The sequence below is a fragment of the Nyctibius grandis genome, chromosome 5 (assembly GCF_013368605.1).
Source record: "Nyctibius grandis isolate bNycGra1 chromosome 5, bNycGra1.pri, whole genome shotgun sequence".
NCBI classification, from domain to species: domain Eukaryota; kingdom Metazoa; phylum Chordata; class Aves; order Nyctibiiformes; family Nyctibiidae; genus Nyctibius; species Nyctibius grandis.
This window is the reverse complement of record NC_090662.1, coordinates 91,819,015-91,890,723: the sequence shown is the minus strand read 5'-3', so window position 1 is coordinate 91,890,723 and position 71,709 is coordinate 91,819,015. Positions and strand designations below refer to the sequence as shown.

At 45.5% G+C, this 71,709-nt stretch overlaps 2 protein-coding genes across 2 annotated transcripts; both read right to left on the bottom strand.

Annotated features, from left to right (window-relative positions):
* Nucleotides 1-13,554: 13,554 nt before the first annotated feature.
* Nucleotides 13,555-16,070, bottom strand: LOC137664100 (relA-associated inhibitor-like). Its single transcript, XM_068401854.1, has 4 exons — nucleotides 15,485-16,070; nucleotides 14,976-15,142; nucleotides 14,023-14,222; nucleotides 13,555-13,835 (listed from the first exon to the last, which is right to left on the bottom strand). Exons 3-4 carry the CDS (start codon nucleotides 14,206-14,208, stop codon nucleotides 13,797-13,799), a joined length of 225 nt encoding a protein of 74 aa, XP_068257955.1. The 5' UTR covers nucleotides 14,209-14,222; nucleotides 14,976-15,142; nucleotides 15,485-16,070; the 3' UTR covers nucleotides 13,555-13,796.
* A 4,218-nt stretch (nucleotides 16,071-20,288) lies between these two features.
* Nucleotides 20,289-48,835, bottom strand: LOC137664081 (sperm-associated antigen 17-like). Its single transcript, XM_068401809.1, has 5 exons — nucleotides 48,695-48,835; nucleotides 48,251-48,310; nucleotides 29,214-29,345; nucleotides 20,870-20,994; nucleotides 20,289-20,369 (listed from the first exon to the last, which is right to left on the bottom strand). Exons 1-5 carry the CDS (start codon nucleotides 48,833-48,835, stop codon nucleotides 20,339-20,341), a joined length of 489 nt encoding a protein of 162 aa, XP_068257910.1. The 3' UTR covers nucleotides 20,289-20,338.
* Between the last annotated feature and the right edge of the window lie 22,874 nt (nucleotides 48,836-71,709).

The following is a 71,709-nucleotide window of genomic DNA, read 5'->3' as shown; positions in this document are numbered from 1 at the left end:
TCTAAACCTCCCAAAACTAAAAAAACCCAACGTCCTAAAGAAAACCAAAAACGAATAAAATAGAGACAAAAAAACCCCAAACGAAAGAAAAAAAAACAAAAACAACCCCCCGAAGAAAAGAAACAAAACGAGTTTTAAAAATCAAAAAAAACGCCAAAAATAACAAAAGAAACCAGAAAAAACAAAGAAACAGAAAAAAAAAAAACAGAAAAAAAATAACTCCCCCCCAAAAAAACAAAAACCCACAAAAAAACCCAAAAAAACTCCTAAAACAACAACAAAAAAACCAAAAAAACCCCAAAAACCAAACTCACCACGAAAACACCGAAAAACACCAAAAAAAAAAACCAAAACGAAATAAACAACGAAAACACCCCCAAAACAAAACAGACCCCAAAGCCCCAAAAAACAAACCCCCCAAGAAACCACCAAAAGAACCAAAAAAACCCCAACCCCCCAAAACCCACAAAAAAATAACCCCAAAGCAAACCCAGACCCACCAAACCAGGCACCGAGGGCGCCAAGGTGTGGGCCCAGGAGGGGCAGAAATCCCCCCCCAGCCCCGCGGAGGGTTGTTCCCAGCCCCGGCACTGCGGCCTGCGGGGGGCGGCTGCACCTCGGGCAGCCCCTGCGAGCCGTGCCGGGGGGTCGGAGCGACAGGAGCCGGGGGGAAACAGGCTGCGGGGAATCAGCCGCTGCTCACGAGCCGCACTGCAGAGAGCAGGGGGTGCAGCCCCAGTGATACCCCATTAACAGCGGGGTGACTGGGGTGACCAGTAACGGGGGTAACTGGGCTGTTGGGGTGCAACCGGGGTGACCAGTAACGGGGGTAACTGGGCTGTTGGGGTGCAACTGGGGTGAGCAGTAACGGGGGTAACTGGGGACAGGGACAGGGCTGGGGCCAGGACGGGACATCAGGGTGGCGGAGGGTGCCCCCCGGGCGTGGCAGCGCGGGCGGCCAGGAGGAGCTGGAGGGGCGCGGAGGGGTCGCTGTCCCCGTCGCTGTCCCCGTCGCTGTCGTTGTCCCCGTCCGGCCGCAGCACCCGGTTGTGGAGGCAGCTGAAGCGCCGCGCGCGCCGGCTGCGGGGACAGAGGGGACATGGCGGGGGACACCGCGCTGGCCGGGGGGGGACACTGAGGGGGACCAGTATAACCCAGTACGTACCAGTACAGGCGGCGCTGGGCGGGGCTGAGGCGGCGCCAGATCCGGGCCAGCTCCCGCGTGGCCTCCGGGAAAGTCAGGCGCGGGTGGATGCTGTCACGTCACTGTCACCTCCCCGGGACACCCCCTCCCCCAGGGCTCGTGTCCCCCCACTGCTGTCCCCATCCCACTGGGGGGACAACATTGTCCCCATGTCCCCCTCAAGTCCCTGTGTCCCCATGTGCCCCCCCATGTCCCTCTGTCCCCCCCATGTCCCCATGTTCCACTCATCCCCCTGTCCCCTCCAGTGTCCCCGTGTCCCCCTACATGTCCCCATGTGCCCCCATCCCCATGCTCCCCTGTCCCCCCATGTACCCATGTCCCCCATCTCCATGTCCTCCTGTCCCCCCTGTGTCCCCATGTTCCACTCATCCCCCTGTCCCCTCCAGTGTCCCCATGTCCTCCACATGTCCCCATGTCCCTCCATCCCCCCTTCTGTCCCCCCATGTCCCCGTGTTCCCTGTCCCCATGTCCCCCTCCCTGTCCCCCAGTGTCCCTGTTTCCTCCCCACATCCCCCACGTCCCCCATGTCCCCCCATGGCCCCATATCTCCCCCTGTCCCTCTCATGTCCCCCCCATGTCCCCTGTCCCCACCTGCGGAGGGGTCCCCGCTGGACGCGGCAGAACATGAAGAACCCATTGACACATTTCTTCTTGGGCCAGGGGGGCCCTCACTGTCCCCTCCGGCCCCTGGCCCCCCCGGGGGACACCGTGCTGCTACCGGCCACTGCCACCTGTGGGGACACTGCCGGGGTCTGGGGGGACACGGGGTGACACCGAGGGGGGAGTGACACCTGGGGGAGGGGTGTGACACTGATGGGGTGACACTAGAGTTGGGGTGACACTGAGGGGGGGATGACAGCAGAGGGGTGACACCAAGGGGGGTGTGACACTTGGGGGGGGTGACGCTTGGGGTGTGGGGTGACACCGGGGGGGGTGCTGATCCCCACCCGCGGGCTGAGATACATGTGTGCGAAGAGCTCTGGGCGGGGGGAAGGGACACAGGGAGCCCCTCAGCCCCACCCAGTGCCTCCCAGTCCGGCCCAGTAGGGCACAGCCAGGGGCTCTTGGCCTCCCCCAGCTCCTCCTCCTCCTCCTCGTAGTGAACCAGCCGCTGCCTGGGGGGGGAAGCAGGTGGTCAGCACCTTGGGGTGCAGCCGCCCCCCCCCGCAACTTTTCTCCCCAATGTCACCTACCACTCTGCGTCCCCATCGCTCGGACCGGCCGCGGCAGTGCCACCGTCATCAGGGGGTGTCCGGGGTTGGGGGGGGTGTCCCCCTTACCTGCCCCCCCTGCACTATGCTCAGGACCCTCTGGGCCGAGATACACCCCTGGGAAGAGCTCTGGGGGGGGGACACACCACGGTGACACTGGGACGCACACACACACACAGCCATTCTCACACCGCCATTCTCACACCCCCCCCACCCCCACCTCTGATCACCTCCTCGGGGGGCCCCAGGGGGGGGCAGGGACGCCAGCAGGGAGGGGCTGAGCCCCAAGAACCCGCCCCGGGGGGGGAGCTGGGGGACACAGACGGCCGGACCCTGTGAGCAGGGGAGCTGAGAAGGGCAAGGCAGCTGCTGTTCAGCTCCTTCTGCGTGGCCATCGAGAGCTGATTCCTTTACACTGAAGGGGCTTTGCTGTCTTCTGGCTGAACCTGTGCTGTGGGCCTGAAGGAGCCCGCTCTGCGTAAGCTGGAGGAGTGGTTTTGAGAAATAAGCTAAGCGGATCCTTGCATTTCATATGGCTGCACCTTAGCAATAAATAGAAAACTTCACTTTTTTTTTTAATAGCTACTTAATCTGCAAAAGCTCAGTGCGGCTCAAATCCTGTCACTGTGTAACAGGAAAGTCTTTGCCCGTGTTGCTCGCTGCGACAGTATCGAACACGCGATTTCAAACACTTATGAGGGCTGGTTGCGATTCATTTTTCGTGTGTGCTTCTGCCAAAGTGTCAGTAGGGAACTAGTACAAGTGGGCTGTGAAGGTGCAAGTCTGGCCTGTCAAATGAAAGGCTACATACAGGTGCAGGCTGCTCTGAAGAGAGGTGTATTTTTACTCTTCGTGACCTGTAAGTTAAACCCCCACAACCAACAGCATATTGCAGGGCCGTGCATTTTTAAATTGATCAGAAGAACAACACTTTGTGAAGACCTACAAAAACCTCCTGAATGTGAACATGCCTGAAGACACTGAAGAATAAATATTACAGTTCACTGTAGATCTTAAGGGGTTTTTCTCTTTGTGACGTGGGTTGTGTTTTGCACTCTAAATACTGGAGAGCAGCTAAGACTGGGCCTAAGAAACGGAAGTTTGTGGAGCATGAAGATGATGAGTGCGTCCTGCCAACTTATGCAGAGTGCTCTCTCTCCCTCTGTAGCAATGCTGGCAAAGGATATAACGAACCATGACTGGATGAAATAATGAAAAGAGAGTCTGGTTATTTCCGAAATTGTGAAAAATATCTATAAAATCACAGAATCATTTTGGTTGGAAAGGACCTTTAAGATCATCGAGTCCAACCATATGCACCAGGCAAAGCCAAAACAAAACCCTAAACAGTGCAAACACTGGGAACAATTAAAGATGTTAAGACAGAGAAGAAACAGAGACAATTTTGTTCAAGTTTCTTATTTCAGTGGCATCCGGTAAGAAACACATAAAGTCCTGTCTACAATTGTAACACCAAACCACAATCAGATGAGAGAAGCAGGTGGAAAGACCTTTTTTATTGCCAGTGCTGGTAGGGACTTTTCAGAGTGGGGGAAAGGCTGTCATTGTAAGAGGGTGTTCTCCATCATGGTCACAAACCAGGCCGAGAAGACAACCGGTGAGCCAGGAATCACCATTTCTGGGAGCTTCCAAATCCTCAAAGGGCAAACTCAATGGAAGAAGTTTCATGTTCTTTTTCCTCTTTTCTGCACGAGCTCTTCCTGTTTGCTGGGAGCAGGGCAAGAGTTGAAGTGACAAAAGCTGGGATTTCTGTGAACCTTGAGTGAATCTTACACATTTAATGTCAGGGTGGAAAGGCAGGGCTCTGCGGTGTGCCGAAAGGAAAGGGACGTTCTGGGGGCACGCTGGGGTGTCTGAACACTGTGGACACCCCCTCCTAAACTGGGAGCCCTGTTCCCCCCAAACTGGGGGATAGATTGGATATCAGGAACAGTGTCTTCACTGAAAGGGTTGTCAAGCAGTGGAACAGGCTGCCCAGGGCAGTGGTGGAGTCACCATCCCTGGAGGGGATATAAAAGATGAGTACATGTGGTGCTGAGTGATATAGTTTATTGGTGGACTTGGTAGTGTTGTGTTGATGGACCTGATGATATTAAAGGTCCTTCCAACCGAAACAATTGTATGATTTGATGAAATCTCTGGGGGCAGCGTGGGAAAAGGAAAAGGCCTCGAGGCTGTGCAAGCCCCACTGACCCACCACCAAACACGGCCGGCACCATCAACTTGGCAGAGTATTGCCTTGAATGTCCCGTGCACAGCGCGAGGAGGTGGGGTTGGCATTGCCATGGATGGTATGGCCACGCCCACGCACGCAAGGGTCACAATGGGGCCCTTTGTGACCTCACTTGGTGACCCCCCCGGCACCGCACGTGGTCAGCACGGCTGCGGCCCCCAGCCCACAGTGTCCGGCAGGACAGCGACGAGACAGGGTGCGAGCGAGGAGCTGGCGAGGAGCACCTGAGCGCAGCCCACGTCTTTCCCCGCTGCCCCCGGCTGCCCCCCAGAGCCGAGGCGTTTCGCTGAAGCTTTCCCCTTCCCTACTCCTACCCCTTAACTCCATCCAGCAGGATGGCGGAGAGACAGGGCTGGAGCGAGGAGCTGGAGAGGAGCCCCCGAGGGCAGCCCTCTCCTCCATCCCGAGGGATGGAGCGGACACCCCCCAGCCGCTCCAGGGTGGTCTGGAAGGAGGTCAGGGCTCCCCAGGAGAGCAGCTCTCCATCGCAGCCCCACGAGGTGACCACGGTGCAGCCACTGCAGGTTGGTGAGTGAGGGGCCCCGTCGGTCTGGGCAGGGCTGGGGCCAGCGAGCGCACTCTGCTCGACGCCGGGGTCACGATTCCCCGGCTCGCTGGCAGCGGGGGTCCCGCGGGTGGTGGGCGTGATGCTGCCCGAATGCCGGGGCTGCTCAGGGCTGGCAGCTGGCCCCAGCACAGCCTCTCCCAAGGACTAAGGGAGCAGAGGGGACCCGACTCCTGCTCCAGGGCACAGGCGGCAAGAGGCAGCTGGGCTGGCAGGAGGCAGCGATGCTGGGGGACGGGGACCTTTCCTGCCCGTCTGCGAGCGAGTTCCTCAGCCCGGTGCACAGGGGCCTTTCCCTGTTGCGCCGTGCTCCAGCATCACAGCCCGTCTGCCGGGCACCCTCCAGCCCTGACACGCACGGGAAGGCTGTTCCAGGGCAGCGGGCACGGGGCTGGACGGAGGGCAGGGCTCCTTCCTCTGCTCTCCTGCCACCGGACCCTCTCTACAGCCCTCCCTGCTCGCCCCCTTTGGTAGATGCCAGCTGGCTGCCTGTGTACAGAGAGGCGCGGGACGCCGTGGACTTCATCATGGCCTTTGTCAGCAGCCCACGAAAGGTAACCGTGGCCATGTCGAGCGCGGCTGTGCCGGCCTCTGCTGCCTGCTGCCGGGCTGCTGGAGGTGTGCTGGCCGGGCAGAGCCGCTTCTCCCACATGGCACTGCACCCCCAGTGCTCCAGTCCCGCTGGCCGTGCGTCCCCCCCTCTCACACTCCCTGTTTGTCTCTCTGTCCCCGGGCTGCCAGGAGGAGGAACAGAAGATGAAGTTTCTTAGGAGCATCTGCAAACTGTGCAAAACCGCAACGCACGAAGACTTGTTACATGGCCTGGATGTCTTCTGTGACGGATACGAGCTGGCAGACAATATCAAGGTGAGGGAACACCCAACAGCTCTGGGGAAGGGAGCAAGGCCTCCTGGCACCAGCACCCTGTGAGGACAGCGCTTGTGCAAGGTGAGGGTCTGGTGGCACTGGGTGCTGGCAGCTGCCAGGTCCCATCCCGGTTGTGCTCTGCAGGTGCTGCTGGAAGACGAGCCCAGGGACAAACTGTGCACAGCATTGCGGCAGCAAGCCATTCTTGCCATCACCGCCTTGAGGTACCTGCCCATCCCTCCTGGAGAGCCCTGCCCCACAGGTCCACGTCCACCTGCACGAGGCCTCGGGGCACTGTTCCCAGCACCAGTGGCTGACTGGCCCCTCTCTCTCTTTGCAGCTGGGTGGAGAAGGCGCTGGAGGGCAAAGTGAAAAGCCTCCTAGAAGCCTGCTTCTCGAGTGTCTTCTTGCTTGCTCCAGAAGAGCAAATGCAGTACGTGGACAGAAACTTCTACAGCAAGGTAAGTGCTGGCTGAGCTACAGGAGGCCCCCATCCCTCTAGGCTGCTCCCTGGCCACCCCGTGCTCTCGTATCACCAGAGATCCAAGGCAGGGCAGGGGCTCGGCTTTGCTTTCCCACCCTCATCCCTCTCCCCACTTCCCGTGGGCCTGGCCATGGCCAGGGCTGCAGGCTGCTCTGCACGCAGCTGATTGTCCGCCCCTGGGTCTCTCCCAGGCACCACGAGGCAGCGCAGGAGTCCTCCCTTGGCTCTGGGAGTTCAGATCAGTCTCCTGGGGTGGGGAGGGACAGCAGGAAACACTGACACAATTCTTTGTCCTCCTTGCAGACCATGGCATACATGGACATCATGCTCTGGACGATGGTGCTCAACTCTCATCCCTCCAGAGTCAGCAAGGAGCTGCAGATTATGTTCCAGGTCTGCCATATGCACTGAGTGGGGCTGTTGCTCATGGTGGAGGGAAGGGATTGTCCACTCCTGAGTGGATGTCCCCACCCCAGGGCCATGCAGAGACAGGATAGAGCAGGGAGGGTGCCCACCTGCCTTGGGGAAGCAGGGGCTGCCCACCGGGCTCTTCTGGAGCACAGTGGCTTTAGGGGGTGACATCTGCCTTCCTGCCTGACCACAGGGTTGGTCCAGGGGATTTCTCCCGAGCCTGAGAGGGACCTTAGCGACAGGAACCCCACTACAGGCTTTGTTGAAGATGAGAGGAAGCCATGATGGCCTGTGGGAGCCCAGCCCAGGAGCTGAGCAGTGCTGCTTCTGCTGGAGCAGGTGTCTGCTCCCGGGGCACACCAGCAGCTTCTCTCTTCCCAGCTACTGATCAACTTCACCGACTCTGAGAGAGGAGCTGTGCGGGTGAGAGCCCTGGGCAGGATTAGGACGCTGAGCTCTTTGCTGGCCAAGAATCCCAGACTGGCGGTAAGGAGCCAGGCACCCTCCAGCCAGGCCATCTCCCCTTCCCTGCATACCAGAGCAGCCTGCAGCTGCTCTTGGCTTCAGGGCTTTGGCCCCAGCTGCCTGCCCTCAACCCTTCTGCTCTTCTGCCTCCCTCACCCAGGCCCTGAGCCGCTTTGGAAGAGACACGTACGGTCATGTCTGCTATGGAGACATCCAGATCCCAGTCCTGGGGCAGCTGCTGGGACGTCTCCTCCTTTCCACAGTTTCCAACGAAACGATATGCTATCCAGCTTTGGATGCTCAATCTCACCTTCAACGTTTCATCATCGGGCAAAAAAGTAAGAGAAGTTTTGGTGGGCTTCATCCCTCTGCAAACAGCCATCTCCTGATCGTTCTGCTTCTCTTCCTGGCCTCCTTTGGCCCTCACAGCTGCTTGCCATAGCAGCCCAGCTGTCATTTTGCTGCAGAAGCTCAGTGCTCTCCTGAAGTCCAGGAGCTTTTCTCTGCTGCTCTCCTTCCTCCCTCCTTTCAGCACCTTGAACCCCGCTGATATGTGGATCCCACAGCCAACACTACCATTGATTACCATGTCCCAAAGCCACGTCTTCCCTGCTAGCGAGGAGCAGACCCATCTGTGCGTCACCCCGCCTGGCCCCTCCGGTTCTTGCAGCAAGGAGCTATTCCTGATGCCCTCCAGAAATCTCCTTGACCGCTTATGTCCTGCCTTCTTGCAAGCAGATCTCGGGGCGCTTTGGTAAGCTTGCTGGCAGAGCTGCCGTGTCTTACTGACTCTTCTGTGCTTCCTCCGCTGTTCAGGCAGGTCGACGTCAAAGGATGAAGCAGAACAGCTGCACTGGGAACCAGAGACCCTCTCCTTGCTGCATTTGCCCACCACCACAGACATGGTAATGAGCTCCCCCCTCCTGGGACTCTTCTCCCTGGCATCAGCAGGGCACTTGTGTGAGCAAAGACTTCCATAATCGGTGATGCTGGCGTGATCTGGCTGTCCCTGGTGAGAGGGTTCCTGCTGTCCCCGAGCCCGGGACGATGCGAGGGCTGCGCTCCAGTGTCCCAGCAGCAGCTCCAGCCCTCCTGGCCACCAGCAAGCCCTGGTTTGCTGTACACCAGCACTCGGTGCCCACGCGCCCAGATTTCCTCCCTCACCCTGGGGCCCCTCTCTTCTCATCCTCCCCCATGCAGTGACGGCAGCCCCCGCTGCCAGCTCTCCTGGGGCACTGTCGCCAGCACTGCCGGGCGTCTCTCGCCAGGGCTGCTCGCACTGCCCAGCTAAGCAGCACCGTGAGGGCACTCGGTGTGACATGTTTTCTCTCCCTTCCTTCCTCCCATAGAGGTTTCTAAATTACCTCAAACGTTCTGAGAGGACGGACATGGTCCTTATGACCATCGAGGCGCTGAGAGACTCCAGCGTCTTTGAGAAGGATGCAGTAAGAGTGATGCTGGATGTGCTCATGAGAGACCCGGCCTTCTGGCTGAGGGATGTAAGTGGCCTGTGGCTGGACTGCCCTGTTCCTCCCTCCACCCCTCCCTCCCAATGCAGGTGCCTCGGGCACCTGAAGCCACCTGAAGGCAGCAGAGAGGGATGGGAAGGGCAGCTGAGGAAATGGCTGCACTCCAGGGGCAGCACCATCCTCACCCGTGTCCCCTCCAGGTGCCAAAGATCATGGGCTGCATCCACAAAACCCTGGAAGGCATCACCATGGCACCAGCCCAGCAGAGCATGGGGTCGCTGCTTCTCCTTCTGACTGACCATTACCCCATGCAAGTGGTCACCAGCCTGTTGAAGATGGCCCCACCACGAGACAGGTACTGGCCCCAAAAGCCATGAGGCCTTGTTCTCTGTGGGGAGAGGGGTTGCCAGACCCAAGGAATACTGCAGGACACCCCCGAGGAGCAGGGCCCTCCTTCCCACCATGCTTTCCAGCCAAAGCTGGCCAAGCCAGCCCACAGCCCCCCCACCACACTCCTCCCAGCCCCATGGGGAACACCACCACAGCCCTCTCCTGCTGCCCAGGGCATCCCGACCGAGGGGCAGGCTCTGCGTCCTGCAGGGCTGTCCCAGGCCATGCTGCTGTGGCCGAGGCAGCCCTGCTGACAGAGCGCTCCGATTGCAGCACTGCCCTGGCCATGTGGGAGGTGATGTTCTCCACGCCCCAGACGTTGGAGACCATTTTGCAGGAGCTCCTTGAGATACTCAAGTCACGCAGCCCGATCACCTCGGCCACGGAGGACACCTGCAGCGCTCACTTGGCTGTGAGTTACCAGAAGAGGCCTTGGTCATTCTCCATGAGCCCTGCAGGCTCTGCCAGTAACTCACTGCTGTGTTTGCTTCAGCCGACGGCCTCCAGGGAGCTTCAGGCAGAGGATTTTGGTGGCGAGTCCCACGAGAGAGATCAGAGGCATCCGACCCTGGTGACAGTCTCCCATTCCCTCGAAGTCCTCATCATGCTGACAGAGGGACCTGCCGTGGTGAGCAGGGTGTTGTCAAGGGGAGCCATGGGGCAGGGGGTAAGGCGGTGCCTTGGCCTTGGCTGGCAGTCAGGCAGTGGGGTGACTGCCCCAAACGCCCTCCCTGCCACGGTGGGGCCTGGGGGCTGCCTGGGGAGCTTTCCAGCACAGAGCGTGTCACAAAAATTAAACTCACTTTCATACAGGCTAGAAAAATGCTGGTGCACCTGCCACTCATCACAGAGGTGCTCCGCAGTGGTGACGCCGATATCAAGATGAAGGTCCTGGTGGTCATCCGAAACATCAAGAGACACCTGGAGAGGAAGGAGGCCAGCGCCATCGCTGTGCAGCTGGTGGAGGAGCTCCTGCCCCTCTTTGACAACGTAAGGCTGATGTGGGAGCCTGAGCCCCGCAGATGGGCACTGGGAGAGGACACGCTGCCCTTCAGCCCAGCCCTGCGAGCAGCACTCGGCACAGGGTCTGCTCCCCAGGGCTCTCATGGGATGGCTTCTGGGCTTTGGTGCCCAGCACGGCTTCTCCCTGCTGCAGAACCTGAGCCCGGAGCATCTCCCCTCACATCAGCCACGATAACGCCCCTGCTCATCATGAGCAGGGAGTTGCTGTTTCTCAAGTCCACCTTTCCCCCTTCCTACCAGGAGTGCAGCCAGCTGCGAGAGCTCTCCATGGGCCTCTTCAGAGACGTGGTGGAGTCAGTGGAGGGGAGTGACAAGAAGAAGATGCAGAAGAAAGTGCAAAGGGGCCTGCTCCCGCTCTTCTTTCACATGAGCGACCAGACCCGCAGCGTGGCCAAGGTACAGATTTCAAAGCTGGCCAGTGACACGGGGAAGGGTGTCCTGACACCACACAGGTGGCTTGGGCATCAGGGGCGAGGGCTGGTGGCAGCTGGCAGCCCTCCTCCAGCACAGCCCAGAGGAGGGGTCCCTGAAGACCAGTGCGAGCAGGGGCAGAGAAGCTGCCATGGACATTTCCAACATGTGCCCTACCCTGGTCCAAGCAGGGCTCAGCAGCAGCCCGTGGCCACCGAGGCCTGACCACGCGCGTCCCTACAGGCTTCTCAGGTGTTGGAGGCCAGGGTTCTGAGCCTCAATCCCTGTCCCCCAGGGCTGTGCCCAAGAGACCTCCAGATGTCCAAAGAATAGTCCAGAGAAGGGCAACGAATCTGGTGAAGGGTCTGGAGAACAAGTGTGATGAGGAGCACTGAGGGACCTGGGGGTGTTTAGTGTGGAGAAAAGGAGGCTGAGGGGAGACCTTCTCGCTCTCTACAACTACCTGAAAGGAGGGTGTAGCGAGGTGGGGTCAGTCTCTTCTCCCAAGTAACAAGCGATAGGACAAGAGGAAAAGGCCTCAAGTTGTGCCAGGGGAGGTTTAGATTGGAGATCAGGAAGAATGTCTTCACGGAAAGTGTTGTCAAGCACTGGAACAGCTACCCAGGGCAGTGGCGGAGTCCCCATCCCTGGGTGGATTTAAAAGCCATGTAGATGTGGTGCTGAGGGACATGGTTTAGTGGTGGACTTGGCAGTGTTGGGTTGACGGTTGGACTCGAGGATCTTAAAGATCCTTTCCAACCACACGGATTCTGTGATTCTATGATTCCATGTTAGGGCCAGGGCATGTCCCAGCTCCCTAAGGGCAGGATCACCCCAGGAACAAAGCCAAAGGAGGGGGACGCCAGGTCTCCTTCCCCAGGCCGTGGTGCCACCTCCCAGCTTCTGCTGTCCTGCAGGTCTCCAGGGAAGCCCTCCTTGCTGCAGCAGAGCTCCTCCAGTGGAAACTGCTCAAGGAACTGGTGCAGAGAGAGCAGCCATGGAGGATTGGAGAGTGCTTGGTGAGGACAAGCCCCAGGGCCTGGAGACCCCGGCCCATGTTGGCCTTGCGGCGGGGTGGAGGGGTCTCAGCACCCCTGGGACCCCTCTGCCTGTGGCTCTCTCTCAACCTCAGCCCCAGGGGGCTCCTGGCTGGGAGATGGGAATGGCCTGGGGGGGAAGGGGCATGGGGGGTGCTGGGAGGAGGGGCTGCTTGGCCAACTGGGGAGGGACTGTGCCATGCCCATACCCTTGTGCTCTCTCCAGCTGGTGCAGGGCAGGAGGAGGGCTGAAGAATACCTGGATCAGAGCCTGCCGTACCTGGAGGACGCTCAGGCCACCTTGCGAGAGGCAGCCATCAGATTCATCGGTGAGGCACCGCCCCCGCGGTCCCTCCTTTGGCAGCCTGGGCCCAGTCCCCGCCGCTGCCCTGGCAGCGAGGAGCAGCCCTGGGGCTGCCAGAGCCCCTTGGTGGCCCCTGCGGCTACTGGCCTTCCCTGGGGTCAGCCCTGATGGGGGGGAGGAGGGCGTGCAGCTGGGGGGCTGTGCTGCGGGGAGCACGCTGGGGAGCAGGGGGGCTGACGACGCTCTGTGCCTAGGGCTTGCCGCGCGACACGTGAGGCTCCGAAACCAGCAGAAGCTGTCTGAGATCATCAGCGGTGAGTCGGGGCAGTGCTGTGCTGGCCGGGGCTGGTGGGGCAGGGGACAGAGCCTGGGCAGGGTGCTGCCGTGCCTTGCCCTGCTCCAGGGCAACGCCTCAGGGGCAGGGGAACGTGGCAAGGGCATTTGGGGCATTGCTGTGCAGCAGCTCTCTCCTGGCCAGGGAAAGAGGCGGTGGGGCTGGCGTGGGCTGAGGGGATGCCTGGGGGTCTCTGCACACACGGGGGTTCACCTCGGCTCTCTTTATTTCTGTCACAGCCCTTGAGAGAATACAGCGACCTCGCCATCTGTTCCCTGGCCGCTCAGACCATTGACACCCTGAGCTCTCAACGGGTGCAGCCAAAAGCATGCCGGATCATGTCAGCGCTGTGCTGGTGTTTCCCCTGTGTCAGGCAGACGAGCAGCTCTCGTCAGAAATAAATGGCTCTATTTGAATAAAGCTGGAAGCAGCAGCCCCAACCCGTGGTGTCCTTCAGCTGTGCAGCACCCTGAGTGTGCTGAGCAGACAGAGTCACTCCTGGCATCTCCCACTGCCTGCAGGACAGTCCCCACCTCAGCACACCCCGGCCCCAGGCTCGTTTTTCCTTTCCCCTTGGGTGAGGCTTTCCCCAGAAGCAGCCGAGTTTGTTCGTCCCCAGGAATGTCTTTTCTTTATGGGCTCATTGAAGGGTGGGCGTGATGCTGCCCCAATGCCGGGGCTGCTCAGGGCTGGCAGCTGGCCCCAGCACAGCCCCTCCCAAGGAGGGAGAGAGCAGAGGGGACCCTCCTGTGTCACCCATCCAGCCCCAAACAAGGTTGCTCCTCCATGTCACCCCCCCGCACTCTGATGCAGGGTGTCCCCACCCTTGTCCTGAGAGGACCGTACACCCCCCTGCAACCCCAGCGATCCCAAGCAGCGGGTCCCCACCTGTGTCCTCCCTCCAGTCCCAAACAAGGTGTCCCCACCTGTGTCACACCACCACCCCCCCCAGGTCCCCACCCTTGTCCCAGTCCCACAGCACCCACCCATGTAACCCCACTGATCCCGAGCAGCACGTCCCCACCTGTGTCCCCTCTCCGGTCCCAAACAAGGTGTTCCCACCCGTGTCACCCTCAATCCCCACAGCCCCCCCGCCCCGTGACGCAGAGGACAGAGACCACAGGGCACAGCCGAAGGCTCTTTACTCCCCAGAGAAGCCAACACCGTGGGGTGACACCCGCTGTCACCAGCCGGGGGAAGGTGACATGATACCACAGGGGCAGGGGGGACACCCCCGTGCCTCGCTTGGACGGGGTGGGATGGCATGGGGGGGGCCAGTGAGGAGGTGCCCAGTGGCAAGGGGCACCCATGCATCCAGCAGGGGGAGGGCCGGCTCAGGCTCCCCCCCATGTTCTCAGGGTCCCCCCTCAGACCTTCTTCCGCTGCGGTCGCACCCTGGGGAAGAGCTGGGGGACACGGAGGGTGTCACGGGGAGGGTGACCCCCCCAGTCCCACAGGACCACAAGCCATGGAGGGGCCAGGGGGGCCATGAGATCCACACCCGGGGCCATGAGAGGGGCTGTGGGGTGGCCATGGGTGCTGTGGGACACCCCCACCCTGGGACCGTGGGTGCTGTGGGACCCCCACACTCACCCCAAAGTAGTTGCGGGGTACGTAGCCCTCGCGGCCGTACAGGGACCCCCACCACCAGTCGAGCTCCTCGGGGGGCTGCCGCCGCAGGATGGTGACGGGCTCGCCCTCGCAGAAGGACAGCTCGTCCCCCAGCGCCGCGCTGTAATCCCACAGCGCGTACACGACCCCGCTGTTCAGCACCCCCATGCCCCGCTCCACCTCTGCAGGGACCAGCACATCAGCACCCCCCAGTACCGCTTCCCAGTACCCATATCCTCCCAGCACCCCCGCCCAGTAGCCATATCCTCCCACTATCCCCTCCCAGAACCCATATCCTCCCACTACCCCTCCCAGTGCCCATATCCTCCCAGCACCCCCACCCAGTACCCATATCCTCCCAGCACCCCCACCCAGTACCCATATCCTCCCAGCACCCATATCCTCCCACTACCCCCTCACAGTGCCCATATCCTACCAGTATCTCCTCCCAGTGCCCATATCCTCCCAGTGCCCATATCCTCCCAGTGCCCCCACCCCCCAGTACCCCCGCCCAGTACCCATATCCTCCCAGTATCCCCTCCCAGAGCCCATATCCTCCCACTACCCCCTCACAGTGCCCATATCCTACCAGTACCCCCACCCAGTGCCCATATAGCCCCAGTGCCCATATCCTCCCAGTACCCCCACCCAGTGCCCATATAGCCCCAGTACCCATATCCTCCCAGTATCCCCTCCCAGTAGCCATATCCTCCCAGTATCACGTCCCAGTATCTATAACCTGCCCAGTACCCCCTCCCAGTACCCATATTCACCTCCCAGTACCTATATCCCCCCTCTCAGTACCCATAACCTGCCCAGTACCCCCTCCCAGTACCCATATACCCACAAAATCTCCTCCCAGCACCAGTACCGCGCCACTACCCCTACCCCCACCTCATACCCCTACTCTCCCAGTGCTCCCAGTACCCCCATACCGCTCAGGTAGTTGTAGCAGTCGCCGTAGCCCCCCCAGTAGGGGTCACACTTCTCGACAGCCAGGCTCCCGGCGGTGGCCGTGGTGGCGAAGATGGCGGCGCCGTGGCGCACCGGGGCCACGCACACGCCCGTGTCGTTGCAAGAGGCGGCGCAGTGCAGCGGGGTCCTGGGCCCCAAGGGACGGGGGAGGGGACATTGGAGTGGGGGGGTCAGGGTCCCCTTGCACCCCTCCAGTGTCCTGGAGATGAGGGACCCCCCTGTCCTCGAAGCCGTGTCTCAGTTACAGGGGGGTTAGTGGGGTCCCCGTCCCCATCACCCCGGGCTCTGGGGGGTTACTGGGGGGTCCCAGGTGTCCCCACCCCTCCATGTCTGTGGGGTCCCCCTGTCCCAGTCCTTGGGCTATACTGGGCCAGACTGGTCATGGTGCTGGTCCCAGGCCTTGGGCTATACTGCGCCAGACTGGTCCCAGGCCCCAACCCCGGTGCCCGCCGCCCCCCGCCGCCATTACCGTGTCTCCGGGGCTCCTTGGGCTCCACCGCCCCGGAGACGATATCCTCGTCGGAGGGGAACGTCACCCGCTTCGCACCGGGCCGCAACCGCCCGTCATCGCTTCCCCCGGTGCCTCCGGGCTCGGAGGGTTCAACGGGTGACGAGGGCTCGGTACCGGGCTCGGTGGGGGCGGCCGCCGACCCGCAGCCCTGCCCCGAGGCCTCCATGGCGGAGCTCTCCCACCTCGCCGCCGCCCCGGGGGCATCGCCCGGTGCTGGGGGGCCGTTAGACGGTGGGGCTGCATGGAGAGGGGGGGGAGCAGCCGGCACCGAGCACCGGAGCGAAACCGCCGCCGCCCGCCAACGCCGCAACAGCACGAGCCTCCGCCGCCGCACTTTCGTCACGGCGCGGGGCGGGGGTGGAACCGTTAAACCGGGGAAGGGACGGAGAGAAGCGGGGAAAGAAAAAAGGGGGGATGGGGAACAGAGCCCCGCCGGTGCGTTCGGCCGCGACGAAGCCCCGGGAGCGGGGTCGGCGAATCTGCGGAAGCGAATCGTTAAGGCGGGCGGCGGCGGCGAATCTGCGGAAGCGAATCGTTAAGGACGGCGGTGGCGGCGAATCTGCGGAAGCGAATGGTGACACGAATCGGCGGCGGCGAAGCGGACCCGCGGGAGTGACGGACTTCCGGTGCGCGTGAGCGGGAGCCCCCACGCGTGTGCGGGGCCGCGGCCCGGCGGTAGCCGGGGTCCCGTGGGGGGGGGGGGGTGGGGCATTGTGTGGGGCTGGGGGCTCCGGAGGGAGCTTGGGGGGCTCTGGGGGGCCCAGGGAATCCCTGGCGGGTCTTGGGGAGCCCTGTGTGGAGCAAGGAAGGTCTTGAGGGGCCCTACGGGACCTGTTGGGAGGTCTTGGGGGCCCAGTGGACCCGTGGGGGGGTCTTGGGGGGGGGGGGTCATATGCGTCTGGGAGGGCGCTATAGGGTGTCCTAGAGGGTATATGGGGGGCAGGGCTCTGTGAGGGGGCACTCTCAGGGGACAGGAGAGGTTACTGGGGCGATCGGGGTCTCTGTGGGGCTGGGGGGGATGACGATGGGGGGGTCTTTGCAGGTCCTGGGGGGCAGGGGCTGTTTGGGGACCAGGGAGAGCATCCTGGGGGGGTCTTGGGGCTCTGTAGGGGGCAGCAGGGGCTGGGGGAGCTATGGGTGACCCCCCCACACTTTTCTCCCCCCTCCCCAGGAGCCGCCAAGCCGGTGCCGGTGGGGATCCTAAAGCTCCCGCAAGGCCCCGACGGCCACAGCTGGGGCTTCAGCTCCAGCTCGCCCCGCTTGCAGGCGCTGCTGGGGGGGACGCGGTGGCGCAGGGGGCGCGGGCCAGGCTGCGGCAGCGGTACCTGCGGGGGCTGGCGGCCGCCCGGGGCCGCCCCACCCGCTTTTGGCTCCGCGCCGGCGTGCGGGTCGAGGCCGTTTTCGGCGCCGCCGACGTGGAGGGGGTGGCTGTGCAGGTGGACGCCCTGCGGACCCCGCTGGGGGTGCAAGCGGCCGCTCTGCTCTGCTGCGCCGACGTCCTCGCCTTCTCCTTCCTCCTCGATTAAAAAAACCAACAACAAACCCCCAGACCCCCTTTTTCTGCCCCTTTTTTTACTTGGGGAGAGGGGGACACACGGTGAGGGGGAGGACTGCGTTTTTGCCATCTTTGTTTGCCGTCAGTGCCGGTAGTGAGGGCTGCGGGAGCGGGAACGGGAGCGCCTGCGGAGCGGGGTAGGGAACAGAGAGGGGTGGGTGAGGGCGGGAGGGGGTCCTCCGGGTGGGGACCCCCCCCCCAGCCCGTGGGGACATAGCTGTGGGAGGAGCTGCGTTCCCTACCTGCAAGGCAGAGGGGATGCGCTCAGGTGATGCCGCGACCCATTTTCCCGACGCCCTGATTGTCCTGGTTATTCCTCTCTCAGCAATGGGAATGTCACGATTTGTTTTAATAGTCATTATCACAGCAGACCTGAGAGGTTCTGAATGTTTTTCTTTATAGTCTACATTCTTTTCTGTTTTCCTAATTTATTCTTGTTAAAACACGTATATGGATTTAATTGTTAATCTTCCTTGGAATGAAATCCAGAAACGCTTTAAGTCAATGGCAAAATTGTTATTAACTTAAATAAATTTTAGCCTTGTTCTTCACAGGTTTGAAACACGTATAGGCAGCTGTTTTGATGCCAGATGTTCCTGCCTGAATACAAGGAGAGAGAAAAAATTGGTTAGATTCTGCGTGTGTTCTGGATTTCCCTTGAAGAATGTGCCGATGCTCAGTATTTTAGAACCTTGGGTTATGTACAGATAGGTTTCAATATTGTTTTGGGAGCCTATGTTTGAGACTACTCAAATCACAGAATCACAGAATCAACCAGGTTGGAAGAGACCTCAGGGATTATCGAGTCCAACCGTTGCCCTGACACCACCCTTTCAACTAGACCATGGCACTAAGTGCCATGTCCAGTCTTTTCTTAAACACCTCCAGAGATGGTGACTCCACCACCTCCCTGGGCAGCCCGTTCCAATGTCTAATGACCCTTTCTGTAAAGAAATTCTTCCTAATGTCCAACCTGAACCTCCCCTGGCGAAGCTTGAGGCTGTGTCCTCTTGTCCTAACGCTAGTTGCCCGGGAGAAGAGGCCAACTCCCACTTCACTACAACCTCCCTTCAGGTAGTTGTAGACTGCAATATTATATATGGCATTACATTCTAAGCACTTCCTGAGTTCGTGACAAACAAACTAATAAACACAAAAAAGAAACACACACACAAATCCCTCACCCCAAAACCAGCATTTGTATTCTGCTAGTCTCAGATTTGTCAAACCTACACAGATGAATAAACACCAGAGTACAAACATGAAGAAACATCTCCACGGATCAGACATTAGGAATCCTTGGCCTTAAACACTAAGTATTTCTCAGCCTAACAAAAATACAACCATTAAAAGAGGATGAAAAATGTCAGCTGGAAGTAAATGATCTAAATGCTGAAGTAAAAACACAGTGTAGAGAGAAGTATCGGCAAGGTACTTGGTATTCTGAAACAGAGTGGAACAGATGTTATGAGACCACTGCAGTGATTCCAGCAAGGTTTACATTAACTCCAAAAAATTTGATTTATTAAAACATTTTTATTTTGATTCTCTTGGTCTTGATATTAGACATCTACCACTGGCTTGAATGATTATCATCTTGCAGCTTGCAAGGGCACTACAACAATAAATCCAAGGGAGGCAGGAACTGTCCAATTTATCTCCTAGTATTTAGTTTTTCTGTTTGGAGGCCGCTGAAATAACAGTCCTTGCACTCTCTGCACAAACAACTCGGGAGGCAGCACAAGCGGAAGACACTGCTCATCTTAGCCAATGCCTCAGGTGAACATGAAGCTTCCAGGGGTTTATTCAGAGCATGCCTGGAAGAGCCTCATTTTCTGTTCATTGGCTTCAAACTTTCCCTGGAATTAATCCTAGCTATGATTCTTGAGAGTTTCTGCACCTTGGTTTTGCCAAGGTTCGATGATGTGTGCCTGACACACCAGGTTCCAGGCAAAAACGGGCTAAAGAAACCCTTGCTTGACCTTTTCACTTGGCTTAAAGATTGGACCAACATTCAGAAGGCAGGATATTTGGATTTAGCTCCTTGTCTTCCACGATGGACCCAAACACACATGTTCTACCTCCTGAAAGAAAAACACAGGTTGTAGGTGCTGGAATGGAAGTCCATTCTGTCCTCTCAGAGTTATTTCACTTTGTGTGGAGTCACTAAATATTCATTAGAAATGGTAAGGCTTGTCACGAGTTCATGATCTAGTGGCTAGAGCACTTTCCTGAGAGAAGGGAGAGCTGAAGTTCTATTCTTGTTGTAATTACCATTTCATTATTTCTAGTAACTGCTCTGTGGCATACAGACGGGAAAGACTGCTCCCCATCTTCAAGAAAGAACCCAAAACTCTCTCACTCCTAATCCATTCAGCTCCAGTATAGCTCAAAGTCCAGAAGCAGAAATGTCAAGGTGCTTTGCTTGCAATCTCGATCAAGAAAGCATCATAATCACCCATTTCTGGAATAAAGGACTATTTCTTCCTCACTTAGCAAAAGAGTGGACATAGGAACAGTGGAGGAGGGCTCGGACCGTGAATTCTTAGTGGACAGATGCTCCTCCATGAATATCAGAGTAAAGTGCCTATGACCCAGAAAGTATAAAACTTAATGAACACTCTTTTTTTTTTTTTAGATTTCATCTGGTGACTACTCACCTGGTGTGTTGGTCCTTTTGGATGCATTTTGTAGGCATCTTAATATTTTACATGTTGTTTACAGAGACTAAAAGCCAAACACAGAGATATGGAGTATAATTCTGAGACCAGATACCCGCTGTGCTCTACGCTGTGATGACTGGATCCCTTTTGACTATAGACCTTGCTTAAATCACAGATAATTGAAAAGCGAGCAGTACGGTAAAAAAGCGTGAACATAGTATTTCAAAAATTTTGTTTAGGTCATCACTAGTGGGCTACAGCTCAGAAGGGACAAAATTTTAGGACAATAAAAAGGTTTTGAAGACAATACGAAAACTAGAGATCCTGGAGGCAGAATAAGGAAGAAGACATTTTTGGGGAAATGCTATTTCTCTAAAATACGGAGGTAGGAAGGACGAGTTAAAAAAGCAAAGCCAAAATTCTTTTATTACTTTTAGTGTTAATCTAGTATCACGTTGAAGTAGCATCCCTGGCCTGACAAAATCCCAGGAATCAGCCCTGTAAATCTGATTTTCCTGTTTATTTGATATTTCACCTTCTATAGGTCATCGTCTGTGCTAAAGAAGGCAGACGTAAATCATGAAGGACAGTACTTTAGAAAGTGTTCTTCATCCTGAGTTCTGGCCTGCAGAGCATCAAAGGTGGTCTGTCACACAAGGTGGAAATTTAAATCAAAGACCCCAAATATTTACACACAGAAGCAAGCAAACAAAATAGTCTAAATAAAGCATAAACAAAGATTCCAAGTTTTGCCTTTGTATTTGGTTATAGAAGAAAAGCATGGTAACAACCCCGCACAAAATGGTGTGTGTATGTTTGTGCAAAGTAAAAAGGCTGAAATACTGCATCTGCATATGAGTTGCGTGTGAAAACAACATTCAGCGTAGCAGGTGCCAGACCTACTGAGACAGTATGATACACCCAGGAAGTCACTTAGGGTTGCTAGGATAAGGTAGAGCATTTTGTTGATTTTGTGGAAGTGTGAACCTCACCATTCGTTCTATGTACGCCTAGTTTGAAACAACATAAATTAATCATCCCCAGTTAATACCTGGAGCTCATCCATTTATTTGTATGAATGGCTTCAGCGCCGCCTTCTTATTTTTATTCCCTTGTCCTACTTACCTAATCCAAAGGGGTTTTTTTCCGGTCTTCCAGCAAAGGTAACAAATTATTATTTCCAAATCAGAAGCTGATTTGCCAATCTCTAGTAATGATGATCCTGTCTTCACAGGTGTAGTCTGATATAGCTACAGGGCGAGTAGAATACCAGTACTTTTGTTTTTCTCTCTCGAATGACTGGGAACAGATTTTTACATCTTTGACCCTCTCTAGATTGCATCACACCGTTCAACAACTCTTTGACTGGATTTCTGGGCTGGCCCTTCCATTTATCAACAGTGTTTCCCCTCAGGCCCCAGGAAGTGTTGTGGTTCCAAGCACGTGTCTTCTGGCTCCTGTCACAATAGGTGGTAAAGAACAGAACAAGGATGCACATTCTTTTTTTTTTTTCTTACAGTTATCAGAAAAAGGCAGTGACTGACTGTGCGCCTGCTTAGGCATAAAGGCACTTTTTACCAATTCCTCTGGAGCAAGGGCAGGTGGTGGAATTTCCACATGAACCCCAGTTTGTTACAGCTCCCATGCCCTGTACTCTGGCACAAAGCAATCTGCTTCAGTCTGCCTTCTCTAGCATAAGCACACAACAGTTTATTAGAAGCCCTTATAAAACCCTGTATTGACAAGATGCTCAATATAATCTTTCCCCAGGAAAAGATAAAGAGAACTTGGCACTGGTGAGAGTCATTGTTGATACTGCTTATAAGCCAGTCGAAGACACTTCTACACAATTGTTGTCAAAATGGCATAAGAACAGCAAACAAAAGAAAAGCAGTTTTTGTTGTTGTTAAGTTGGATAAATAGAACAATTTCTGAAATGTGTCAGAGCAGGGAAGCACAGAAGACCAGTCTGAGGGGCTGATGTGTTCCCAATTGAGCTGGGGCTGTCAGGTGCCTCTGTGTCATACACAACTGGAAGTGCAGTTGCCCTTGGCTTTGAGGTGGTCAGTATGAAGCTGTAGTTTCTGGAAGCTCTGGCTCCTCAGGCACCACCAGCTCCCTGGGTACCCCTAGCAAATCTGACAGACTAGTTTTCCTGGGAACCCAGGTTATACTTCAGCAACGGTTATTAAAAGGGGACCATGTCTGTAGAGCATTTAGCTTTTAATGGAGTGTTATGCATATGACATTGGGCTTTCAACAAAAATCCAGTGCGACAAAAGTGCAAGAAGTTCTGATTAGGACCTGGGGGTGGGGAAAAAAAGAAAAAGAGGAAAACAACTCGCTCTCCCTGAGCTGATCTTGAAGCTGGTTTAGTCCCAAAGGCACTTGTTGGCATGCCCTCGAAGTCTGTGTGTTTCTGATGTTTCATCCCAATATATGAAAATAAATTCTGGAAAGGCAATTCCAGACAGGCAAGAACTTGCTGGGAGATATTTGCTGCTTTTCTGTCAAGCAGCCCATTGTCTTTCTGTAGTTGATACCAAAGCAGAGAATGGTTCAGAGAAAGAACCAGGTAAGTGAGCCAGGTATTGCAATACTCTGAAGCCCACATTTTCAAGAATTCATTTAAAACCAGGCCTGATTAGTAACGGAGCTCAGTTCCTATTCAGGCAACTCCATAAAGTGGAAGTTGCAAGAGAACTCGGCACCATGGATGGCACCAGGAAAATAAAATATTCCTGTGTTTGTGGGTATTGAACTCTTGTGCAAAGTTGTGCCATAAAGCCACAAAGTCAAAATGAGCCCTTTTGAAGTCTAAAATAATAGCAACAATGAAGTAGCCTAGTCACAATCTTTTAAAACCTCATATTGCTTTTGTCTGTGCACTCTGAAAATGCTCATTATTGTGGTTAAAAAGACATGGAAGAATAAGTTCAGTCATATTCCACTCATAGATTTGGAGCAGTCAGCAAAATGTACCATGATTAATATGATGCCTCCAACATTTTTAAACAGTTAAGTGGCTATAAATGTTTTGGAATGTTGAAGCGCCACATGAGAGCATAACAGTGCTCAGTGCTGGCCTGTGGAAGGTACAGCATCATAACAGTCACACTGAAATTGCAACTAATGAAAATTAAAGTAGAAACGTCGTTGATTTTGACTTCCCTTTTTGTTCCCATCAGGTGGAATAAAGTAACGCCACTGCAAAATTAAATTCTACAGTCTAAGAGGCATCCCCTTTTTTAAAGGGTGGAAATTTATCATGAATATATAGGCATCCAAACATCTGAGACATGTAAAATGTCTTCAGACTCCCACTCTACTGCTACTGAATCATAAAAGTGCCCAAAATCTTTAGCTGCACAGCTTTGACATTCAAAATGCCACATATATATACCTTATATATATAGTATAAGGTATACTTGTAGGCATCCCCAAATACTTTCTTAACTGGAGAAGCACGAACAGCTATTAGCTATTGAGTCCTCTGGAATACACAGACAAGTTGCTCCTAGGCCAGCCTCTGTGTAGGGACTCAGGCCAGATCCTTGCTTCAAGCTTTGCCTGTGCATTTTATTCAGCCCCTCTTCATATAAACTATACACATTTTCAATGGGAAATGGAGGCCCACCCGTGTTTCTGCCAGCTGAAAGATATACCATTGGGAGAGCAAGTCATGTTGATACCCTATCTAACTTTTACTTTCAGCTACCAGTTGTTTTAGATCTTTTCATGCAGAGAAAAGCAGCTTTAACAGGAAGAATGTGGAATCCTCTCCTGCTCAGGGGCTAGAGTAATTTCTGGAGCTGTGAGTTTGGGTTTCTACAGGTTGAAGTGACCATGGAGAAGAGACATATTTTCACTGAGAAGTGTTTGACTGTACTCAGTGTCTTACGGATCAGTTTTGCCTGTGGCAAGGAGTCTGTGTGCCGTACAGCTTCTGGTACTTCAAGCTAATTCTTTCAAATTTAAGAAAAGATTAATTCAAGGTATTTGTTTAGGGCCCTATTTATCTCCTGTTGGACTTTGAGGGTTTTTTCCTCTGTCCACTGGTGAACCTCCTTTCCATTTTGGTCTTTCTCGTTGCAAATTTGGATGGTCCCATTATTGCATGTTTTAACACGAAAAGTCTGTGCAGGTGTATTCAGGATCTTGCTTAAAGTATTCCACTGAAATATTACATTCCTAGTTTGAGAGACTTGTATTAAACCTAACATCATGGTTTTAATGAAAGTCTAAATGCCAAATGTCTGTTTTGTAAGTCTTAAAGTAAGAACTTTAAAATTTATTTCAATGAAGGAAGGAATTCAAGATTTATGCTGTCACTCACATTGAAGGTATAATACAGACAGAATGTCTAATTATTTTTATCATAACAGCCTGTTTGTATTTTTCTTTGAAAAATTACAGATCTGTGCCTTACTGAAAAGCAAACTATGCAGTTCTTCAAAAACCTCACATACAAAAACTTCAGGATTTTAAAAAATAAATCAGCTGCTGAAATTATTAATGATGTTACAAGGCTGAAAACTTCTTATGGTAGAATCTACACTACCGAAATATTGTGATTTGACAACTCATGCCTTCCTCCGTAAACAAAAGAGTGCCGGGTTTTATTCTTGATTCAAACACTGATTTCAACCATTCTCTGATTGTGTTTTCCTTCTCTATTTTGACTAAAGATCTTGGGAGCAGGAACCCTCTCAAGCAGCCACCACAGTGAAGCCCACAGCTCACATGATATGCCTAGATATGTCTAGAACTAATAGAATTAGAAAAGCAGCATTAATTTTCTCATACTAAACCAACTGGTAGCCTATTCACTTACTCAGCAAAGTGTTCTGTGGGCCAGAATTCTATTATCTGGTCATGTCTTAGAACTTTTTTTTTTGGTAAAACATTACTGAGTTTCGTGCCCTGGAAGCTCAGTGTCACCCACGCAAGCCAGCAGGAGCTGGCAAGAGAAGGCAGCTGTAACCTCACGCAAGTCGTGCAGAACACGGGCAGCTTAGAAAATCCTAGCTGTGCAAACTTGAAGGTCAGGGTCAGACTGTGTCTGTAGATATACTCAAGTGTTCGCAATTACATAACTCCTTTAGATGGCAGAATATTTTACTAATTTACAGAACCGTTATTTTCTGATAGAATCTGCTTGTCATTAGCTCAGGATTCAGGGCAAGAATCCAATTACCCTTTGCCACTCTATGGTGTTTACAGTAAACATGTTCCTTCAGAAACAAAACTCTAATCAGCTCCAACTATCTAAAAATCTCTCTAAAATGTAGAGAGATAAGTTTATTTCTGTACCTCTGTCATTCTTTATGCAATCTCCAAAGTAATGGCAATATTCTTCCATGTTAAATAAGATCAGTCAACACAACAATGGGATCTCCATATGATAGGTAAAATAGAGAAACCAGCAGGTGACATATTGAATCTCCTCCATGTTATTTTTTCTTTAAAATTATTAGTAGAGTCAGGGCTTTACCAATGCAAAAATATTTGGATATGCTTATACACTCCTCACTGGCTCACAGGGCAGACATCTTAAGAGCAATTGTAGAACATTAGTGACACTTGGGAGTTAAATAATTTGTTAGTATATTTATCTGATACATAACATAAGCAGAAGCTGCTGAACCACCTACTTCCTGATTTAAAAATCACAGATCAAATAAAATGTAACAAAACAAATCACACAAACCTTCTCGGAAGTGTGAGATATCTGGAAAACATGACGTTTTTTAGTGGTTCAGTTTTTTTATTCAAATACTTTTCCCTCTCAGCCACTATGATGTTGATGTGGTGAAGCTGTCTTGAACTCTCTGCTTTATCCTTCTCAAACACACAATTCAGTTTATTATATTCTTACTAAGTCATAGTGTTAAGACTTCACATTAAAAAGGAACTGTGGGAGGTAGGTAGACATTATACATACAAAACTAATTAAATGCATACTGGTAGAAATATGAGTAAAGAATAACTGTCCTTTAGTTACTGCCACTACAGCACTTGCATCAGCCAGAAACCTTCCCTGGGCTGAAGGGAAGTAAGACAAAAATTCGATTTCTGTTAAGTCTTTAGCATCTCTGTTAACACTCTTGAGTATGGTGTAAAATGGTACCAGCACTATTTTTCTTTGATGTAAATATCTGTCTACTATAAACTAGAACCAAGAGTCTTGTGCTCATTTCACACAGGATATTACTCAGCCATTCTCATTATTTTCAAACAAAACCACCTATATTAAGTTCTGCTCAGTAATTTAAGAGTAAAGAATGAAAAAAGATTTTCTAAGTATCCCAAAGCCTCACACTATAAATCCACAAAACTCAGAGCCAGTCCAAAATTAATCTAAAATATATTAAGGTAAAGCAAGGTGCTGTAAGAGCAAGAAAACCTTCACCTTATTTCTAGGCAGCAGCAAGACTATGCACTAACTATGCAAGAATTATATTTAAGGATTGTAAAGCTAAATTAAATACAATAAAATGGTATTAATCTAACTTACTGTTACCATTCTGCTGGTGTCACTTTAAAGGCTATTAAAGCAATGAGGAAAGCTTCCATGCAAATGAGATAGGGCAGTTGACTGTACAGAGTTACTTTCCCTAGATCCAGCTGGAAAAGCAGACTTCCCAGCTGCAGAAGTTGTGTTTAGTTCAAATTCAAAACCAAAGCAGAAAATCTTTTCCTGCTTTTCCCTTCTTCATGCATTCCCTTTCTGTAAAATTTAGAAATGCCTTCAAGAGACTCTTAAAACTATTTGTGCTGTGAAATGGGGGATTTGGATGCTTTCATTATTTTCTTTCAAATTTAGTCCACTTTGGACATTTTAAACCAAAGATTTTGATAGTACTACTTTGAAATTCTAAGCTGATGAACACATCAAAACAGAAGAAACAATCATCAGGCTACAAAGTTCATAATCAGCTTTATCTATTGCATCTGCATAGTTTTATCTAATTAAGACTCAAATAAGCAGAGACGTTTCTGAATCTGCCAAGATTCCAACACAGAGCACTAGTTGACCTTAATACCTCAGGAAGTAAAAGCCTCTCCTTTCTAGTACTCATTCCTTTTATTCTCCATGTCATACTTCTCCTTCCCTACAAGATGCAGCTTTTTGTGGAGTTTCTAATCTGCCATTAGCTTTACATTCTGTAATTTTGTTATTTTGAGCTTCATATTACAGAATCTTACCACCTCAAACAGTTTTCTAATTCAAAGACATCTCTTCTGCATATTAATTTAAATGCATACACCTGTCAGTTTATGACAAGCTTCTGCTCCTAATGAAATACAGAATTTTCATAATGATTTTTTTTTTGTTTATTCACTTGCTGTTTTTCTTCTGCTAATCCATTCTATTAACTGGTGTCTATTCTAAAAAACAATGGACAGTTATGTTGGCTTTCTGAGAACTGATCTGCTAGTAAAATCCTGGTTTCAACCCCCGAGTTGTTGCCAAAGGAACTTGTACTGTACAAACTAGTTGGAGCAGATTAAAAGTTTTATGGCAGACAATTTAGAGTTAGAATTCTAAACTAAAAGCCAGTTTCTGCCCATTCTGTACTGCAGAGCATCCTCATAGCCAAGAGCCCTCCCAGTTCTCGATTCTGTCTTTGTCCTTCAACTGCTTCTCTCACATTTGCCTGTCATGCATTGATATAGGACTTGACAACTTTGTCCAGATTGCTTGGCTAAAACAGAGAAGAAATTGTGAGTTCCAGAGATTCTTCAACTTTCAATATGAACTATCCTCAGATTCTCCAGGGAAATAAAATTATACTTACAAGCATAATCTTGTCAAATCAAAGCTAAAAGCTCCAATTTAATATTGAAGCACCTAATCTTTAAACTTCAAATTTTTGTTTTACAGTTTACTTACCAGTACTGACTGATATCTAAGAGAAAAGCCATTTTTTCTTCATTCATTATAAGAAATCTGCTCTATAGCTTCAGCCTCTCAATTTCTCTTGAGATTGAAAATGCATTTTTTTTTCTCAGATTCTTCATATATTTCTGTGGCTTATTATCATTTATCAAATTATCATTTGCTAAGCAGTTTTCCAATTGACTTCTATGGGAACAGGACACAACTTTAATTTACCACCTAGCATCTAATGTTCTTGTGCCTGTGCATTATACTTCATCCACCAATTATTCCCACAAATAGAATTAGTGATAAAGAAATTTAAAGAATTTTCAACTACACAAAATCCATGAAACCATTTTCTTCTTGCATCTTTTACATGCATAGACTGCTTAGGTCTCCGTGTCATCACATTTTACCTTCTAGTTTTTGATCAATTAACAGGATAAACTATTGCAGTGATTATATGACTTTCTGATAATGGTCTTCAGCTGCATGAATGTTTGCTGGAAAAGAACTATAGCAAAAACCAACTGTTCAGTAAGTTGTTGAAATGTACCACTGACAACTTTTTTTTTTAATTACAGATGTTAGAAAGCAATTAGAGGTCTGATCTGATTGTGATTCTGTGCAAGCTTGGTGAAATTCCTCCTAGAACACACAAGCAATCCGACTGAGGCAATCTGGGAGCTAGTAGTGATGATCTTGGACAATATGTGGAAGTGAGTTTTGGGAACACTGGAAAATGTGGTACCCAGTTCTGAGAAGCAGGCTTCAAGATATAAACTATTTGAAGAGAGTTCAGAGGAGAGGAACAAGCATAATCAGAAACTAGAAACCATGACATATATTTGGATTTGTTTAGTTAAATATGCAGCAGATTTCTGCAGAATGGAGGGTAAGAATTGTTGTCCCCATACAGACTGAGAAGCGAAGCAGTAACAGGTTTAAATTAGAGCAGGGTTGATAAGGTTAGCAACATTTTCCAAATGGCTGCATTGCAGAGATAGTTGAGCAGTTAATACTGATTGCCACAGAAAAGTGAAAGCATAGTAGTGGAAGGTTTTAAGAATAGGTTCAACAAACATCTGCCAGGAATAGTTTATGTATATTTTGTCCCACCTTAATGCCAGAGGATGAAATAGATAACTTCTCCAAATTTCCTCCAGAGAGCTGATTCATTATAATAACTTCCTCATAGTGCTGCTTGGCATCTACCCTCGATGCCTCTCAAATAATAACCTCTTCTACCTTTATTTCAGTAGAGATATTTTCAGCTGAAGCCAGATTCTAGCTCTATTTTCGATTGGTCTTAAGACTCAGCTAAGACATTATTACTTATTCATCTAGCAAAGAGTTTTTGCACAATATTTTTTCTTTTCTTATTTTTCCCATGTCACCTGCATTTAAGTAATTGAGAGCTTCTTCCCCAAAATCTAATTAGATAATTTTCTATTCACATTTCTCTTCAATTACAGATCTAGGAAGTTAAGCACAAGGAGAAAGCTGAACTTATGCAAGCAGCACAAGAATGGAAGTGTCTTCATAAAGCTAACTAAGTAACCTCCATAAGGCATACTATAGTACCTTCTTTTCAGCTTCTCTTCTCTGAAGGTCCTTCTGTTTGAGACAAAGCAGTTGAAATTTCAACAGATTTCCAGTTAGCGTTACAGGAATTTCTTCACCACTATCCAGAATGGCTTTGGCTATTTCTATCACCTACAGAGAAAAAAAAAAAAGCAAACAAATAACTATTACTTGTACAGTTTTAATATCGTATTTGACACATATTTTGCGTGCTGCAATAAGGAAGTGCTATTTCACACTGTACAATGCGTGGGTCAAACTGGCCACACTTTCAGAAAAGCAACATATCAGTAAGATGCGTAGCTATTCTTTGGTTCCTAAGACCTCAAATGAAGTTATATCTGCTACAGTATGAGATAAAACTAGAATGGAGAAAACTTCTATTATACATGTAAGGGTCAACAGACACACAGTTCTTACAGTAAGATGTGATGTTTTTAGGTTTTAAACAAAGAAACAACATTAAGCAACTACTTATTATAAAATAATAAATTAAAAAGCATTTAACAGATAGCAAATCAAGGGGAATAGTTTGGAGTACTGTTTACAAAGTGACTAGTGTCTGAGGCACTAGCCCTGAATGAAAGATGAAAACTTCTTGAAGGGAATTTGAGAGGGTCTGTCTCAGTGAAAATACACCCCCTCCCTGTGTAATTCTGATTCTGTTGGTATGCAGCCTAATTGGGGTGAAATAAGGCTATTGAGTTTTCTCAGGGTGATGACAGGAGCGGGAACATACAGCTGCATTGTCCAGATGTGTGGCATTGACAGGCTGTTTTATGACTATGTTTTTTACAGCTTGTTTCCACTAAATTTCATACAACTCACTAACATCTGGGCCGTTTTCCTTGGAGCCTCATAACCACTTTATTTACTGCGAAAAATATAAAATAACATAAAAATACCATAAAAAGTTGTTATATGTTTCTTTTCACTTGTGTTGTCTCTGCAATAAAGTTCACCTATGTAGGAAGCACTGTTGAGGAATAATATAACCATATTATTTTCCTACTTTTGTTTTTAAGCAACCATCAGCTTTATTTATAACCATGGGCTGAATTAGGTGTTACTCAAATGTTCTGACATGTTTCTCTTTTCCCCTCTTGGAGCAATTACAGTTGGGCACATATGGTGTCAATTTTGCTTGCTAACATTCAGACAATGAAGGTGCACACTGCATCTCACTGAACTGTGTCTTGTCTAATACAAACACCACCATTAGCTCTGAGCTTTCATAGTTTCTTGCCGAGCTTAGAAATTTTAACTTCTCAATTAAAACCTAGATAAGCAAATGTAGCCACTAAAAATGCTTCTCTGAATAAAACAAAGCCAGTTATATGCCAAATTATTGTTTCACACAAATGAAAGCAAAGTACAGAAAAAGAAATCTCTTAAAATTCAGATTTTTCCGAATTGCATAACAGGAAGACAAAATAACCAAAATATTTGCATTTATAAACCTTCTCAAAACAATCCTGCTCCTCCAGCACTAATAAACCTGATGATCTCCTTAATGTACACATAGGAAAACACATCAGGGTTAAGATCAGTGCTGCTTTACATCTTTTGCATTCAGAGTAAGACTACTTACTGGTCACTATCTCAACAAGCCAACCATAGAAGGCTTCTGGAAAGACTCCCATTGACTTCACAGTCACAACAGACAATCAAGGATATGCTAAGAATCCCACAGACCATAGGCACACTAGAAACTACTTGCTATTCCAACAAAAAACAGTCACCCAGAGCTACCTACAGTAAATCTGTGCTCTGAAAGAAACTTTGGTATAAGTGTCATAGTAACCTCCCCAAGAGAGAAAAATTCTCATAGTTTTTTTTTGCAGAAGTGGTGTTAACAGCCTATGGAAAGGGATGCTTCCCAATTGCCTCATCTAGATGAGTTGCACATTTCTTGAAACACAACAGAGGGGAAAAGGAGGGATTCTGGAAGGATTCCTGAAAAGTGTATATATAGTAACCCGTCTCGATGGCAGTTGCTGATTTATTGTTCATGGAAGAAGGAAGGAACGCTTAGATTCTTTTACAACCCATTCTTCCTGAGAAGTTCAAAGCATTTTACCAGTCAAAAGCAATGCATCATGATTATTCCTATTTTGTAGATAGAGAATGCAGAAATGAAGAGACTTGTCCAAGGTCTATAGTGAGCTGGACAACTCTGAGCGGGTGGGAAGGACAAATTTTCTTACATAAGGCATTAGAGAAGTATAAACCAAACTATTTAACAGGAGTACGTTCCATGACTGTGGAGAGAGGTCAGAAAAATATAAAAACAAAGATAAAATGAGCACACTACATTTGGCAATACAAAGAAAGCAAACAGATTTTCATACAGCAATGTAAAATCTGCTTTATGCATAAGCAAATAAAAAGCAATACTTCATCACTGCTAGTTTAAAGACAGAACATAGTTCAATACATGCACAGTAAATAAAATAAATTAAATTTATTACACTTATGCATGTTAAGTTCATTTGTGGTCCTGTGAATTATGCAGGCACCTGGCATAAACAGTTAAGAACCCACAGAGCCTCAATGAAAAAAAAAAAAGCTGAAGACAAAGACTTGGTAGGAGTACAGAAGGAATTTTTTGGGATACTATGAGGTGGATTCATTTCAGATTGGCTATACTTCATTCCGTCAGTGATGACCTTTTTCTTATGTGAGAAACCACGGAAACTTGGATGGACAAAGTCAGTTAGGTAGTGCCTTTTTTCCTTTAAAGGAAGAGGAAACTTAGCATTCCTCACACAGCAGGGGTCACATTTGTGAAGTGCAGAAAGGCTTCAGTGACGCAGTATTTGATCTCATATGGTGGCAGTATGAACCATGCAGAGATTTAGCTGCCTGGTGCAAAGGGTGTATATTTCAAGCCGTTCAAACACTGTATGAGTGCTTGTAGGTGACACTATACTATTGGCAGATGCCAGTGTCATTGAGATAGGAGATGGGTCTTAAAAGTTAGGGAAACATTTAAAGCCAGTCTTTATGGTATCTTTCTTTGAAATGCCTCCTTTTCCATATACAGAACAATTGTGGCTGCTAAATCATAATCAGAAAAGCTTTCAAAGTGATAAATTGCATTATCAACTTTCACAGCTTTATCACTACTTGGAAGCAGCAGCATCACTTGCTATGAACAGTGGTCAGGCCATTTCATAGCGTAATTCTCCCATATCCCATATCCAGGATGAGCTTTCTAAAGCCCTGTCTTCCCTCCTGTTCTTGAAACTGCAAGAAACCCAGGCCATCACATATATCTCAGACTCACATAACACTTCCTAAAAGAAACATAATGGTTCCTAGAACTCCTTAGTAATTCAAATCCCTTAGTAGCTGACACAGTTCCAAGTGAATTTGAAGCAGGAGAGCTATCAGTTAAGAGGCTATATGGATTACACGTACCAATCAAGTTATTATTTACTGTTCAAATGTATTTCCCTGAGCAAGCTAATAAAGCAGGGGAAAAAAAAAAAAGGCAATCTTCACTTATTACAATCTGCCATCAGTATCATGAATCCTTCACAAGAAGCTTTCAAGATAATGCTATGGAACGAAAGCTGCATGTGTCATACTGATAAATTTATTTGTCCAAAGAAGACTTCTTTACACTATTAAACATTTCTGAATCTGCTGATGTCACTTCATTGACTATAGCATATTACAATCGATCATTTTGAAAGAATACCAGGAAGGCACTGAGCTGACTGAAACAACTTCTTTCAGATCACACTTGCAGTGTGTTGAAAGGCAACTTAGTCTCTACTACCAGACCATTCGCCTCATTTCATTTTTCCTCTCAGAACCTCCTCCCAACTATGATGTCAAAAGATCACTTGCTTAATCATTATCCTTCATTGGTGAATTAATGACTTGCAATTCAAACTGAGCTAAAGGACTCATGTAAATCAGTAAGTCAATTGCATATCTGAACAGAGCTTATGTATCCGCAGCATAGACTGTAAAGCTTAAGCTAAGCCAATGAATCATCTTCGTTAATCAATGAGGGCTCTACCAACACGTATTCCAGAGAATTAGAAAAAATTAAAGTAGATTTGATGACTCCTTCTGCCTCTCAGAGTCCTTTTCAAACAAACCTACTAAAATAAGAATAGGACACTTTCACTATTGAGTAATACTGAACAAATACATATGCTGTTCATGTACTAAATATCTGCCTTTCTATTGTGAGAACATTTCTCAAAGCAGCAGCAATGGCTGCTTGTGCCCTGGAAAAATATGTTGTCAGTCATATGAGTGAGTCTTTTTTACCAAATCACAACACAGCTTGATCTGGCTAGCAGAAACATAGTTAGAAATATCCATTGTAAGAAGGTCTGTTCTTTAAACCTCTCTCTACAGAAAATGTGCAACCTGAGGGCATACCTTAACTGGTTTAATCTCAGCAATGCGGAATGAGAACCTTCTAAGATAGGTGCACAGCATATGTGTCTTAATGTTACAAGTACTTAAAGAATGTTTTAAGGGAAATACAAAAAGGTGAATAACCTAATTTATGTAGAGATGAGAAAATACATTACATAAAAATTAGGATAACCTTTCACCTTGGCTTTATTAAAGAGTTCATACAAGAGCTCTCACCATCTGACATGTACCTCGTACGGCTTCCTGACCACCTAACTTCTACCAAAACAAGTTGCTTTAAGGGAAGACAAAATACAATATGAAAATCCAATGATTCCAAAGATCAGACATTAGCATTGCTGTTTCAGGAAGGAGGAGTTTTATGCACAAATAAGTTTTTCTCATGTGGTCCTTCAGATACCTGTTTGCTTTTAACACTCTGACTGCAGGGGGAGATAGTTGAAATAACATTTACATGATTTCTGAGGAACTCCTACAGAACCCAGACCTTTTTAAAAAGGGGGGACAGGCCAGTCTGCTGTGACCTGTGCTTGGAAGAAGAGACATATTGCTATGATCAAATCTTGAAATGTTTACATTTCAGTGGTATGAATCTGCCTAGCAAGTCTTTCCATTCTGGAGTAGAATATTTCATGCTTCCAAGAAGTAAATTCTCTCCAGTAATTCCAGCCAACTGGATCCACACAATGAACGTTACAGAGCTAAAGAATTTAGTCACTCTTCTCTAACATTGCATCTGGCTAGGAAGTGGACCCAATCAGAGGTGGAACAAAAAGATTTAAGAAGCAAAGTTGTCTCATCAACCCTTGTGCTGGCAGAACCCATCTAGCTACATCTTGCCAAAGTTTCCTAAGAAGCCTCAGAACTTGTGGGCCAGGAAGTCTCAATGGCCTTGTGGGTTTGGCACCACAAAACTCCTAGGCAGGATCCTTCCACCTTGGTCCAGTTTTGCAACAGGGCTTTGGGTATTTTTTTTCCCCTTGGTGATAAAGGATTCTGGGATTAGTTGCTCTAATTGAGAAAAATGTGTTACACTCTATTGTCCTTAATCAACCAATTATAGTCACATGAAATTTTTGAAGGCAACAAAACAGAGAACAGCATTTCCTTTGGCTACTCCAGAGGGTCCCCGTACCAGTTTAAGGATGACATTCTTACAGACATAATTGCTGTTTGCTCTAGTCACAAAGAGATTTCAACAAAACCTGTGCAGAAAAAGTAGGAAATTTTATACCAAGCTGCATGTATGCAGGAAACCTTGTAATCTAGGAAGCAAAACCAAGGTTTCACCAGTGTTCTAAAGCAAGTTTTAAATAGATAGATGAATTTCAAAAGGTATCAAGTTTCTTTCCTAGAAAATAAATTGTCAGCAATTTTTAGTTTTATGAGTGTCCTCAGGCCAAATAATTACTAACAGCAACTAACAGCAGTGAAATAATACATGCAGAAAGCATTGCCTCTAGAACCCTAGAATTGGGTTACAAAGAAGAGTCATTGTGCTGAAATGGAAAGAAAAGATTAACATGCTCAATTGTCTCATGTAAATAATAGAACCTGACCTCTCAGATTTTAGGAAACAGAAAATTAGAAGACACAGATTGTTTTCCTGCAGTAGCTCAACATTTTTTGCCCCAGTTTCAGCATTTAGAAATCCTGAGACTACTTAATGTGACATACTGTCCTTAGAGGGGTCCCTGGAAAGGGATCTTGAACTTGAGAGACTTTAGAAATTGATTGCAAACAACTTCCATTTCTAGGACTGATTGGTTCATAGTAACAACATTTCAGTCTCATGGAATAAATAAATCCCAAATTGAAGGCATATAATTTGATAACTCAAAGGACAACACATGCCACTATTGATTGTGCAGTGGCATCGGATGTTCTGACAATGGCAAAGGCTGATACAAAGACATGGTGGTATATTTTATTCTTTTTAGGTGGCGTGGGTTTCCTATATTTGAAATAAAAACCCCTTTGCTGTTATCCAATGCTTAGAACTACTTACCTGATCACACACATGCCTCTAGTGCCACTGGGATGACCTAGGTCATTAAGACATCCATACTGGACTGGCGTATAGAACACAGAACTAGGCGAGATCTTTGCTGTTCTGGAAAGGCAGCTGAACCCAGGTGAATGCCTTTTCTTTTGTCAGGACATTTTCTTTTGTTTCCATTTGACCAAGTCATAAGAAGGCATTTGACAATGATATTCTACTCTCTTGGATATTGGTGCTAGCAAGGCAATTGTCTGTCCAAGCAATTTAGCAAGCACTAAGAAGTCCACCAGTGAAAGGCATTATGAAGTAAGAATTAAGGTGAGCAGGACAGGTAGAAGCTCGTGTAGGTTTTTCTCAGTAAGTTCTAGTAAAATCTTCAAGATGTAGGAAACCTTGGAATACCTTAACATTATCTAAGAGGAATGGGGATAATTCAAGTTTGCAGTTCATCTGAAGATGCCAAAGATTCGTGGCCTGGGGTGTGATAGTGTCTGTTTGGAATAGTTTGGCACAGCCATAAATTGTCCCTATTCGCTTGGCAGCAGAGCAAACTAAATTGCTTGTAAAGGTCTCCTGTGAGACAAAGAGGGGGGTAAATCTAACCTCAGCTGACTTGCAGACACTGGTAGTCTTCCATAAGGCTCATTCATATTGATATTCACAAATTGCTGAAGACCAATAGGAGTTGTGAAACTTGTTAAACCTAAGCTAACAAAATTTTTCCTTAACATCCCTTTAAGTAAATTGACCTAAACACTGACCTAGGAGGCAGAGTAGTTAAACTCTCCTCAGAAGACAAGACAATATCTCAGGTAAATGTACCACCTCATGCAGTTCATTTACAAAACATACTATACTCTGTACTACGATGTACCTGGTAGGAGCTTGGTAACAGATACAACAGAGCTGAAGACAGATGAGTAGTCCTGCCCACAGCAGGATTTAAAGTCCCTTACTCTTCCCTGGATCCAGTACCTCCCAAAAAGGCATCTTCGTTAAATGACAATTCCCAGTTGTTTCTTGAGCATTAATCCTCTGCATATCCATACAGTGTAAGGGCCAAGTCCTTCTGCAATAAAATTTCCTTAACTTGCATCCACACAATAGCACTTGACAAAGGCTGACTGGAGAACAGTTCCATTTTATTACAACATTTAGGGCTGCAGTATTTGATTTGTTCTGTACTGGAATGAAAAATAAAATTAACTCTTTCTATCCTTCTGACTATTCAGCATGGCTGCCAAAGGTGTTTTTACTGTCAAACTCTCTCATCAAAACACTGACACTTGACAAATATTGGCTCCTGAACTGTTCCATTTTACAACTACTTTTAAAATTAATTTTGTTCCACAGTGGAATGAAAACAAAATCTTTATAACTTTTATTACAAAATAGAGTTCTATTGACATACTTTAGACTGAGAAGGTTGGCTTTTAATACAACTATGTCTACTTTTCAGAAAGCCTATTCTTGACCGCAACCTTTCTGATGCTGTTTTATCACAATCTATACACTTCCACAAAAATATTTCACCTTTACAGAATCACAGAGAATCACAGAATCACAGAATGTTAGGGATTGGAAGGGACCTCGAAAGATCATCTAGTCCAATCCCCCTGCCGGAGCAGGATTGCCTAGACCATATCACACAGGAACGCGTCCAGGCGGGTTTTGAATGTCTCCAGAGAAGGAGACTCCACAACCTCTCTGGGCAGCCTGTTCCAGTGTTCGGTCACCCTCACCGTAAAGAAGTTTTTCCTCATATTTATGTGGAACCTCCTGTGTTCCAGCTTGCACCCATTGCCCCTTGTCCTGTCAAGGGATGTCACTGAGAAGAGCCTGGCTCCATCCTCATGACACTTGCCCTTTACATATTTATAAACATTAATGAGGTCACCCCTCAGTCTCCTCTTCTCTAAGCTAAAGAGACCCAGCTCCCTCAGCCTCTCCTCATAAGGGAGATGTTCCACCCCCTTAATCATCTTCGTGGCTCTGCGCTGGACTCTCTCTAGCAGTTCCCTGTCCTTCTTGAACTGAGGGGCCCAGAACTGGACATGATATTTCAGATGCGGCCTCACCAGGGCAGAGTAGAGGGGGAGGAGAACCTCTCTCGACCTGCTAACCACACCCCTTCTAATACAGCCCAGGATGCCATTGGCCTTCTTGGCCACAAGGGCACACTGCTGGCTCATGGTCATCCTGCTGTCCACTAGGACCCCCAGGTCCCTTTCCCCTACGCTGCTCTCCAACAGGTCTGTCCCCAACTTGTACTGGTACATGGGGTTGTTCTTGCCCAGATGCAGGACTTTACACTTGCCCTTATTATATTTCATTAAATTTCTCCCCGCCCAACTCTCCAGCTTGTCTAGGTCACTCTGAATGGCTGCGCAGCCTTCCGGTGTGTCAGCCACTCCTCCCAGTTTTGTGTCATCAGCGAACTTGCTGACAGTGCACTCTATTCCCTCATCCAAGTCATTAAGGAATATATTGAATAGAACTGGTCCCAGTACTGACCCTTGAGGGACTCCGCTAGACACAGGCCTCCAACTGGACTCTGTCCCATTGACCACCACTCTCTGGCTTCTTTCCTTCAGCCACTTCACAATCCCGATCATCCAGACCACACTTCCTCAGTTTAGCTGAGAGGATGCTGTGGGAGACCATGTCAAACGCTTTACTGAAATCGAGATAGACCACATCCACAGCTTTACCACCATCTATCCACCGGGTTACGTCCTCATAAAAGGCTATCAAGTTGGTTAAGCATGACTTCCCCTTGGTGAAGCCATGCTGAGTGCCCCTAATGATCCCCCTATCCTTGATGTGCCTAGAGACAGCACCAAGAACAAGTTGTTCCATCACCTTTCCAGGGATGGAGGTGAGGCTGACTGGACTATAGTTACCCGGGTCCTCCTTCTTACCCTTTTTGAAGACTGGAGTGACATTCGCTTTCCTCCAGTCCTCAGGCACCTCTCCTGTTGCCCATGACTTAGCAAAGATGATGGAGAGTGGCCTAGCAATGACTTCTGCCAGCTCCCTCAGCACCCGCGGATGCATCCCATCAGGGCCCATGGATTTATGGACGTCCAGATTGCTTAATTGGTCCCTGACCCAGCCCTCATCTACCAAGACAGACTCCTCCTCTATCCTGACTTCTTCTGGGGCCTCAGGGGTCCGGGGCTCCTCAGGACAGCCTCCAGCAGTATAGACAGAGGCAAAGAAGGCATTCAGTAACTCCGCCTTCTTTTTATCCTCTGTCTCCAGGGCCCCCACCTCATTCATCAGTGGGCCTACATTGCCTCTAGTGTTGGCTTTACCTGCAATGTATTTGAAGAAGCCCTTTCTGTTGTCCTTGACCTCTCTTGCAAGGTTTAATTCCAAGGAGGCCTTAGCTTTCCTAGTTGCCTCCCTACATCCTCTGACAACAGACTTATATTCCTCCCAAGTGGCCAGCCCCTCCTTCCATGATCTGTACACCCTCTTCTTCCACTTGAGTTTGCCCAGCAGTTCCCTGTTTAACCATGCAGGTTCCTGGTACCCTTCCTTGACTTCCTACCTGCTGGCATGCTCTGATCTTGAGCTCGGAAGAAGCAGTCCTTGAATGCTAACCAACTATCTTGGGCCCCCTTACCTTCTAGTACCCTGTCCCATGGGATTTCCCCTAGCAATTGCTTGAAAAGGCCAAAGTTGGCCCTCCTGAAGTCCAGGGTTGTGATTCTGCTAGCTATTCTGTTCCTGCCACATGAGATCCTGAACTCTACCATCTCATGGTCACTACAACCAAGGCTGCCCTCAACCTTCACCTCTTCAACCAGACCCTCCTTGTTAGTGAGGATAAGATCCAGCAGCGCTCCTCTCCTAGTTGGCTCATCCACCATTTGCATCAGAAAGTTATCATCAATGCACTGGAGGAACCTCCTGGACTGAGGATGGCTGGCTGAGTAGGCCTCCCAGCAAATATCAGGGTAGTTGAAATCCCCCATGACAACCAGGCCCTGTAATTGCGAGACTGCTCTCAGCTGCCTGTAGAAGGCCTGATCACCCTCCTCATCCTGATCCGGTGGCCTGTAATAGACACCCACAACAGTATCACCCCTGCCAGCCTGCCCCTTAATTCGCACCCACAAACTCTCAACTCGCTCCTGATCTGCCCCTGGACAGAACTCAATACATTCTAGCTGCTCACTCACATAAAGAGCAACTCCACCCCCTCTCCTTAGTGGCCTGTCTTTCCTGAACAAGATATAGCCATCCATGACCACATTCCAGTCATGCGAGGCGTCCCACCAAGTCTCTGTAATTGCCACTAAATCATAGCCCCCCAACCAAACACGGATTTCTAACTCCTCCTGTTTATTCCCCATGCTGCGCGCATTGGTGTACAGGCATTTCAGGGAGCGAGCTGAGCACACCGATTTCACCCCAGGGGGATGGGAGGCCTCCTGGTCTACCTCAACACTAGAGCGTTGCCCCAGTGGTGCAAGCCCAGCTACTACCCCATCCCCCTTCGAATCTAGTTATATTAGTTTAATTATATGTTTATCTAGTATATTATAGTATATCTATTAGTTTAATTATATGTTTCCACAAGAAACCAAAAGGCTTCCTTAAAAATACTCCTGACTAGCATTATTTCTGAAACTTGTTTCTTCAGTGACATATATCCTGGCTACTAACCAGTCTTTGCTCTCCTCCAGATGCCACACAACTCGCAACAGCTTGTACCTTCTTGGGTGATAATGTTGCTCACCATAAGCATTACGTCTATGACATTAAGAGTTTTGTTTTCACATCAAGTCAAAACCAAAACTTTTGATTTTTATACTCTAGGAATTTACTCTAACATCCTTAACACATAGTAAATGCATACTCCTTGTCTCTAGTGCTGCCCTCAATTTTTTTTCCTTTTTTTTTTTTTTGAAGATATTGTTAGAGGCAATGATGAGAGAGTCTAAAAAAAGGGACATAAGACAATAGAATGGTATAAGATAACAGAAACATATGAGGTATTTAAGACCTACTGAAGAGAGGACATTGAAGTTATTTAGAAATAGAATAGTTATTCTTAACTGGTTTCTTGAACGAAATTCATGCCATCGGGGTGAGTAATAGAATAAGGCAGTTTTGAACAATTACACACATGCACACACACATTTTTAAATATATATTTAAAATATAACTATTATATAACTATATATGATATAATTATATGAAATACAATATATACATATATATTAAAAATTTCATAATAGAGTAAGAGCACCTATCCCAGGAATGACATGCTAAGTTCCAATCTAAAGTGGACCTTCTCTTTATAGCATGACATGACTAGCACTTCAAATAGTCTTACCAGCAGCAACCCTTACTTTGTCAGTCTACATTCTACACACCTCTAGCAAAGCATTAATTCACAGAAATACTTAAAACTGCTTTAAATCCCTTGTTTCCTCGCTAAATTAATTCAATTTTTTCCACTTCAACTTGTTTGTTGCTATGACTTACTACCCTACAGAAGTTCTTAATATCTTGGGTTATGTATTTTGTGTTGGAAGTGGCAGGAGAGGAATCTGTTTCATTTACACCTAGAAAACCCAAGGATCCTTCTGTCTCTGCTACAACCTATTGCCTATTAAGGCAAGAAGTATTGTGAACATTACACAATTTCCCAAGGATTCTGACAGCACAATCTTAGGGAAAAAAAAAAAAAAAACACCAAAGAAAAAAAGCCCATGTACCATATAAATAATTTTAAAACAATGCAAGATTCTATTTCTAACCAATAACCTTTTAGTCATCAAAATAATCTGTACAAAGCATGAACTAATTAAGATTTATATGCAAGCATTCAACTGAACTGGATTTTAATGGCAAAACTGTGCTTATTATGCTTGGCAGTAGAAGGATTTAATTTGGGAGTCTCTGGTTTGTTTGTTAAAACTGCACAACTAGGTTGATATCTCAATATGCCCAGTGATATGAGTCGACTGTTATGTATCTTGACTCAGAGAGTAGAACTGGCACTTCTCCTGCTTTTATCAGTCCTGAAGTTTGAAGTATCTGAGTTGATACTGCTTCTCTGTTAGCAAGGAGGTAAAATAAAGTGAGGTTTTGTATGAGAACCATTTGCCATGCAGATCTGGAAGCTAGTCAACAGGAAAATCAAACAGGTCCTGTGTTCAGCCAATGATTACAAGAAGCAGAACAATTTGTAATCAAAATTCTATATTCTATTCTGTTTAAATACTAACAATTCCTGCATGTAACATGCAAGCTAATGTTTGCTTATCACATGCAAGAATCAAACAGAGATAATTCAGTGCAATCAGATGGATAACAAGATCCTGGACAGTCTGATTTAGAAGTCTTCACTATTTCAGATTTAAGTAGAAAAGCAAGAAAAACAAGGGAAAGACAATGTTTGCCAGCAGAGATAAGCACAGTAACAGATTTACTTTTTTTTTTTTTAAAAACTGTATCAGGAAAAAAATATCATTAACATGGCATTGGTCTGGTATTAAATGTAAACAGTAGACAAGTCAATAAAGATGCGGGAGAAGTAGGGCTAATCAGTGATTATTCGTCTCTATATTTGGAAAAACAACAGATAATATGGTTGTATCACTTCATTAATAAGCAGTTATTTCTAACTGTATCAATGGAAAGTTGCAAAAAGGCAGCTTTTAAAGCTAGGCATACCAAAAGCCAGTAGACCTGGACAACTTCATCAAAGTAGTATTAAAAATAGGTAGCTGAGGAGCTCTTTATATGATGAATATTGACTTTAAGCAACTCTTGGAGAACAAAGGCAGTTTTAAACTAAATAAAAGAAAGCTGATGTCACACCAATGCTTAAAAAAAAAGGGAAAATAGAATATCATATGTATTTTAAGTACTGGCAACATGATGAGGAACACTTATGAGGAACGGCTGAGAGAGCTGTGTCTGTTTAGCCTGGAGAAGACTGAGGGGGGAATCTTATCAATGCTTACAAATACCTTAAGGGCAGGTGTCAAGAAGATGGGGCCAGACACTTCTCAGTGGTGCCCAGTGACAGGACATGGGGCAATGGGCACAAACTGAAACACAGGAAGTTCCATCTGAATATGAGGAAAAACTTCTTTACTTTCAGGGTGACAGAACACTGGAACAGGCTGCCCAGGGAGGTTGTGGAGTCTCCTTCTCTGGAGATATTCAAAACTCGCCTGGATGCAACCCTGTGCAACGTGCTCTAGGTGAACCTGCTTTAGCAGGGGGTTGGACTACATGATCTCCAGAGGTCCCTTCCAACCCCAACCATTCTGTGATCCTCTGAATGCTGATCATTGCAGAATAACAGAGGAGCTGATATTATTTCCTTAATGTCTTAACAGAAGATTCAACTAACAACAAATAAAAGGAGAGTAAAATAATTATTACCAATTCAATTTTGTTCTTTTTGGAAAAAAAAAAAAAAGGTGGTCTTTTCACAAAGAGAATAGCTTTCTCTGGTAAGACTGCAATTCTAGTTGAAACAGATAACAACTCTGATATAGTTAAAAGCAGAATTCCAGAAGTATTCTTTGACTATTGATTTAGAAACAAACATTCTATAGTTTATAAAGCAGTGACAAAGATTAAAACTCATTAACTGACAGATCTAAAAATGTAATTACAAACAACGAGTCATCATCAAACAGGTGAGTTTCTTGTGGGGTCTGAAGCATGCAACATATTGAGACTCCTCTATTTAAAAGTATGCCAGTAATCTGGGAAAAGAAACAAAGTCTTCAATTGTAAGATCTCCAGAAGACACAACCATCATGGGAGATATAAAGAATGTAGTGGAAAACTCATTCACACAAAGAAATTTGGTGAATGTCATTAGTATAGAGCAAGAAAGCAATATGATTGAATTGTGTTAAATTACAAGACTTAGAAGAAAGAAAACACGCCAAATTTACAGGATGGAAAACCTGTAAAGTGGTAACTTTGGGGAGGACTCATTGGTCAAGGGTGAACCAATCAGTCCAAAATTAGTTTCCAGTGTAAGGCAGTAGCCAAGATAGCTTACACAATCTTCAGATTTGTATATGATGAGCTATCAAATAGGAGTACATGCATTATGTTATGCTTGTATCTGATACGTATTCAACAAAAACACTAAGTCCATTTGGTGTCCACAATTAAATAAAAATAGTGAACTGTAAATGTTTGTTAGAGAAGATTCACAGAAATTATTAAAGAATTAAAAAAAAATGAAGGAATTTATTACATATTACTAAATAAGAAGAAAAATTAAGGGACAATTTGAACACAATCACAGGGTTTCTACACAGAGAAGATTAACTGCAAGACTTCATTTGATTTACTAAATATGGCTGCAAGCCATACATTCAAACAGACATTTACACTGAAACCAGAAGTAACTTTTATCAGGAAAGGTCCTCCCCAGAACCAAATTAAGGTGTAGCATATGCTCAATTGTTTTCAATCATTTATAAAAAACACCTAATTTTGATTTTAAAAATTTCAACACAGATTTTTTTTTTTTTTTTGGGTACTGTGACCTCTGCCAATCAAATCTACCTACTGATTTCATAGAACATAAAACAAACTGGTGATAACAGCATTGATAAGAAAACCAACTCTTGGGCTACAGTGTTTACAAATTTCTTGTCAGTAGCCTTTCTCAGAAAAAAAAAAGAAGAATTAAAACAACTTAGCGATCTTATTTTGCACATATATATATTTATTTCTGTAGCATTCAGTATGGTCTCTTGGGAAAACAGATCATACTTACACTCGAAAAACAAGCCTGAAGTTTTCACACCTGACCGGAAAAGTTAGCTCTCAGAGAAGTGACATAACTCCCATTTAAATCCTCTTGTAAGCCAGAACAGTGTAAACTGTAACAATGTAAGCCTAAAATACTAGGCGTTTAACTACCAAACACTTCCCAGCCCAGACTGAGAAGAACACAGAGAGCATTGGGTCAGTTTTACTAGAGATGATGGGAGAAGGAAAATCCTCTTTTCAAAGCTCTGTGTCTCACAGGGGAAGGAAAGTTATCGTTAAAGACAAGGCGTAGGATGAGGAAAAAAAAAAAGTCACTTGCAGGAAACTTTGCTTTCAACTACACCATACACAACTACACCATGCCTTCTCCAAACACCTCCTGCCCCTGTCCCCTGCAATTTATGGGATTCGCTGCTATTACAGACTTCACTCCACTTGTGTAATGGCCTCTTCCCCTGGGTTGTGCCCATCTTTTCTACTCAAAACATGTTTCCACTCTTCCACAGCATACTGTTCAGAGCCTAGCATAAGATGAAGTTACTCTTGGTTATTTTTTAGTTTGTTTTATATATATATATAAAATTCTGCCATGCCTAGGAGCTTTTCTAACTTGTATTCACCTATATCTGTCTTCAAGGAATCATAAGTCTAGTGAGGATTTCTGGAGTGCAGTGCACACTGTTCATGCTGCCTCCCATCCCCAAAATGCAGGAGACACCCAGTAGAGTTAGCTATCTACCCAGTGATTAACAGCTGGGAAACAGTTATTTACAGCTGATTTATTCTGCTCATCTCCCAGAATTCCAGCCAGAGAATGGGCCAGGATTTAGATTTGGCCCCAGTAATATTTTTCAGTTCGACAACTATAGGTAGGAGACTTGCTGTGAGAAAGCATAATTGATCTATTGATTCTTGACATGTAGTGGAATAAAGATTAATATTTTTAATTGCATTCAAGCCTTTTCAGTTACATAGGATGGTTCGTCCTGGAAAGTGTGGGGAAGGATGCTGCTGTTACAGGATTTCAGTTTTACTGGCTTCACAAGCACAATGACACATTTTGAAGGGAGAGTTCTGGGATCCACATCCAAATAAAACTGCTCTCTTCTCTGCCACTTGTGCCTTTTTCATCTTCCCACCTTTATCCCAAGCAACTCAGCTTACCTGAGAGAACCACAAAGTTGTTCCACACCTCTCTCCCTTCCATCCTTCTCTCTCTCACGGTCATGTCCCTTATTCAACCATCCATTTTCAGCAACCCCATCTAACCAGTCTTCTCGCACGAAGGGGCCACATGAGGCTCCATCTTCTTTCACAATCTTTTCTCACCATGCTAGTACTCCCCAGCTCCAGCTTGTTCCCTTATGAGTATGGGACAAGAATCCGTCTTAAAATTTCCTGGGTAACGTAAAGGCAACTTTCCTGACCCTGTCCCAATGAGTCCCACAAAACTGGAAAACAACTCCTACAAGGAAAAAAAAATCCTTCCATCCACACAGCCCCTGAACTCAATCTTACCAGAATTTTCAAGGAAAAAAATCATCTTCATGAACGAATCTGGTATGGAAAATTTAGGCTTGAACAGATTTTCAAAATGCAAAGTTTGGAAACTGAAACACTGTTTCATCTTTAGCAGTGGTAAAGCACCTTAATTACACATGACTTTACCAACCTTAATAGAAAGCTGACAAAACAAACAGGTACATAAACAATAAAAGATACATATCTTGCTTATAAAATGTATATATTTTACTCACACATACTGCAGTTTTAGGTCTTGTCTGTTGGAAAAAACTGTACGTGATAAATTAACCTGATTCGTTATGAAATCTGTTGATATTTTACAGGAAAATTAACATTTCACCTTTCATATACAAGAAAACCAAAAGTTTCCATGTCATTTTTATAAGGGACTCAGCCTAACATCATTTAATTACACGCTAGAATTAGTACAAAAATACTAATCAGGACTCCTACTCCTGATCAAGTCACTTAGACAGAAAGGAAGTTAGATGCCTAAGTCTCCTGGATTTGGAAATTTTTTATCTACGTACTCACAGATCCTGCCATTATCCACTTCGCTCTGTATAATAAGAGTGATATGAAATACAACATAATAAGATGATAGAAACCCTGAAGGGAAATAATTTAGAATAGACAAAAGGCTTTATTTTAATATGATATATAATTAGCTTGCGATATACCAAGAGCAGTTTGTTAAAGTTCCTTGACTTAAAGCAGACACTGCAGACTGCTGCACTGAAATTTATTAAAAACTCCTGCATTTCAGTAGACACAATGTGCAAGACCAATGACATGGGTAACATGTTATTATTAATATCATTAATAAGCACATTACTATGCATGTCATCAGTCCCAAATTCACACACATATACACTTCATATGTTCAAAGACCGTTATGCTTCAGAAATCTCATTTACAGCCTCCCTAGAAATGAATATGCTCTTCTGGAAATGCCAGTGTGTTGAATCCTACCAGAGAAGAGAATCATATGCAGTGAAGATAGAAACGCTCCTCTCAGAAGAACATCTCACAATCCTGTGTTCTGTTCTAACCTCGTACTTGTTTATCCTTAATGTAGTGAAAGATTTGAATGTACAAACTGCACATAGACTTTAAGTGAACGCTCAGGAGCAAATTCTGCCCAGAGAGGCAGGATCTTAACGCTTGTGGCAATATGATCAATCTTTTAATTTGCTACAGCCAGAACGGAAACTGAGTCCAAGCAAAAGGTCAGAACAGGCATTTTATATTCTCTGTTAAAGCAGGGGAGGAAAAAAATGTCTTTGAGGAGTAAAGTAAGTAGCTAATGAGACACAGCACTGACAGCTGGAATTTAATAAGTATCCACTTCACAAGGAAAATTGCTCTTAGTAATTAAATACAGGTATCATACAAAGCTTCTGCTTAGAGCCAGACTTCAAAATCCTCCAGTCAGTAGGACTGAAGGGGTTTTACACCCCAGGTAATATAAGGGTGAGTTTGCCTGGGAGGCTAGTCCTAAACGAAGAGGGTTAATTGAATAAAATTCACAGTCATGTCAGCGGTAAATAATTCCAAAGGGACTTGTTCAGATAGTAGTCTGGCATTACTGAAAAACAGACTGCAACTGAAAAGACCTGTTATAAGGTCCACCAAAACCTGAGACACATAAAAAGTTTATTAGTCATTGCAGAACTAAAATGCAAACAAGATCCTTTTAGAGGGATCCAAAATTCTTTATGCTCCAGGTCTGTAGGGCCATAAAACTCTACCTGAGAAAATTTTAAACAATCTTCTAATTAATCACAGGATTTTATAACCTCTCACAAGCTGTAGGTAAAACGTTAACAAGGTAGGGAGAAGGAAGCTCTCTTTGTACTAAGCATAATTCTTAACCCTGCTGACATACCCCGCTACATGAACCAGGTTAGAATTTAACATCACACTGAGATTATAACAGATACTAGCACACAGAGATGGTGTTTCATTTATGGGACTGCATTCCCATAAATGAATGTATAAGTCTCTAAATTACTGTGAGCATCTGGGAGAGCAGAGTCTAATCATTTTTCTGTAATTTGTGACACCACCATCAAAACATGACCACATAACATATTCATAACATAATAAAACTTACATCCCTAAAAAGATATCTTGATCCTCATTTAGTTAGCAGTCCAACAAAACTGTGTTGGTGTCAGAAAGAGAATGGAGTTTAAGTATTTAGATGGTTGAGTGTTTTTACCAGCTACATCTAGATCTGCATTTACTCAGCTATGTATAACACCATTACACAGCTGTATTTACTTCAGTGTAAAAGAGCACTGACTCTGCAATACATGTTTTAACCTACCTCATAGTACATAGGCACATCCTTAACCTTTTTTGCCTTTGGATTCCCAGATTCTCTGATCTGCAAGGAAATAAAGCATTCTACTGTGAGAAGATTTTAAGTTTTCACAAATTATTTTACTCGTTATTCCCTTTTGCAAACACCACACTCGAAAATAGTGAGGAATCATTTCACAGTATCCTGTACCTTAAGGAGGGAGCTTTTGTGATCAGCACCTTGAAGAAAAGTCTGTAACAAAACCTCACCATTTACAGGGAGCAGAGCAGCTTATACAGTAAGCTTTTCTTTTTCCATTTTTAACTTCTACGAATTAGTGTAACTTTTAAAACTTCCACAGAGTAATTGAATTGAATACAAAATTTATAGTTACCACAGACCAAAGTTAGTATCTAGAAGTGAGATCTAGGGTTTGGTTTGTTATTAAGAGTTTCTTTCTTGGAATACCTGTCTGAAAATGTCTTCATGTGTTACCACGCTGAAGAGCTTCCGCTGTGGCACCTGCACAGCAAGAGACAGGGCCTTGGTGTGGATTTCATCCTCAATTTTGGTCCCAACAACGAAAGCGATGCTAAGGCTTCCAGTCATCCTATTTCTAAAATAAAATATTTAAGGTATTAAAACACAAGCAAACAAAAGTAGTAATTTTTTAAGGAGTAATCCTGTAGAGATGGTTACTCCTTTCAAGACATATTCAACATTACTGTATTAATCAAACTGAAATAAACTGTACACAACCCGAAAAAGCTCATACTACTTTGTCCCAATTCTTTCTGCCATCAGGTGGCAGCATTGTGCTATGGAAAACACAAATGCCTCCTAAAAACCTCTACAAACCTCCTCGCAGGCAAATGCTGCATTAGCATCACACAAAGGTAAAGTAACTTTAAATGTCATTTGCAGGTTTCACAGTTCAGTAAGCAAACAAGACGTGAATTTTGAAGATCTGTATTATTGTCATTTAATATATGTATTATTGCTATTATTTGCAGTAGAAAAAAAATAAACAAATTTCATTCTGGTGATGAGGGAACTTAGATAATGCCCAGATACAATTTTCTGAAAATTGTAGCATTATTTGTATGATGTTTTATGAGGGTATATTTACGCATACCATGGTTCTTACATGAATATTGTCAAATGAAAAACACTGGCAGTTTTCAAACATTTGCAGTAAAATACACACATTTTAATGAAAAATAACCTGATTTCAGCATTAAAGAAATGCAGAACAGAAAATTGCAACATGTTATTTAGTGACATACATCTACAAAAGCTTCAAAATCATGTCATTTAAGCAACTTTTAGTAGGTACTCTTCCATTTCTTCTGCTTTAACCTGCTGGAATCCCATTCACGAAGCAAGTGGCTATCTCCAGCGCATCTATATCTCACTCGAGAGTATTTTCTATCAGCACCAGTGGCACCTGAACCATAAGCACTTCCAATGTTTGTGCTGTACACTCTTCAGGAATCACCAAATTATTTTTTTTTCATTGCACATCTGCATGTGTAAACTGCAAGGATATCAATAAAGCTGCATGAAGGTAAATATGGAAAGAGCTTCAGTAAGATCACAGTCCCAAGACATTGTCATGCTAATCAGGACCAGGCTAAGCAGAGTCACATGCCAGTCCAGTGTGCATCATAGCAGGGAAAGATTTTAAAGACAAATTTAAGAGAGGGTGGTAACTTCAGGATTTTGATGGAAATGTTTTCATATGTGTATGTTATGTACAAAGTCCTTGTGGAAAAGAGGAACAAAACCTGAGCTGATGGTAAAGTGAGGGAAAGGACCATTCCAAATAAAAGTTAGATGTAAATGGTAAAAGGAGAAGTTTCTTTTTCCAGTTTTGCTATACCCTTCTTCATTTGTTCCTTCTCTTAGCTGGAAAAAAGCCTACCCTAAATGTTTGCAGTTTGAGCAACTGATGACTTGGGATGGAAGAAAGCAACAGTTGACGTAAGCTTCAAAATAGTAAATGCTTGCATGGAGGGAAATAGTTTGTCATACTCTTAAGGTAACAAAGCATGACTTCTCATGAATATGGCACAACGTGATTATACACACATGCCCCATTTTTTTAACTACAGAATATTCAGAGAAACAAAAAAGATGGAAAGATCACCTGGGTCACTAAGTGTATTCTTCTGAAACTGCAAGTAGCTACAGAGCAGATACCTAATTCAAAGGAGCCACTACAGTTCCACACACCATAAACTTCCTTGATGTTTTACAGCAGCACAAAATAAACCTTAAGTTTTTAAAATTACAAAATGCAGGAGAGTGCAAGCATATCACTGATGCTCTAGGAGCATGCAAACATCACGGAATTTGTAAGAGTGTCCAGCTGACCTGGGGTAGCAGGCACTGCTCAGTGGAAAAGAGGCGGTAGCAATGGCCTGTGTGGGGACTGCACCAAATACACTGAATTTCTTTTTCCTCTTTCTAGTTTGGAGAGAGGATGGGGGATGAAACCTCCTCCTGCCTAAAGTTACCAAGATAGCTACCGCTGCACTATGAAAGAGCGAGGTATTCCAACACTATCGTCAAAACATGTGCACAGGAGTTGTAGTTAATCTGAACTCAAGTTAAAGTTGTCATTGTATAGCTGCCAAGAGTTGGACACAAAAACTTTACCATTCTTTGAACAGACAGCATTTAGATGTCCATACTTGTGTGCAAACGTGTAATTTTCTATGCTTTCAGAACTGAGATTGAAATGCCCTCATGTGGCAGTATCCTGGTGTTCCCAGGGCTCACCAGCAGAGACGGAGCCTTTAGAACAACCATCCACCTGAGACATGAACTAATGGAGCAACTAATACCACTACGCTGTCCTCTTCCGTGAGGATCGCCAAAAGAGGGGAACGAGACCCAGTAAGTCTCACAGACAGATGCTGACAGCACAAGAAGAGAAAAACTCAGGAATGTCAGGTTCTACCCTAGATGCAGGGGAAGCACGGTCCAGCAGCAATACAGAGCCTGCTCCCACAACTTCCTGCAGTTCTTCAGCTACGTGAAGAAATCTCCATCGGAGAGTTCTAAAACCTCTGCCTTATGCCCTCTTCAGTTCCTCCTTAAAACATGCTGCTAACTTGGTGCCCACAAATTACACCTGCTTAGCACTGATTAACATCATCCTGCAACAATGATGTCTCTGAAACCTGTCTTCCTTATAGTCCTGTGTCTTCTTGATCTTTCCACCCCTTGGTGACAACTGTCCCTAGCTCACTTCTTCCATTTCAAATCTGTTCCTCATCTGAGTTCCGCCACTTCTCCTAATGCTTCCCACATGCGTACTTTCTCCCCTAGCTCTCGTCCTCAGTCTCCTTGTCCAGCTAGTCTCTAGTTTCATTACCTGATCCCACTTCCAGCTTTCGCCATCCTCAGATTCCTTCTCCAAATCCTTATTCTCTAGCCCCTCTAACACTTCCCAGGCTCTTTCAGAGTTATGTTTGAACAATGAGACTTTCTCCTTCACAACACTTGTGCATTCCCTGGGAAGGCACTAAAAGCAATGGAGAGAGAATTTTCCTGATTCCCACTGTGGTGCCCACCTTCGCCTGTAACAAAGCACCAAAGCAAAACATCAGGGTAAGTCCTGCTTGTGAAAAATGAATTTTTCAATAAACTTAGGATTTATGCAAACACAAACATTCTCAGAAAAAGGTATGCCCTTGACATCAGTGTGGCACATCTTCTCCTCCCCCTACATTCTCTGCTTCAAAGAAATAAGCTGCTAAAGCTTCTCCACAGAGCAGCTATGAGAATATTTATAGCATAGGTAAAACACTGGCTAATATATTAAAAATAAAATACATGGAATGAGCCTCTACAAGATAACTGGTAGTGAAAAATCATGACCCCACCTAACTTAATTCTGCAGAAGCACATGCAACTTGATACAAGGTCTTTTGTGTAAAAATTTAAACAGTATTAGAGATAGCCCATACCTTCCTAGCGGCAAAATGAAGAAAAAAATATTCCTTTTGCAAAATTCCCCAAATCACTAATAGCATGTCATCTATTTCCAGACTGACCAATTTTGAAGATAATTTTTCAGAAAACTTGAATATTGAGGATAGCAACTGAAGTCAATAGGGCCAGCAAATATGCAGCGTTAGTACATAGTTTAAGGTGTTTAATTGACTATGGTCTTTTCTGACCCTAAAAATCTATTAGTGTTGCAATATTGCCCTTATATTATCAATACTGTAACAGTATTCTTAATGTTCAAGGCACTGAAAGGACAGAGAAGAAACAGACCCTGCTTCTACAGCTCACCACCTAAAATCACAACATAAAAATGAGAAGGAAAAGTAGTAAAATGTATATGGTTACTTTAAAAATATTTTCTCCCTCAATATACAACTGCTCCACTACTTAGTTTAATTCTTTCAAATGTTATTGTAGAAGTGAGAGCTGAGAAAGGATCTGAAAGAGGATAGATTAGTGACCCTAAGGCTACCTCAAATGAGGTTCCCAGCTTAAAGAACAGGATAGAGAAAACCATAAAAATAACTGCTGGGAAAGCATGGAACCAGTTTAGAGAGGCTGCCACTGAGAGTATAATGCAAGCACTATGTACTGTGAACGAAGACAACCAAAATGCAGGGAGTAGATAGCCCACAGAATCAACAACACCGATTCAAACATGAATGAAAAAAAAAAAAGAAGCTGGAAATGTGGCATTGGTAACTGAATACTCCTTAAACAATCTGAAACAAGCTCCAGTTAAGGGGAGGCCAGACCACTCTCACTGGAAAATATCCAGTGACAATCATTGTCACAAATGACACTGTCTGCCCCCCGTTTTAAAAGTCCTGGCCATGTCAAGAGTTCAAACCCACCAAAGTCTCCCTCACTGTCAGAAATAACCGTCTATGTGGGAAGTTTGTATATTCCTCAGGAGAAAAGGCTCCAATCCTAGCAAGATCCGCCTAATTCCGAAAGCTCTATGTAAGCAGCTAGCAGTTTTCCAAAATCCTTCTTCTCACAAAACACAGAAGGTGCCTCATCTCCTGATTTTGTTCTCAAGCCTCCATTGTGTCCCCCTGTAATGTGATTTTTTTCCAACTGTTAAAAACCAGTACACATAGCCTACATTTCTTATTTGTCGCAGGAGTATTGGAATAGCATAGGTATGTTCAAAAAATCTAACTTCAATTCACATTGAAGAAAAAAGCAAACATAGCTCACAAAATTTTGTTTCCTTTTTAAACATATCTTGTTTTCTCTGCTTCATTTCCTAGACACAAAAGGGCAGCTGTTCTAGAGAAGACATTTGAACACGTCAGGTATATTGTTTATTTTTGCAGTATCAGATTCTAGATCTCTTTGGCCAGGAAAAATATCAAGCAGTCATCTCACCTCCTTCCCCACCCCCCCCCCCCCCCCGCTCCTTCCCAGGCAATCTGAGCATCTGCCATTTTGCATCATTACTTATTCTTGTGGTATTTAATGTTTTGTTTTCTCTCTTAGGGTCACAACTAGTACATTCATTTTGCTACAGCACAATTTCAAATTTAACTGTAATGGCTGAAAAGAAACATTTGAAAACTTAAACTCCAAACACTTCAGCATCAGAGTTCTTTAACAGCAAGAGTTCTTTAATCTCCCAATTTTTAAGTAATGTCTCAGAAATAATGAGATTTATTATTGATTTATGAACACTTAGGGCAATATTACCTCTAGCACTCTCTGCTTTCAACAATGAGGGAGCTTGTAAATTAGTAAATACAGCTGGCATTACTGGAAAAGCTGCTTATCAGCAATTTTTGTAGCCCTAACATACTGACTGTGTGGGGCATCGCTGTTAAGAAATCTGCAAGTCCACTTTCATCATCTGCTGATTGACACATGCCCATATTACTAATAGATTCTGGTTCTAAGAGCCTGAGCTTTTGCTGTATAAACTGGGCAGGTGAGAGAGTATCAAAACTCAATTGAATGTTAATTCCTCTCCAAAGAGAAAGCAGTATAAATAGTCATCCTATTCAGAACATTTTTAGTGGTTTTACAAGCTTTAATTTCAGTTGAATTTTCAGGCCTTAAAATGCCAAGAAAATGAGAGAAACCCTACAGATGGAACGTCAGAGCAGAATGTGGCTTCCAGTTGCTATGCTTAGTTATACTAGCTAATAAAAACACACACTAGGTAACAATTATTTCAATTGTTAAGGACTGTATTTGCCCAGTATTCACCTTTCACTTAGTAAATATTGCCCTCTAACTACTTAAAGCATGCAAAGTTTAAAACTAAGACTCTTAATTTATATTTTGTAATTTAATTCTCCAGTGAACCCAATCAAAATATCTTGATAAATACCCGAAGGCAAATACAACTTGCAGCTCCATGTTCTCCTGCGTAGCACATTAGAAACAAAAAAGATGTATGTAAACTATAATGTGAGGCTCTGCAAAATCCATATTTCTGCTGTACATGTTTTTAAGTTGTCTGCTTGCCAGTCTTCACAGTGTGTTTAGTAAAAGCAATTATTTGGTTAGTAAATACTATTTAAGTCATATTTTAGTTAGGATACCCGTCCATAAAATGTTAACACGACTGGTAAAATGACTCCTTTTCATAGATCAGGCTAATAAAATATTGTAAGTCATAAACACACATTAAAATGTGAAATTTCATTGCTCAGCCTATCTGGTACAATTTAAAACCAGTTCTAGTAAATTCCCTTCGACTCTGCTAAAAGGAAAGAATATTCTCTAAATTGATACAAGTAAAATATTTAAAAATTCTTTATACATGAATTGTAAGGAGAGAAATTTATTTAATTGACAGGAGGTCCCGTCATCTCCCAAACAATTTCAGATTCATGTGATATAACATTCAGGAGGAGTAAAAAATAATTTTGTGCAGTGTGCCTGCTGACACCTACAATTAAAGTTGCTCAACATTCTCTTTTAAATGCTGCTTTCAGTTCCTGACCTTTATAAATTTGAGTTTAAATCTTGTATGCTATAAGATTACTGGGGCGGAGAAAGAAAGGATAGTGTGGTTAGACTATTTGCAGAATGAGGTTTGATTTTAAAAAATAATTTTTATCCGTGAATAAAAAACCCTATGTGATTAAGTAATCAAGATAATCAATTCCCTCCGTGTTCAAGAGGAAGGAACTAAAATTTGGCAGCACAGCCATGCTTGTGTCAAAGATGTGCTTTTACAGAGCATGTTTATTTACATAAGTATACCCACATTTGGCCATACTTGATGAATCTTGATTCACACATGCTCAGAAGAAATTTGCTGGCATTTGACAGTTTTGCACCGAATATGCTCCTGCCCATGATTATAAGAGCTGAATAAGAATGCTCCTGCAATAAGAAATTTCAGCGGCTGCCCAGCATCACAGAAGCCTGACTTCACGCTGATCACAGCAGGGAGACGGTTTTTCCCATGTTCCCAAGGCTCTGCCTGCTAACAGCAAGACAGAGAATGTGGAATTAGCTTAACTGGAACAGAAAATGGTTGGACAATATCAGAATTAAGGAACCAAGGAATCTTAATTCAGCCCCATGGGAATAGGCATTATGATAATCTTTAATTTGGTGATCACATATTTTTTCCTACAGAATTCTTGCCCCATTCAGTGAACATAATCAGTGTTTCTTTCCATCTGCCTCAACGTGTGGTCCTGAATAACCCTAATTCTGGCATTTCCTAATACTGAGCATTTCCTACCTTTTAAAATACTTCAATATAAAGGTATTTAACAAATGTAGTAAGTTACATGTAGAAGCAGCAGACTAAACAAAGCACTTTGTTCAGTGAATTCACTGGACAATATCCACAACCACAATAAACACCACCATAAAAAAAATAAATCACTAATTGGCACCTTGCTAGTAAGCATAGAAGAAAGGTCAGAAACTGAATAGGTGATGGAGATTGAATCTCCACCCCCTTCTCAGGCTTTAGGGAGATTCTCCTAGAGTAGGGGTGAGATTCACAAGCAAGAAAGAGCTCAAGCACCTTTGAACTCTACTGAAAAATCTAGGTTCTAGGGAAAAAAGGGAAACAACTGCCTTAGCTAAGCAGCTTACTTCAAAAAGCGATTTTGTTTGGCTAAACTTATACTATATGGTTACTACCAAATAGAAGTAAAAGCAAGTAAGTATTTAAGAGATTTCTGGACATCTGTGGCATTGTCAGGAAAAACTGATTAGCCAGTTTAAAGCCTCCTTCTGAATTCAGAAGTCCTCATACTTAACCAGAACTGCTGGCATGTAAAAAAAAAAACAAACAAAACACAGCAACAACAACAAAAATCACCCTCGTTTTTTTAATAGGGCACAACAGGAACCCACCAAACACGGAAGCCGTGGAAGTCATTTGTCTCACTTGCAGAAGTAGCGCTAGATAAACACACACTAGATAAATATTATTGTTTGCTAAACTACTACTCTATTTTGAAACCAAATTCTCTCTTGCAAGTCAAGATTTATTAGAATTACATTGCTTACATAGAACCTGGAAACCAAAATATGTTTTTAGATCCTCACACGCTGTAAAAGAAGGGGGGGGGGGGAAAGGAAAAAAAAGTGCCTTTTCGCTGCATACACTCAAGCAGGAAAATTACAGCCTCACATTTTCAACGCTACAGTTAATGCTGTGTCAGCACCTCCATCAAACCTCGTTGTTCAGCAGTTTATAAAAAGTTCACTCCGAGCCGAAATTTGGCACCCAGAGCCCCAGAAAGAAAAGTGCCGAGGAGGCAAAGCAAGAAACCCGCCGGGCCGCTGCTCAGGGGCAGGAAGGCATCTCCGCCGCACGTCGGGACGACTCACGACCCGCCCCGGGGCGACCCTGGGCACCCCGCGGAGCCCCCAGCAGTGACACTGCGATAACCAGGCCGGAGGAGCGGCGAGGGCCGCCTTGGGCCCGGTCCCCCGCTAAGTCCCGGGGCCCGCCCACCCCGCTGCGCTCCGGGGGGCCTCCGCCCTACTCTGCCCCTCGGCTGCCTTCACCTCCTCGAGGTGGGCGGACACCAGCGCGGCCTCCCAGCTGTTGGCCGCGGCCCCCGCCGAGACGACCCCGCCGGTCTTGGGCCGCTTCGGGCCCATGGCGGCACAGGCGGCGGCGGGCAGGGCCCACGCGTCGCCGTGGCGACCGGCTCCCGCGGGGCGGTGCCTTCCGGCCGCGCCCACCGACGGCGGGCGGTTCGTGCCGTACGTGCCCGTCTCCTCCCCGCCGCCGGGAGACACCGTGTGCGCCCGCGGGAGGCTCCGTGCTCGGTGGGGCCGGGTGTGTGCGGCCCGCCCAGGCCCCTCCCGGGCCGACGGCGGCCTTCTTGCCTAGCTGCTGCCGAAGCGCGGTAGCGGGGCTGCTGGTGGGTTTGCAGGAGCTTTGCTGGCGCTCAACCGCTTTGCATCGTGATTTGCGACACGGGCGGGCAGCTGCGGCCGCCATTTGGAGCCGCCTCCGAGGCTGCGTGGGAAGGGTTGGGGCCTTTTGGGGGGGCACGGCAGCGCGCGGCGCGCGGTCACGTAGTCACCGAATTAAACGTCGCATCCAAAGGGCCGCACGAAAGCAGCCCGCCGGCAGCGCTCGGCGTGCCCGGGGACGAGGGCGAAGGCGTGAGCTCACGCCGTCGGCGCTGGAGCGTGACCTGAGCGCGGCCGCCTGCGGAGCGGCGAGACGGGGGAGTGCACAGGTGTGGGCAGCCGGGCCTGCTCCCAGGCCGAAATCACTCTCCAAATACTACCATATGTTACCGCACTGGGACCAGAGAGGGAGAGGGAGGCACAGTTGGGAGAAAGCAGGAGAGCTGCCAAGATAAAGAATTCATTACAGAGGAGTCATGTCGTGATCTCACGCTGGAGACGAGTGAAATATTCTGTGTGATTTAACATTTGGTGAAAATATCCCAAACCACATGCTGCCCTTCCCCCACCCCCTTTACCGACCAGGGTTGCTCAGAGCCTCCAAATCTTTATCTTACTTTTGCTGGAGCCTTAAAAGCCCTACTGTGCAGCGTGTTACTGCTTTAGTCAGAATTTCATTCTGGGATGATGCTGACCTAGTGTATGTGCTGAATAAAACACCTTTAATTACATGGAGAAGTAGGAATTTGGGTTCATATGGGATGTAACAGGCAAGTCTCACGTCATCTTAATTTGCAGAAGGGTGTCTTCTCTGGGCTTGCACACAGTGATGTAGTTTATAACATGGGAAAGCTGCACAGTAGATTTGCCAACATCCATAAACATTTTCCCCCACCCCGTTTCTTGGCTGGTGTCCATTTTTCCCTTTTTGAGGTTTTCTTTTGTTGTCCAGAAAAAAAAATCAGACTTAAATTGTTCACAGAAACAGGCAGTGTGACATTCCCACCATACCCTTGTTCTTCATTACAGTCTTGGGTATGCAGCCTGTTCCTGCTGAGGGGCACTGAGAGAGTACAGGAAGGAGGAACGGAGCAGGATCACCAGGCGATGCAGCAGACCAGGACAGAAGTATAGGACAGAATACACAGATAATGCTGCCAAATATCCTTATTATGAACAGTCCTCCTGATTTTTTTATGGCTCAGTTTTCAGGGCTGGATGTCAGCTTCAGGAGAACCAACAGGATGGGGTTGTGGACCCAGGTCCTGATGGAATGGCTGGAAATATGCACTACCATGATGTCCGTAGGAGGTGATGCCTGCTTAGTTATGCCCACACCTGGATCTGTATGCTAGGAAGTTTAAAAACCAGCAAGACTGGTGTCAGCCTACAAACAACTCTGAGAACATGAACAATAGCTGTGAGAACCATGAACTGACCTGTTGGTATCTATTGTGTGTTTGCTTGGATGCATAAGGATTATTTGAAGGAAATAGTTTGTTCTGCTGCTTACTGTCTTGGTAAACGCATCTAGATAACTTGCTGTGTATTGTTGTTGGATGCTGTAGCAAATAGCGAGTCAAGCTGAAGTAGGACAGCTGATCACCAGGAGCTTATATAGGTTCATTTAAAATGTCCTCCACCACTTTCCTGAATAAAGGAGAGAAAGAAATTATATTATTCCCTATTAAAAAGGGCCCTAGCCTATAGTCCTAAAATAGATTCTCCAGTAGTGAAGTCAGCTAAAGATGTCTCCTGTTTGGCTGCTTGTCCCTGTCCATTCAGTTGTGCTGCCAAAGATGCTTGTAGGCCAAGCTGTAAACCAGATCACTGAAACCCTCTTGGTTAAATCTTCCAACAGACAAATGAGACAAATTAATAATATTGGGAAACTACAGCCGTTGTTTCCTCCAAATGGTCTGGACTGCAAAGCGCCCAGTTGTCTCTGAGCCATCTGAAAACCTTCAGCTTCCAGCTGATAACTAAAAGATGATGTTGCTGCAATCTTACAACTTGTATTAGCAAAACTGAATGTAATTCAACTATATGGATAAGCCACAGATGAGATGAATAGGCGAATTAAGGCTCCAGAGAGACAATACACAGTTTGGGGTACCTTCTGCAGAAAAAAGGGATGTGCAGATGTAAGCCTGACATTTCCATGTAGCAAAATTGTGTCTACAATTAGTGCAAGAGTTAATGGGCATATCTGTGGTGATTTTGTATATGACAAGAATTCTAAAATCATAAAGTCAGCCTTTTCTTTTCTGGCTTATTAAAAAACATCATCTGTGAATACATGAGTGGAGTAACCAAGGCCATGAATTTTACAATACGCTTGCAATTCTGAGTAATACTCTGTGTAAATAAAAGGTAGCTTGCTTTTCCATGGGAGAGGGGTTAATGAGCCTGTGTATTCTGAATTTACACAGCAGGATAAGAAAGCATACATGGTTAATACTGCAGAGTAGTAGCAGAACACAATAACATGTTCCTGTGCCCACACTTTTAATAATAATATAGAAGGAATGTTTAAAATTAGGTATACTCTTTACTCCCTTCAGGAGGAAGAAACATTGGTTGCTTTTTATTTTAGGGTGACTTAAAGCACATTTGCACTTACTTGTTCTCCAGTGAAGTGGGGGGAGCGGAAAGGCATTACTAGTTGTAAAAGTCATGTCTTTTCTACTTCATATTTCCTGAAAGACTACAGTTGACTGAAGAACTAGTAAAAGTTTTAGATCTTAAATAATTAAAGCCTGATCAGCTGAGAGGTGAATTCATTTTAGTCATGCTTGCTTTTTTTCAGTCATGCTTGGGGTTTTTTTTTAAGTGCTTATTTTAAATGCTTGACAAATATTTGGCAAAAATGATCTTTTCAGTAAGAAAACTTCTCACCTTCAGTTGAGAAGTGAGCAGAGAGTTCTGTTTGCTCGAGTCCTTAAGAACACAGTTAATTGCTTTATATTGCTTTCATAAGATTTAAATATTTCTTGAATGGGGAGGCTTCCTGAATTAGGGCTTTAGAAAGCTGTTTCCATTTTAGAAAACTTTCCAGAAGGTTGTCTAGAACAGCTAACATGGCCTTCAGCACTGCTAAGGAAAACGGTCCTTCATATTTCTTATGGATCCAAAGGAAGAAGAAAGATATTAAAAAAAAAAAGTACACTTTTTTTTTTATAAACAAGAACTCTCTTTCCTCAAAAAAGAAGGGGAAGAGCATAAAACTCATTTTGCTTTTCTTTCCAGTTTCATAGCACTGCAGCATCTGGGCTGGGAACAGCTTTCGCTTGAAGTTTGCAAACCCCCAGGACACAACCGTCTCACAAGTTGCACAGATTTGGAAGCTATGGCATGTGTTTCCAGAGCATCCCTGAATTCTTACATACCAAGTTGGATGTAGGAGGTCTTTGCCTACAGTTGCTGCTCTGGCCACCAAATGATTCCTTATAATTTATTTCTCAGTCTCTAAACTTGTTTATATAATTTGCATAAAGCTTCCCACATGGACTGCATTGGCCTTGTGGATGCAGACCAAATATCTGTCTTGGCTTTAGGATCCAGAAAGCTTATTTGTACATCAGTAAATTATAAGTGCAGTTCGTTAACAATGTGCTCTGAAAGGGATGAAGGTTAAGCTGAGCATAAATATATTCATGTACTCCCCTTCTGCATGTAGCATGTAGTATAATATTTCTAGCACCAAAGGTCAATAATTTCTTGATTAGACTGAGTTCTAACCATAATGAAACAATAAAACTCTCCTCCTCAGATTGTAATGGGCCTTCCTAATAAGATATATGTTGCTAGATGCAAGGTAAACTGCGAAAACATGAAGGGATGGTTAGAGAGAAAGGGAACAGCTAAACTGTAAAGACAATACAATTCAGTCAAGTCCATCTGCCACGTGGCAGGGCCTGCCCTCTGATGCTGGGCCACTATAGACCTAACCTATTTAAGCCTGTCCATCTAATAACGTGGCCTTAATCAAAGCAAGTTCTAGATATTCTCTTCTCCCTCCGGCTTTAGCATTTAGTATTGGCCTGGCCAGTCATTGTTTTTTCTTCACTCAAATATTTCCCGTCAAGCTCAGTTACAAATGTACGTAGCCTCTGTTGTTTGTCACAAGCATAACATGCAGAACACATCAAACTTCCTTTATGCATACAAATAAGTTTACATTTAAGAGTCTCCACCAACTTTGTTTTACTGGGGAAAAAAAAACTTACAAGGCCCTGCATTTAATTTTGGAAAAGATGCTTTCGTAGTCTGCTCTCTCCCACGTGCATGCATGTGTGAGGAGAATGCTTTTTCCTCTCCATAGCCAATGGTATAAGGATTCCTGGCAAAGCTCAGAACGAAATCCATTATCATCTGTCAGTAAAACGACTTCCAAATTCCAGCTGGATGCTGTGCAGTAGTCTCTTTAAAAGAAAGACTCCCTCCGCATTTGGTATTGTAGTTCTACTGTCTCTAGGTAACTGAAGTTTGGAAGCAGTTCAGTGCTGCCAGTCAGCAAAAAAGTCCAATTTCAGATATCTCAGGCTTCATTCCTGCCCCTTTCCAAAACAGATCACAAGGTTTTACTCTTCTCCCTAAAGAAGTAAATCCAAAGAGAAGATTTTCCCACCCTTGCAGAAAGCCAAACTCCCCACCCCCACCTCGTTCTCCTGTGCTTTCAAATCCTGTGTCATTGCCTGCTTGCTTCTGGCACAAAAGGGGTAGTTTCCCTAAGGTTAGAGGGTCCTCCATGGAGATCTGCTTCTGCAGCACTCCTCATTCCTGCCACCGTCAAGAAAAGGAGTCTTACACAGTAGTGCTGAGCCCTAAGCTCTAACCTTTCTCAAGAGCCAAACAAAGCAAAGTCTAAATAAGTGGAATTTGAAACATTATACTGTTACCGGTGCAAAAATAAAAATGATTGTAACTATTAAAAACAAAACATTAACACCATGAGGGATAAACAGACCTGAGATGCATGCCAGAGTTTGCACTGAAAATATTGATAATAAGTGATGGAAAGACATGGTGTGTTTGTTTATTTTTTAAAGGAGAAGAGATTATTTATAAAAGCACATGCAATCTGAACTGGAATTGGAGTAATTAAATGGCTAGAACTATAATTCTTTGGCCTTGATATCCTAATTCTGTGAACTCGTATTTGGATGGTTTTTAACTGAATTGTCTGAGGGTAATGTCTAATTACAGAATAATTACATTGCAACTACGTATGTTATTCTGAAACTGTTGCTTCAACTTTAATTCCCCCTCCTTTCTTTCCAATCTATTTCCCTGAGCACATACACCCCCCAGTAGATCTAGTTCAATGAGCAGGTTTCAAAAGAAGTACATGGAGTAATGACTGACTCCTTTCCTGTTCTTTTCCTTTCTGTTTCATGCCCTATTTTGGAACCTGTCTCTTTCGGTCATACTTGTGCCTAAAATCTGCTTTATAGAACAGCCATGATTAAACTTCCCAGTCCTAGGACTGTATCCCAAAACACCATCATGCCTTACCTTATCATCCACTAAATCATTTACTCTTCCTTAAACCTGAAGTCTAACTATCATCTCCTTACCTCAGACCAGAACAGCATCCTGTGCTTCTCTCTTTCCCCCCTGCACCATTTCTACTTCACAAGCTTTTCTTATTCTGCATCTCCAAAATTCAAGCTGGACCTCAGTCCCCTGAAATACTTCCCCCTGGCCAGCACATACCCCTGCCTGTGTCAGCAGACTGTGGCACCATAAAGACTCAAAGGCAGCATCTCCCAGCAGCGGCAGGAGAAGATCTCTCACATGTGAAGGACCAGCACCTCTCTCCTGCCAGTCCTTGCTTCTAGATGCAGCTGGTCCGTGTGATCTGTGATACACCTGCCAAGCACCCCAGCCTGCAAGCTCCTGGCACAGCTCTCCAACAAAAGTGTTTATGCAGATGTGGCCCTCTCCCTCATCAGCTGTGCTGGAGAGCCTCCTTCCTTGCACTTCATCGACCACCCCACTACCACCATTTCCCAGGTGACATATGAAATAAAAGAATATGGGAAGGGTGGGTACTGCGATAGCTAATGAGTTGAGTTCAAAACCTAAAATTTGGCCAGCCATCCTATAGAAACTTCATTAGATAATTTGAGAATTTACTTATTCCTGAGGGCATCAGGATCTAGCCCTGAACCTATATAGTGCCCCCTGCAAGTGCTGTAGCCCCAGCTACTATTAGGAAAAGCATGGCGAGAACCAGGTGATGTGGATGAGCAGGCTATGAGCACTCTCTGGCAGGACCTCATCTTGCACCCTCCTACCGAGATAAGCGAGAGATGGAAAGTATTATGGAATGTGGCTTACCTTTGTGGAATTATCTGTAATAGAGTATTATTCTTCAGCTTATTTGGATGGACACTGTGCAGTTATGCAAAGTAACCACAAAAAAAGACAGTTTCCTGCCCCCCAAAGTCTGCATATCTATCCTATAAGCAAGATTTTAGTGAGTCTTAACAGTATGGGAAGTTGAAAGAATTTGTACTGTCTGTTTCTGCAAATGACAGTAAAAACAAGGCTCTGTCAGATTTTCTGCATTTCTTAAATTAGCTATTTGAAGGAGAGCAGATTTAATTTAAAATTCTCAGAAAATTAATTCTTTATTTAAAGAACAAATGAAATAATTTTAGGAAAGGTAAACAATATTTTCATCCCTATCAGATGCTAACACCATCACTTGTAAAAATGTAAAAACGTCACTTACTGCTGCCAGGTGTTGAATAATAAATAGCAGTTGCAAAGAACAATTGGTAACACCTTATTATCGGTATAATACAGCTTCTGCCACGACCAGCCATTCATATGGGTTCAGTAGGCTTTAAGCAAATAAAATGCGGCAAGTGTTTGTGTTATGTCATTACACTGGTCAAGTTTAAAAGGATTTCTAATTAACACTTTTCTTAGTTAACAAACTGTATTAGCACTAATTCCCATCAGCCATATTCCTTAATTCACATTAACATCAGTCAGAACGAAAACCCAGGCCTTTTTCCACCTCTCTCCATCTCATTAATTCAGACAAAGCAAAACATTTACTGTGGCAGGGTTGCAAGATGCTGAGGGCCGTCAATGGAAAAGGTACACTAGTTAGCTAAAATCTGGCCATGCTCCCAAAGTATTGACCTGCCCGTGCCAGTGTTTTCAGCTCATGACATCCTTAATGCTTATCTAGTGATTTTTAAGAGTGGTACTAGTTATGATTTGAAAATAATGTGGAGAGATTTGAGATAAACAGCTGAGCTCAGCAGTTTGGCCCAATGTACCAGCTGTAGTGTCTAAACCCTGATTCTCTTCTACATGGATATATTCTGAGTACACAAACATCATAAAGTCATTGTGACTGTCATCAGGTAGGACAAAGTAAGTCTGTGAGCAAAATGAAAGAAAGCAGAATTTCTTAGTTTTCTTTAAAATATGTTAAATGCCAACAGAAAGCTTTTTTTGGTGAACATGTCTTCTTCCATTTGCCTTGAATTATCTTTGCTTTTCTTCATCATCCCACAAAATCCTGTGATGACTAAACAATAAAAATTTAAAGAAAGCACTGATGAATTAGTTATTTTTACTGAAAACTCCTGTAAATCTTGAGTGTCATTACTACCAGTATGGATCAATGAAATGCAACTTGTCTGGTTTCCTCTTATACAAAAGCCTCATTTACAAGATTTATGTGAACTTTTTTTTTCGATTTTGCAACACAGACTATTGCTTTCCAGGGCAGAAAATTAATCAACTGATCTTTTAAGGCTGTATTCTGGTCTAATGATGTTTAGACAACACTAGAAAGACAGAGCTATGCCACCAAGAAGTGTGAGAGTTCAGGTGTAATTAAAGGCTACTCTGAAGCTGAATGACTCCTAGGGTAATTTGCGTTTCAGAGGTGATGGAATTTGATTTCAGAGATCATAACGTAGCTCTTGCACAAAAGGTTCAATCAGCACTTTATGTGCCTTTTTAGAGATTAGTACTTGGGATTCCAAACTGATGCAATTATATCACTGTTATTTTGGGGCAGTAAGCTGGCTGTGGGAAAAAGTGATCAGTTCTGAAGCAAGGAAAGTATTGACTACTAAAGCTCGACACTTACCTCATTCAGACCTTGCCATCAGAGCTCGAGTAATTCTAGATGCTTTGAACAGGCTTGATACCAGACGGTTCAGTTCAGCAACAGTTTAGCAAGAGTAGGCCTCAGGTTTAGCAACAGTTTAGCAAGAGTAGGCCTCAGAGTAGGCTCTAAAAAGCCTGCTCTGTGTTACCTTTACACAGAACTAACTTTCCTGTCAATAATTTTCCTTTTAGCTAGAATAATAGAGAATAACAATAGGTTCTGAAGCAAACTACATGTTTTGTAGATAGAGTTTGTTTATGGGATTGATAACAAGGTTCTAGTAAGCAATGATTCATGCTGTTTACGCTTAGTCTTAGAAAAACAAAGGTCTCTGCTAATTATAAAAGGGCCAAAAGACAAAACAAAACTGTAAAGAACAACTTTGTGATGTCTAAATTAACTTGATTCATAAACTCTTGTGTCAGAGGAGAGATAAGACCAAAACGATATCTTCTTCTTGAGAACACATGTACTTGTAAACAAGAAGGCCTCGACCACGCTTGCGCACAAGCACGATTAAAGGGGGATTGGGACCATCAGCGACCCCCAGAGACCACCCAAGACCCCTTCCCCAGTTTAGTATGCATGCGCAAAGACATTATGTAATGCATTACATAACGTATTATGCATGTTGTTTTTTTTGGAATGGGTGGGCTTTTCTTGGAATTATGTATATAAGGAGCAAGCTTTTGTTCTTAGGTGTGCATGCTAGGAGGAGAGATCCCCCATGCAACCAGCGCTGCAATAAACCAATGTCGGCTTTCTAAACTATCATTTGGTTTGGAGAGTTTTCTTGGTTACTATTTTCCGGTAACAGGCTGAGGCCCAGATTTGTAGACAGGCAGCTCCCCAGATCCCTTGGGCGATCTAGCTTATGTACCTGGCTCACATACCTTCGACCACACATCCTGGATCACTGGAGGTATACTCACATCTAATTAGAGGGCTGTGTAACAGGGCAAAACAGGAAAAACTGTGCTGGTTTACTCTTCTTTTCTGCCCAGAGTGAGTGGATTAGCAATGCGTAGTAGATATGATTGGCAGCATTTCTCATCCAGTGGTTGTAATAGTTTTTAATTAAACATTAGTCAGTTGATCCACTACACATACTAGGATGCTGTTCAAATCAGAGACTTGGAGATCTTTACTGCCAAGCATAGTGGAGTTCCCTGTAGAAAGTGCTATCCTTTTTGCTTTTCAGAAATATGGCAAAATGATGGAAAGCTTTACAGTGCCGTAAACCAAATTCTTTGCCTGAGTGTTCATGAGAAAGGACTATTGATGATGCAGCTTGGCCTTTGGGAGGCATTCCTCAAGGCTGCGGTTATGCCATCATTGATTATTCCATTAACTAGCCAGGAACAGTGTGGTTTTTCTGAAAGAATGAGTACATTCCTGTTCCTGATTTTATCTATGGAGGGGATGTGAAGGCATGGAGAGAACAAAGGAGGGACAGAGCTCAAAATGAGAACCCTGGGGCACACTGCATCGCTGCTGCTACACACAAACAAGCAGCTGGAAGTGTGAGAAGGGTAAGAAGGCACTGAAAGGCAGGCACTTGAAACTGGGAGAAAACAATTCCAATTCTGTCCATGTAAATAAACTGCTGGTGGGGCATGGCACTAGTAGGGCATGGCACTGGTGGGGTACAGCAATATTACCACTAGGGACTGCACTATGTGTTTAATGTCTTTTTAAACTGAGATACCTTGACCTGCCTTAACCCATTTGTTTGCCCATCCTCCCACGCTTGGGCTCTAGACATCCACTTATATATTTGGAATTTAAAGAATTGTTGAAGGAGGGAAACATTATGCGCAGACTTTCATCCATTTGTTATCCTCAAGTCGATGGGGAAATAGAATGTTTTAATCGAGTTTTGAAAGGCTCCTGACCTAGACGGGAAGCCCTGGAAATAATTTGCATTAGACTTTTTAAAAGAACAGCTTATCAGTCTGATAAAGATCAAGCTGGGGATGTCTTGCCCAGCTGGTTTCTGGGATAATTATGAGGATTTGATGATAGGTGCCTCAAAAAGCCTGTGGGGTTTTGGGTTTTTTTTTGTTTTTTTTCCAAAGAATGTAGGACACTTCTGTACAACAGTATGTCTAAGACAAATTTGAAGAAAGAAAGATAGAATAAGACAATACAAAACTAGTTGTAATGTTAAATATCCATATTTTCAGTGCGGTTCTGTATGCATTTGTAAAGCTGGAGGTGAAAAAACTCAGGCTATATTCTTGATACCAGTTTTTTTCTACACAGTGAAAGAGCAAGACTGTTCTCTTCTAAGCTAACAGATGCCCAGTACTTTGCATGTGTGAGAAGAAAAGTACAAGCAGAGAAATGCAAACATCAGTGTGGGAGACCACAGCCTTTCCGAAGTAGAACAGATAACTAGGCTCCTTCATGGAAGAGAATATATGTGTTACAGTTATCCCCTGTGCTACCCCTCCAACTGCACTTCAGATGAAGGCTACCCAGCTGGACCAGAAACAGTAGGATGAGAGTGTACATGCTGAACCATGAAACTATAATATTTCCTATGTGATCATTTGGTAGTTTCAAACTTACGCTCATGACCTATAGCTCTGGAAGACACTCATAATTTATTATAATATTCTGACAACTCTGGTGAAAGGCAGGTGTGTTACCTGAGATGGAGTTTGTGTTGATGTTAGCTACCTCGATTATTGGCTAGGTGGCAGTAGCGGTTATTTATGTATTAATACACGTGCATTATTTACTATACCAGTTTGAAATTCAGCTCACTGTACTCTTGAAAAAGTTTGTATTATCACAGATTTGCTCACCCTTATGCTACTGCTGCTGTGCACTCTCTTACATCCAGCAAAAATAAATTTTCATAAGGATGGCTCACTGTCTATCTGCGTGCTTCTTTCACATTCGTGGAATGCAAAACTGTTAGTTTGGCTCTTTTCAAGATTAAAGTTGTAATTAACATTATACAAATTAACCAGATGCCTACTGCTCTGGGACAGTGAAAGCCTGTTTTCTCAACTCTCCAGTGGACTCCCAGTTTCTATATTTCCAGTGGCCACTCTGCTCGCTTTCTACAATCGTGGGTTTGGGCTAGATGTGGGCTGCAGTTTGCTGGTGTAATGATGTGGGCTCACGGCATGATAATTAATCCTCTTCAGGGTGGCACTGGCAAGCAGGCAGTAATGCTGGGAGCAGAAGTAGCTGTGCCAGCACCAGGGCTCTTACGTCCACTCAGGGAATGTCAGTCACAGTAGGGGTTTAACTCCTCCAGCAGCAGAAGGCCTCCTGTCAGCACAGGAAGCTCTGTCTGGACAGTCACACTGGCGGAGTTGCTGTAACTGGGAGGAGATCTGCAGTTTAGACAAGCGAGCGTGTAGGGGAAGCTCTGGCAGCTGATCCCTGTGATTCCCAAGAATGCCAAGGAAACTGGTGGCTTGGAATCCACATGAAGTGCACCGTGGCAAGACCACTGGAGACGGAGGTCGTACAACCACTGCGATGTAGCACCAGTCTGCAGCCTGCTGGATGCCAACAGGGTAGATGTAACACAGCCCAGCCTGGGCCAAATATCTTTCAGAGAAACAGGCAACCTGCTGATCCCACCATCGAGTCAGAGACCACCAGGATGATTTGGGTTTGGACCTCTAAACAGGAATCGATGCAGCTTGATGAGAATATACAACTCCTGTCTCCTTCAGAGAAGGAAGCTGCCCTGCAGGGACCCCTTCAGAGTGACCTTGTCTCACTCCATAGCTGGGTGTGATGATGGGTTTCCTGGGGCCTCAGGGAATGGACACACTGATGTTTAAGTTTGGATCTGGAAAACCTGAGGCCCAGAGGAGCTGTTTTACATCCTCCAACTCCTCTTCGTCAGTCCGGTGTTTGCAGCGCCCTGTGGAGCCCTCTGCCATAGCCTTCTCTGCAGCAGCAGCTGCCTTCAGCCCCACTGCTTTGCCTTACCACCTGTTGGTAGATAGATGCACTCTCACACGCAGCCTCAAGCCCAGGGAGATTAGACCCATTCATATCTGAAATGTCTGGGGGAGGTGAGAACTGTTAAAATGGCTCAACCCCCTCAGTGCTGCTCCCCCACGGACCCCTGTCCCCCCTGAGCAGCTGCCCCCCCACCCCCGAAGCCCCTTGGAGCAGCTGCTGTCCATCTGGCTGCCCTGGCCTCCTTGTCAGCTGTTTGATGTCACCCATCAATCTTCCATCTTTCCTGCAAATCTCTGATGATCGAGTTTCACATTTCCAGGACTCCGGCCGTAAAGCCCCTTTCACTGGTATAATTAGTAATTAGAGGAAAAATGTTAGCAAACTCCTCTTGGCATAAACAGACACTCAATCCCCATCTGTCAGGTCAGGAAATTCACATTAGGGTGAAGGCCCAATACAGATTTTTTTATCTATCTGAGGTGAGTGACCGCACACGCTCTGCACTACTTAATTAAGCTGGCCACATGACAACAAACGAGAGCTATTTATAAGTGACCAGTTACATATAAACAATAAACATATAAACAATTTTCAGATTTGAAAGTCATCATGTCTTTCCCGCTAGGAGTCCCTGTGGGCTTTAGAAGAATTGGCTCTCTCAGCAAAGCTCTGCAACCCTTGATAAGGAGACGAGGGGTCATTCATGACTGTTGTTCAAGTCCATGGTTTTTCATAGCCCTGCACTGCTGAGAAGACACCATTCAGTGGAGTCATCCTATCATTCAAGCACGACAGGTAAGGCAGAATGAGAACTGGACCTCTTCAGTACAGCAGACAAACACATGATGATATGCACTGGGCGAGGCTGAAGACAGACTAGTTCAGACTGGAAAGAAGGCCCTGCATATTTAGTGTGGAACACAGCTAATGGCTGAGGACAATTAACAAGCATTGTGATGCACGCCCTTCTCTGGAAAGCTTCCAGGCAAGATTGGATGTTTTTTCCTCCTGTAACAGATGCTATAGCTCTAAGAAAAGCTATTTTAGGCAAGTCTTATGCCTTGCGTTATGCAGGAGGCTGGAGCAGATGATCACAATGGCTTCTTCTGGCTTTATCATCTGTAATGGAAGCAAATGATGCCAACCAGGCCATGCCTAATCCGTAACTTGGGCTCTGGTGCATTGTTGTTTCCTACAGCACATCCTCTGGTCTTGTTTGGCTCCTCTGGAGAAGCCTTCTTCTGCAGAGGAGAAAATTCATATATGACCGAGGACCAAGCCTCTGGTCCTTCCATAATTATGTAGGGGAAAGCCAGAGGTTGTACAGCTGGGCAAAACCTCAGCAGCGGTTAAGTTCAGAAACACTTTTCTGGGGTTTCTGTTTCATTTATAGGTTTTGGGGCAACCAAAGCAAAGATAAACAAGCCAAGTCTGTGGCGGCGTTCCGTGCCTGGAGTTGGGCAGCCTATAAATACAAAACCCCAGCACCACAGCCAAGGCAATTCTTATGTGCCCAAAGTTTCGTGTTGCTCTGTAACCCAGTCCTGCCTAGTATCTCTAGAAGGAAAGCAATCCCTTTCCAGGTTTCTGAGGCAAATTAGACATAGCAGCACATGGTTGTTTCAGGTATGGGCAGGGAAGCTGGGCTTGCTTAAGCCACACACAGATAAGGAGCCATTACTAAATGGGAACTGGAAAATGTGATCCAATTCTTCAAGCAGTATTTAACTTCAAAGTACCCAAGCAACTGTATAGCTTAAGGGGTCTTACCTCTAGGAGCTTGAGAGGGACAGGGTGAAACACAGCTGCTGGAGTGGGAAAGGAGGAGTTTCTAGAGAAGGAGAGAACCCCCAAAAGCTATATGAGATGTTTCTTGTCATACGCATCTCTGCAGGAGTGTGGCTGAAGAAGGGAGCAGACAATTGTATTTTTGTTGGAACCATTTCCAGATATGCTGAACACTCTGTCTCAGGGTGCTAAAAATCAAACTAGACATTGAGTTCACTGTTAGATAAAAAACAGAAATTAATAG

Coding starts and splice junctions, on each gene's coding strand:
- LOC137664100 (XM_068401854.1), bottom strand. CDS start 14,208: ATGGGGGTGCTGAACAGCGGGGTCGTGTACGCGCTGTGGGATTACAGC. Junction 13,836..14,022: donor TACCCCGCAACTACTTTGGG/GTGAGTGTGGGG, acceptor CGTGTCCCCCAG/CTCTTCCCCAGGGTGCGACC.
- LOC137664081 (XM_068401809.1), bottom strand. CDS start 48,835: ATGACTGGAAGCCTTAGCATCGCTTTCGTTGTTGGGACCAAAATTGAG. Junction 29,346..48,250: donor ATGTGCCTATGTACTATGAG/GTAGGTTAAAAC, acceptor TTTTCTCTGTAG/GTGATAGAAATAGCCAAAGC. Junction 20,995..29,213: donor GAAGAGAAGCTGAAAAGAAG/GTACTATAGTAT, acceptor CTCGCCCTGTAG/CTATATCAGACTACACCTGT.